The following is a 72089-nucleotide window of genomic DNA, read 5'->3' as shown; positions in this document are numbered from 1 at the left end:
ACAATTTGAAACAAATGTACTGGTGGCCGGGAATGAAGCGTGATATTTCTGAATTTGTATCTAGATGTTTGATATGTCAGCAAGTTAAAGCTGAACATCGGGTACCTTCGGGACTATGACAGCCAATTACGATACCGGAATGGAAATTGGACAGAGTTACCATGGATTTTGTGATGGGATTACCATTATCTCCAAAAAAGAAAGATTTCATTTGGGTAATCGTCAACCATTTGTCAAAGTCTACACACTTTATTCTGGTACATATAGATTAATCTCGGGACAGATTGACAGAATTATATATTTCTGAGATTGTCAGGTTACATGGTGTGCCAGTTTCTATTATTTCTGATAGAGATTCGCAGTTTACATCCTGATTTTGGGAAGAACTACAAGAATCTCTAGGTACGCAACTACATTTCAGTACTGCATTTCACCATCAGATTGATGGTCAATCCGAGTGTGTGATTCAGATTCTTGAAGATATGCTTCGATGCTGTATTTTGAAATTCGAAGGCAATTGGAAAAAATATTTGCCTTTAGTTGAATTCACATATAATAATAGCTATCAGTCTAGCATTAAAATGGTACCGTATGAAGCTTTGTATGGTTGTAAATGTATAACTCCATTGTATTAGACTAAGCTCAGTGAGAAAAAGATACATGGAGTTGATTTGATTCGAGAAATTGAAAAAAGGTGAAAGTGATCCGAGATAGCTTGAAAGCAGCTTCTGATCGTTAGAAATCCTATGCGGATCTTAAACGAAAAGAAATAGAATTCGAAGTAGGCGACAAAGTATTCCTAAAAGTTTCACCTTGGAAGAAAGTTATTCGGTTTAGCCGTAAAAGCAAATTGGGTTCGCGGTTTATTGGGCCGTATGAGGTTATTAAAAAACCGGACCTGTTGCGTACCGATTGGTATTACCACCAGAGCTTGACAGAATTCATAATGTTTTTCACGTGTCTATGTTACGGCGATATCGATTAGATCCTTCACATGTTATTTCTCCGATAGATGTTGAAATTCAGCCCGATATGACATACAATGAGGAACCGATCAGAATTCTAACTCAATAGGTAAAAGAATTGAGAAATAAAAATGTAGTTTTAGTGAGAGTCCTCTGGCAACGACATGGAATAGAAGTGGCTACTTGGAAACCGGAGGAAACTATGAGAAAGCAATATCCAAACCTCTTTATTGGTAAGATTTTGGAGGACGAAAATTCTTTAAGGATGGAAAGTTGTAACAGCCCGTTTTCAATGAAATCAGAATAATGGTTTTGGGATCACAAATCCGAGTCCATAAGAAAAAATTATTTTAAAATCATTTTATGGTCTATTGTATGATAGGAATATCATATAAAATTTTGTTAAGAAAATTTTACCAATTTCATGTTTAATTAGATGGAAATGACCAAATTGCATAAAATACGAAAGTTGAGTTCTAGTAGCTATAAGTATCAAATAACTATGGAATTCAAAATTGGAGGTCCTTATATGGCAAATAAATCATTAAGAGGAGTTAGTAGATAAGCTTGATGATTCATTCATGGAAAATTAAATAAAGAAAATGATGAAATTGGAAAGTGGAAAGTGGAAAGTGGAAATAATAAAATATGATAAATAATTAAATAACAAAATATCATATTTTTCATCATCTTTCCCAAATTATTTTACATGGAAACCCTAGCTAAGAGAAAAGAACTCAATCAAGCTTACTTGGCTTAATTGGGTAAGTAATCTTATCCTGTTTTAGTAATTTTATATTTTGATATCGTAATAGCTTAATCTAGCTATCTCTGGGATTAATTTGTAAATTTATCAAAGTATTAATTTTTTCATGGATGAATATGCATGAATTATGAAATTTATGGTAGAAAATAAAAGGTTGTTGATAGATAAACAACTTTTGTAAAGTGAATTTTGATGAAATTGTGATTTAGGGACTAAATTGTAAAGATGTAAAATTAATGAAAAAAATTCTAAATTTTATGAATTACATGGGATGCAAATGTTACATGTAAAAATCGCCTAGTCTTGGAATAAGGATCAAATTGCATGAATTCTATTTTCCGAGCCTAGGGATGAAATCGACATTAATTAAAAGTATAGGGGCAAAATGGTAATTTTTCCTAGGACATGATTTGAACTGAATTGAATATGAATTGTATTAAATTGAGCTAAATTTACTCGTATAGATCCAGAAAGACCAAATACGGAGCTAGATCGAGGTAAAGAAAAAGTAACGGATTAGTAGCATACAAGTTCACAAACATTGTCGAGGTAAGTTCGTGTAACTAAATTGAGAATTTATATGTGTTAATTGAATTGTATGTATGTGTTTGTATTATTGTCATGTACATGAAAGTATTCACATATCCGACAATGATCGATAAGCATAAAGTCCCGTTTGAATATATAAAATTCGATGGATATAGGATTTCTCGTATTGGTTGTGGTCCTGCATATGTGCGGGCACACCACAGCTCGAAAGAGCGTCCCGTTATTAACCCTCTCGAGCTTTCTATTAGATGGTTCTTGCAATCTTCTCGATAATAACTCTTCGGAGCATCTCAATCGGTTGTGATCCTGTATGTGTTGTGGGCACACCACAGCTCTTATGAGCGTTCCGTTATATGGCTCTTTGTGAGCTTCTCGATTAAAGGCTCTTTGTGAGCTTCCTGATTAATGGCTCTATGGAGCTTCCCGATATGGCTCGCTTGAACTTCCTAATATATGGCTATTCGAAGCTTCCCGTTAATAGCTCTTCGGAGTTACCCGTTATTGGCTCGCATAAACTTCTAAATTATGACTTTTATGAGCTTCTCGTTATATAGTCCGGATAAGCTTCTCGTTATATAGCTCATATGAGCTTCCTGTTATATGGCTCGAGAGAGGGTTTCCCGATTATGTGCTCTAATGAGCACTCTTGAATATGAATTGACGGATTACAATTTGTACACTTCGTGTGTACTACCCGTGTATCCATCGATATTTTAAATGATTCAACGGGTAAAGTTTTAACATGAGATAACATGAAATTGAAATGAATATACTAGTATATACCCAAATATGTGAAATTGATGTATAAATACAAGATGTGGAAAGTTTATGAACATAGAAATTTGATATTTAATGAACTCATATATGTTTCTTGAAATTCATGTAAAATACATGACTAACATATTTGATGATGATATGTGTATAGGCTATTGGCTAAATTGCTTTGGATGTATTTTATATGTTTACCTTAATTGTAAATGAATGGCAAGTTAACTTCCCATTATACGAACTTACTAAGCATAATATGCTTACCCTATATTATTTTTCCTATTTTATAGTAATTCAGAAGCTCGTTAGGTTGGAAGCTTGGCAGAAATCACTCATACTATCCATCGGCTTATTTTGGTATAAATAGTAAATTAATTTTTGTTATAATGGCATGTATAAGGTTAAATAGCCAATGTTGGCATATAAATGTTATGGTTGTAATTAGCCATTGGAATGGCTTGTGCTTAATGTGTTTTGATGTATATATATGAGATAATGTCATGTTTGATATGAGTGTTTAGTATGGTTAATTGATAGTAAACTCTATAAATATGTCTATAAGTATTTTTGGTCAAATAGGTAAGTTTGGATATATGGATTTATGAACTGATATATCATGCATAAGACTTGATTTTGGCTTGATTTAAATGTATTGGATTGGCTTTTTAATGTGTTAAAATGTTAGTGTAGGTGGAAGTTCAAATGGGTGAGAAATATGGCTTGGAAATGGCCTTATTTTGTCCATACGGGTAGAAACATGGGCGTGTGTCTCAGCTGTGTGTGACACACGGCCTAGCACATGGGCATGTGTCTTGGCCGTGTGTCCCCTACATCTTAAAAAATTTCAAAATAGAATGCTCAGAATTGATCACACGGCCTAGCACACAGGCGTGTGGCTTGGCCGTGTAACCCTTGCACCTACACACGGCCTAACACGCGAACGTGTGACTTGGCCCTGTGACCTAAGTCAGAAAGTTACACAGGTAAAGACACAGGTTGGGACACAACTGTGTGCCCTATTTTGAATGCCCACATGGCCTAAGACACAAGTGTGTGTCCCCTACACCTTGGAATTTTTTTTTGATATTTTTGCGAAAAATTCTCTGAATACCTAATTTAGTCCCGACTTGTTTCTAATGCATATTTTGGCCCTCGAGGGCTCATAAGAGGGACAATATGATTAGTTACATATAAATTTTGATATGATTGATAAATTATATAAAATGTCTGTTATACGTTCTGTAAATTTTGGTAATACTTCGTAATCCTATTTCGGTTCCGGATACGAGTTAGGAGTGTTACAGCGGGGGCCCCGTTACGACCCTAGCCCAGTATTTTTATTGAATAATAATTTGGGTCACATATCTTAAACACTTCTAATGGAGAAGAAAATGATCGACACCGCAAGTGGAGGGGCATTAGTCAATATGAACCCTCCACGTTGCATGAAATTTGATATCCACTATGGCGACCAGCTCCCAACATTTTAAAGCCATTACGAGGCCCATGAAAAGGGTTCACGAGATAAATACTCCTTCCTTAAAAGATAAGATTGATAAACTCACTAACATTGTTCAAATTTTGGTTCTAGGTAAGACACCCCCAGATCGAGTTTACGATATTCGTGTAGTCCTTGATCATACGACTAATGTGTGTCCAATCCTTCACAACAACTCTATTGCACAAATGAGTGTTGTTGGAAACTTTCCTGGTCCACCACAGAGATTACATGACCCATATTCCAACTCTTACAATGTTGGATGGAGGAACCACCCTAAATTCAGCCACAAAGCAAAACCCTCATATAATCAACCATACCAACTCAGGCCTCTTCATCCTCCTTGACAGCATCAACCCTCAGGTATATCTCTAGCAGACATCGTGAATACTCTTGCTGCTAGCTCCCTTAAGTTTCAACAGGACACGAAAGCGACGCTCCAAAATCTACAAAACCAAGTGACCAAGCTTGTTGTTTTGGTCGATAGGTTGGAGTTCCAAGGGAAATTGTCATTCCAAATAGAACCAAATCAGAGAAAAAAATGTAAGTGCAATGACTCTGAGAAGAGGAATGGTTCTAGAATTTTGTCCTGGTAAAAAATCGTGCCTAAAAATCAAGTTATCGATTGGAAAAGAAAACCTATTGTCTGGGATCAATTCGAAGCTAAAGTCAAAATCGTGAATGAAGCTAGAGCCTTTTTTTATATTGGTTTATTCAAATTTGAGTTTGTTTGTTTATTTTTATCGCATCTTTAGTTTTTATTTATTTATTGTTATTTATTTTATGTTTAAATTTAATTCCCCTCTCTTTAATTTTGCAAATTAGCATAATTCTTCTGTTGAAAAAATTGACTTAGAAAATAGTGTTTTTAGGCACAATAAAAGTTTAAAATTTTTCTTAAAATTGAGCCTTGTAATATTTATAGTAATAAATCCTCAGTTGAATTATTACCTATCCTTTCTATGATGCGGTGTAAGCTAGTTCCAAACTTTCTATCGAATGGCTTTTTCGTTATTCTCAAATCTCGAAATTGCTTGAGTGTAAACATAAATAAAACGAACCAAGTGCACACAATAAAAACCTTTATTAACTTTTAGTGGGAAAGTTAATTCTCTTTATTGTTTATTGGAACCAAAAACTTTGAATTTTTCCGAAACATAAAATTTATTCTAAAACTAAATTGACACTATTTTTCGACAGAATAACAACGCTTAAAAACTTATGTAATTAGGTTAGCTCAAAGTTCCTATTTAAAAGGAAACGGTACGAGAGTTTTGTTTTAATAATGGTTAATCAAATAATAATATTTTAATAGAAAATAAAGTAAGAAATACAGTAAGGAATACTTATAGTATAATACAAAGTGATGCGATCTAGCCTCGATTTAGTGAGTTGAGTCGCTTTCGTTGCCCGATTGTCTAACGATGAAGTTTCGTTCGTTTTGTGAAGGTAGGAGGATATTTGGCTATGAATGGGAATCGGTGTTCAATTAGGTTCAAAAGGGGTTAGGTTTAATGTTTTGGGTTCGACTATTAAGGAAGAATTAATATAGGTTAATAATAATTCGCCTACGATGAAAAATAGAATAAAAGAGGCTTAAGAAACAAGAATGAACCAACACTATACTTAAGTGCTGACCTAAAATTTATACGTTCTTAAGATGGCTTGGTGAAGGAAAGATAGAAACCTCGACCCACTATCTATAGAAGATAGGAACCTTGGTATAAAGGGTTCGAATGCCATACTACTAAAGTAATGAGTTCGGTTTAAAGAACTAGGTTGACGCCACTAGCTATGTAAATAAGTCAACAGAGTCTTTGGACGAAATTGAGAGAAGTTAATCTCACAAAATACTTAGTTTCACTCATAAAAGTGGCAAAAGTCCTTTACAAGTTGAAATGAGCCGAAATTTATAGACAATGCATGGGATAGCCGAATAGGCTCTTAAGGTAGCTAAATGGTTAGTTGAAAATTCCAGAATTATTTAGAAAGGTTCCTTGAAGTTTCTTGTGCATGGAGAACGGCAATGGCAGCTTCTAGATGCCTTAGTTCAGCTGGGAAATTAAATAGAATGATTAGGAGCTGAAATGAATTAAGTAGGTTCGGCCATATGCTTGAATGTTCTTTAATTATGCTGCTTGGTTCAGCCGAATGGTCTTGGGAGTAAATGAGCTGCTTAAGGCACTTCATTGGTCATGAGGTGTGAACAAGCTGAATTGAGTAGAAATGTGTGTGTGAACAAGCAAAACCAAATAGTCCTTGGTGTGAAAGGAATAATCGGCTGGTGTGAAAAGCCTTAAATTTTCCTTGGGCAGCCAATCAGCCATATTGGAGAGTTGAAGGGCTTGGTCGAATAGTCACTTGGGAGACACCATGGACCAGCACACCTTCATTAATCCATCCATGCACCTATGCCGTCCAAGGGGTAGTGTACCTACATCAAATAAATCATCAAATTAAGTTCCCTTTGGACACATTAATTCGGTAGCATAAAAACACATTAATTCTGCAGCATAAAAACACATTAATTCTGCACATTAAATTTGGCCAAACATATTTAAGCCTTGTAATAGATTAAGACATATTAAAAGCACACAATTAATTGAGTACTTAATTTAGAACATAATTAAAACACTTAATTAATTATATTGTCCAGATTATGACAAATTAATAACTTAAACTAAATAACTAATTTAACTAAAGACAAATTAAATATCTTAATCCAGCATAATAAACGCAAGTTAAAGTAAGTTAAAACGAGCTCATTGAGCTAAGGTTGAGCTTAAAGAAGATTGCATGGCTTGCTTGGCTTGCTAGTCCAAGAGCTTTCAAGAAGGCCAGCAATGGTTTTGCCCTAAACTTTATCAACTAAGGTTGTTGTTGCGTCTTTGAACCTCTTAGCTCGAGCTCGGGTTATCGGACCTAAATGTAGCTCGAGTGGATCCATGTCAGCCCTTGGTAACCCTTGAGACTTAGCCGTATCAACAAGGGGGTGGCAACTTAAGGAATACTAGGGTTTGTCACACCTCATCCTTCGGTATGGGCTTTCAGGGCCGTCTCACGTATTAGGTCCAATTATATGTATTGTCTGAACTTTTATCCTACATTTATAATTTATCCAACCCAATCGCTATCTATTTCCCAAAATATTAATTAATTAAATTAATTTTCCTAATTAAATTATTTTCTCAACACAATTTTAATTCTGTTAAAGTCATAGCAACTTTACCGTATTAAAATCTATGAGGAAATAAATTTAATTGCATCAATTAATAGATATATGATGACTAATTAATTTAATTCGAACTTCAAACTTTAATTATTTAATAATTTTAAGAAATTAAATTAATTTCTAGGTCATCTTTTTTACTTAGCGAGAAAATGTATTCACTATAGATAGTAATACATGTGATCCATTTCTCTTACTTATCATTTTCATTCATTCCACAATTATCAGTTCTACATGCAATTCGTTTAAAGTTATATCGAGCTAGCGGAGAGACTTGTTGGACATATCAAATTCGAGCTCAAATTATTTGTAATTAAGTTTTGGCTCTTCGTCTATTAATTACAACATTATTTAATCATGAATTCATTCCACTATAGTTTCATGATTGAGCTCTTCCATATTATATACCATTACGAAAGTTATTCAACAAGTGCTCGTCATTATTATAAGTGTGTTACCCTCATAGAATATCATTAATATTTTTGGGATAAAATTCGTTCTCCCAATGTGATTTTATTTTATCTCAAGATATCCAGTACATCTTTCGATATGAAAAAGTTAATTACTAATGCATAGTAATTATATCATTTATCTTATGACAAATGACCTGTGGCCACGTTCCTCTTCGAAATGTCAAAGAGAGGATATCATTTACACTTATAGGGCTATGATTCCACTATTGTAAAATGGTGATGCATTATGCAAAAGTCGTATACCCAACGTACTAGCTTTTAGTTCCTTATCTATTTGAACTTAGGCTTTTAATACATCAAAATATACGAGCCACACATACATAGCCTATCATCCTTAGGATTAAGATATACCACACTATGAATGTCAAAAGTGGATAAATCTATAAATGGATCTAAAATAAATTCAACTTGGGTATTATCAAATGTATTGTCAATCCAAACAATCATACCTATGTTTCTATCTTCTGGGAGCGATTAACTCAGATACTCAAGACAATATATCTTTTCAAGTGGACTTGATAGACGACATAATAGTCTTTTAATCAATTTACTCAATTTCAATTAGATTACGAACTATTTATATTATCTACTAATAAAAGTTATATTCTCGCATTATAATCGCCACATAATGCAACTTAATATTAGTTCAACATTATATAATCAATAAACCAATATTTGCTTACTTTTTACTTTGTGAGCAAAAATCATTGAGGACATATATAAATGATATTAATTAGTAATGAAATTTTATTTAAACCAATCTATTCAAAAATTATAAATACAAAATGATGAATACACTACACTTAGGGCATTAGATCCTAATATATTGGTCGAAAGAAATAATAAAATTAATCAATTCAGTCTCTATGTGATCGACCCTACTCTTTATACTACAAATTTAATTTTGGTCTTAGGCGTAAGAATTTATTTTTGGTGAATTCAACTCCTATCATCCATAGTTTGAAGAATCAAAATTAAGCAAATTGATTTTAAAAAAAACTATTATATTGTCTATCAAGTCTAATTAAGGAATATTGTCTTGGGTATCAGAGCGAATGACTCTAAAAAAGATAGTGACATAAGTGTGAATTGTCTAGACTGACAATACATTAGACAAGACCCAAGTTGAATTTATCTTAGATCTGTTATATATTTATTCACTTGTGATGTTCATGGTATGACTTACCTCAATCTTGAGTAAGTAACTAATTATGTGTATATAACTCATACACTTATATATATTAAAAACATGAATTCAATTGGCAATAGAGCCGAAAGTGGTATATTAGTTATATATCTTATGTATGACACAACTTTACTTACAACAAGAGAATTCATAGTCCAATAAAGCGTAAAAGGTATCATTTCATTGACATATCATGGTTGATGAAAAGAAATATGATTATGGGTCATTTGTTTAGGACAAATGATTTTATTACTATTTGTTTGTAATAAACTTTTTCATAAAGGAAGATACAATAGTTACCATGAGATAAGATATAATCATATTGGGTGAATGGATTTAACCCAAAGAGTTAACGAATATTCTATGAGGGTAACACATTAATGACAATGTCACTGGATAAGAAAAATTATAAGTTTTTTTTTTGTTATGGTATATAATAAGGGAGCGTTCAGTCATGGTACTTTTAGTGTATTAATTCCACGACTAAATAACGTTACAACTAATAGACGAGGCGTCGAAATTTAATTACAAATAATTTTATCCTTAATTGTATATCCCAGTCGATCCATTTACTAGCTCTGACGTTCAGAAGCGATATGTTAAATGAATGAAAACAATGAAAAGAGAAATAAATTGCATGTATTACTATTCGCAATAAATGCAAATTCTCATTAAGTAGTCATCACAATTTTATAGAATGAGACAATTAAGTTTATTTACTCATAGATTCTTGTATAGTAAAGTTGTCATTATTTTAATAGAATTAAAATTGGGTTGAGAAAATGATTTAATTGAGTTAATTAATTAAATTTATTTTAATTAATCAAATAAATAATATTTGGGGAATATTGTTAGAGTTGTGTGACCCAAATTCTAAGAGATTGCTTGCAAGTCAAGTTAAACGAAAATATATTTTCTTTCTAGAAGATTTAGTATTTATTAGTATAATATATTTAGCATTTATTAGTATAGTTTATTTGACTTACTAATTTAGCCTATAAATAGGCTCTTTCACAATCTTAGAAAAATATACCAATTAGATTAGAACTCATAACACATTCAGAGAATTTTGTGTTTACGTTTTGGGGGTTCTTTGTTTTTCGGGTTTTCGGGGTTTAGTTTTATCTCCATCGTTTGTACTCTTCATTCTTTTGCCATTATAGTAAAATTATCTTTGCCCGTGGTTTTTTATCCTCTTTGGAGGGGTTTTTCCACGTTAAATTTGTGTGTTCATCTTCTCAATTTCTTCTACTATTTTTACTTGGTCGTTGCTTAATAGAGACGATCCTAACAAGTGGTATCAGAGCTAGTTCAATTTTCATAGAGTAGCCCGTTCAGAGATGGCAGCAACAAGATTTGAAATTGAGAAGTTTGATGGTGAGACAAATTTCAATCTGTGGCAAGTTCGGATGATGGCAATTCTAGTTCAAAACGGCTTGAAAAAGGTTGTTACAGGGAAAAAGCCTGAAAATCTAAATCAAACAGAATGGGAAGAGCTTGATGAAAAGGCCTTGTCTGCAATCCAGTTGTGCCTCGCGAATATAGTATTGCAGGATGGAAAAGACCTCATTCGCCTTGTGGAAAAGGTTAGAAACTCTTTATGCGACTAAGTCTTTGGCTAACCGTTTAGTGTTGAAACAACGTCTATTTACGTTTCGCATGAACAAAGGTGAGCTTCTTAAAGATCACATCAGTCAATTCATTACTCTTTTAAATGATTTGAAGAATGTTGAGGTTCATATTGACGATGAAGATCAAGCTATGCTTATTGTGCTCTTTACCCTCTTCATACAAGTCTTTCAGGGAGACCCTGATTTATGGCAGAGACAAACTCTCATTCGAAGATGTGAAGGGTTATTTGTTGAGTAGAGACAAACTCGACAATGAGTTTGGTTTGAATAGCAAAGCAGGTAGGCAAGCTTCCGTTTTTGTAGCATCAAAGAAATGAGACAAAAGGTGTCGCTATTGTAAAAAGTTAGGTCACGTCAAAGCAGATTGTTTTAAACAGCGAAATAAAAGAGCTGTTGAGAGTAACGAGGAAGATGTAGTTGGTGCTAATTTGGTCGATGAAGGTGGTGATGATTTCTTGTTAGTGTCAACGAGAGATAACTCCAAGCTTAAGACTGAGTGGATCCTAGATTCAGGATGTTTTTTCCACATGTGTCCCAATAAAGAATGGTTCTCCACATACAGTTCAGTTGAAGGTGGAGTTGTGCACATGGGAAACGATTCATCTAGTCAGATAATCGGTATTGGTACTGTTAAAATTAGGATACACGATGGGACGATTATGACACTCTCAGATGTAAGGTATGTACCTGATTTACGAAAGAATCTCATCTCCTTGAGTATTTTAGACTTGAAAGGATACAGAATCAACATCGAGTCGAGCGACATTAAAGTATCTCGTGGAGCTCTTGTTTTGTTAAAAGGTAAAAGAACTGGCAGTCTTTATATTCTGGAAGGTTCTACAGTGACCAGTGAAATCGGACGTCCCTCGTTCGTTACAGAGTCAAAGTCAACTCGTTTGGAGCAGAGGCAACTTGGTCATAGGAGGGAAAAAGGTATGACCGTTTCGTTGAAGAGAGGTTCTCTTTTGGATACAGGTTTTAAAAAGTTAGGGCACTGTGTTCGTGAAAATCAGACCCGGGTTAGTTTTGATTTGGCAGTGCACAAGTCGAAGGCTAGAAGTCTTCCAGCTTCTAAGCATAGATTCGACTCAATTAATTCCCTGCATAGTTCAAGATAGGCCCGTGGCGGGTTTTGGCAAAGATGGCATTGAAAGAATTCGTGTCAAGGTGGAGATTGTTAGAGTTGTGTGACACAAATTCTAAGAGATTGCTTGCAAGTCAAGTTAAACAAAAATATATTTTCTTTCTAGAAGATTTAGTATTTATTAGTATAATATATTTAGCATTTATTAGTATAGTTTATTTGACTTACTAATTTAGCCTATAAATAGGCTCTTTTACAATCTTAGAAAAATATACCCATTAGATTAGAACTCATAACACATTCAGAGGGTTTTGAGGGTTCTTTGTTTTTCGGGTTTTCGGGGTTTAGTTTTATCTCCATCATTTGTACTCTTCATTCTTTTGCCATTATAGTAAAATTATATTTGCCCGTGGTTTTTTATCCTCTTTGGAGGGGTTTTTCCACGTTAAATTTGTGCGTTCATCTTCTCAATTTCTTCTACTATTTTTACTTGTTCGTTGCTTAATCGGGACGATCCTAACAAATATAAAACTTATGTAGATTAGTTTAAAGATTAGATAACATATATAATTGTACTCAGTATATGAATGTATTTGAATAAATTATGTGAGAGTATAAAACTTATTAATATATTTTATTATTTTTCAATAAATTTATTATTAATAAATATTTGAATTAAATATATAATAATAATGTTTATAATTAAATAATATTTGAATTAATCCATAAAGTATGATTTTCTCAAATTTTGATCTAATCCATTATCGAATACAGTAAAAAACAACAACTTGCATATTAACTCAAGATTGTGGAGATGTACAATTTGTAATTTTTTTCATTACATTGTAGGTATAAGTTCAAGTATATTCATATAACACTTATATGGCTTGAAATTATCATAATAGTAAATTTTAAATTAGTAGTTTGATTTAGATGGATGACATTTTTTTCTAGATACTAGATTTTTCATTTTTAACACGTAGGAATTTTCATGTAAGCTTAATTAAGGTGACATGTATCTTTCTTGATGAGAAAATTGCGCAATGAACTAGTTGAAAAATTGAATTAGAGAGTCGGTGATGTTGTTGGAGCAATAGGATATCATAGTGAATAAGCTTGTTTTCACACAATTACTTAATTCTACAAGTTCTCTTTTAAGTTTTCTACGTTAGAAAACATAATTTAGTTATAACAAAATAAAACATAGATATTTATCTAGTAATTTTTAATAAAAAACTTACTTTGGAATAATGAATCGAAGTTGTAGAGACCAAAAACCAACAAAACAAGCAATAATTGTGTTTTTCTTTGCTTATTTTGTTTTTGTTTTTACGTTAAATAAGTTAGTTAATACCCTAAACACATAAAATAATGCTTAATTTTGTCCTAACAATTTCTTTTTACTTTCTATCTACATGGAAATTAACTTTCCCACCAATTATTATGAGAATCACTTTTCATTGTTCATGGAAAAGTAACTCCCAAGGAAAATAAATTAAAAAGTTTCATATTCCAATCATTTGAAAAGTGATAACTTTCCATCATACCAAACACCTCTAAGCCAGAGAAAAATAAATAAATTGGACAAAGTAGATAAGCATAAAAGAGTGGAATGAACCATCCCTAAACAAAAAAGTTGCAAAGGCATAAATACTCTCTTGAACTTTCTCAAGTGTAAGGAGAGCCTTTCCGAGAAAAAGGAAAACATCCACCAAGAGTGTGGAGTATATTAAATTGCTACATATATCTTGGATAAATTTTTTTTACTGCTGTTTGATTTAACTGTAATTTAAACTCATGATATTTTTTAAAGAGGTAAACACATATGAATAAATCACATTTAAATCTAAAAGATACTTTCTTAACCCGTAAAGAAAATTGCGAGATCTCAACTTAAAAACTCCATAAAACAACGATAAAAGTAAAAAAATTGAGACATTCCTTAACATCACAAAACATCAGTTGCTATGAATCTTATTCACGAACTCCTATTATTTGATTAATATCCAAAATCCTTCAAGACATAAGCTTATAAAAGTAAGATTAATTTTGAAATTTCTCTTTGAGCAACTTCTCAAGTCACTATCAGCTCTCAAATATTATATTTATTATACTTATCCATAATCTTTTAGTTTTTTTCATTTAAAATTACATAAATTATTACATGTATTTCTTATAAAATATACTAACAACATTGTATTTATTATAAATTACTATTAATACAAGCCATTTGCTTCCCAATTTTGTAACAAAAATTGAAAGAAGGTTGATGTTGTGCCTTGGTGAATATAAGGCTATAAACTTAATAACCCACTTTTTAACTTCTACACGTATATGTGGCTCTTCTAAAAGTCTCCTTTATATGTTTCCTTAAAGATGGTTTTTTGATGTTATGCAGTAAAGGGGTTGGATCAGTAATGATTCTGGGTTTGTTTGATTGACGGAATTGATTTTCCGGAAAATCATTTCCAACTTTTTCAGCGTTTGATTGGCGAAAAACATTTTCCATTTGGAAAATGAACTCCAAAACAAGGGAAAATGGGTTACATTTTAGGGAAAATGTCTTACCGTTTCAATTTCCGTAAGACATTTTCCGTGCTCTCCTCTCTATCGCCTCCTTCATTCCTTCCTTCATTTCCGTAGAAAAGCTTACATTTATCAATTTTCCAAGAACTTGTTTTTTAATTATTCAATACTTGTTTTTTAACACAATTACAAATAATTTATTTGATATTAGTTTTTTCAATTTATAACGATTAATATTGTAGCTTAATAATTGAGTATTATTATAAATAAATCATTGCAATATAAAAACAACTTTTTCGAAAAATATTTTCAGAAAATATTTTACACAGATTCAATCAAACACCAGAAAATATTTTTCAGTAAATCATTTTACAGAAAAGTAAAACATTTTCCAGAAATCATTTTACGGAAAACATTTTACTGGCAATCAAACAAACCCTAATATTCAAATTTGAAGCCCTACAAAAATTAAATGAGACTTTCTTTTTCTAAACTTGTATGATCTGAAAACAAAGTGGATTCTTTTGAACTTAAAAATAAAATAAAATTCTCTTTTGAAATTGAATTGCATGAGTATAGATGTGTTTTAAGCTTCAAAACAATGAAAATCTTGATATTTTTCTCTATCTAGGTGCTTAACCAGTTATGCTACAATATATCTCTCTGTCAACATGGGAGAGAAGTTAAAGCTCTTCAAAACCCTTCAATGGATCCTTCTTTGCTAATTATCCGCTATATAATGACCAAAAAGTTAAGCAGTTCAAGGCTTGCTTTTTGAAAGCAGCTTTTTGCAAGTGCTATATACACATAATTGATGTAATATTGCATAATTCAGAATTGTTTCCCTTTCATCTTGTTCGTAAACAACGTTGGTTCAAGCAGCTTCTTTGTCTTGATCTTTCAATCTACATACAACTTCATTCAGCACGATCTAATTTTAAGTTCAGCATAGATCCAAGTTCTGAATTTGCAGATTTACTCAGTGATTCCTAGCCATTCAATACAGATACTATGTAAGAAAGCCAGCTTTCAAGAATAATATGTATTTTGTGCATCCATAGGGAGATTGTGTAGTAAGTAACTCTTACTGTTTCTTCCCATTATGTGGTTATAAGTAATTTTGCCCTTTATCTTAAACTTTTTTCTTTTTGCTATGCATGTAATTGACATCAATGATAGATAAGTCTCAAACCTGGCTTGATGATGATGAGACCCTCGACCTTGAAAATGGACTGCGCAAACCATCACTGCCGCTGTGTCCACGGCTACAACCACTAGTGTTGAATCCTTGGCTTTGATCACTACCACCGTGTCCTTGGCTATAACCACTACTGCTAGAACCATTATTGTTGTATCCAAGGTCTCTTAGTCGGTTAAGTTCTGGCAGTATAACCGTGGCAAGATCTGGTCTGTCCCTCTTCCTCAGCTCTGCACATTGTAGTGCCAATTGAGCAAATGATAAAGCCTCTTCCATTGGCCAATTCGGCACAGCTGGATCAAGTAAATCAGCTAAAGTTCCTTTCTCAATGGCCCTTCCGACATGGTGAGCAAGACCCATCGGAGGCTTTGCTGTGATAATCTGGAGCAACATTATCCCGAGGGAGTATATGTCTGATTTAGTTGTTAGCATGCCTGTTTGCTGATATTCAGGATCTATGTAACAGAATGTTCCTGCTGCTGAAGTCATGTGATATTGTGTTACACTGTCAGCTACAGAAGGTGGAACTAGCCGTGCTAGGCCCACATCACTAATTTTGCTCACATAATTGCGGTCAAGGAGAATGTTAGCCGGCTTAAGGTCTCGATGCACTAGTGGTTCTGGCTTTGCTTGGTGAAGGAATAGAAGCGCAGTTGCAATTTCAGCAGCTATTTTAAATCGTCTCCTCCATGAAAGTGGATGGGTATTGCCTTTTCGAAATAGCCTATCCTCTAAGCTGCCATTGTGCATGTATTCATATACCAAGCATCCATACTCAGGGCAAGCGCCGAGTAAGAGGACCATGTGTGGGTGTCTAATGCTGCAAAGAACCTCAACCTCTTGCTGGAATTGTTTCTTCCCTTGAGCAGCATCTGGTCTTAAAATTTTGATGGCAACTGGAGTGTGATCAAGTTTGCCTTTATAAACAGGCCCATAACCTCCTTCTCCAATCTTGTTTGATGCTGAGAAATTTTCAGTAGCTTCTTCAATTTCTACTATGGAATATTTTCTATATCGGACATCGTTAGTTGCCAAGGCATTCAAAGCTCGATTCTTCTCATCCGACTCTTTCTTAGCTTTAGACTCTGCTTGCCTTCTTCTATATGCTTCCATTTCCGCTAGCTTCTGTGCTGCCTCGGCTGCTTCAATGGCAGCTCGGCACTTAGCCTTCTCCATCTCTGCCATGGCAAGAGCTGCTTCTCCAGCTTGCCTGGCTTCCTCAAACCTGCGAGACTCTTCCATCTTCCACTGATGAAGCTCATTAGCCTGAACTCAGAAAAGTCAATTATGTTCTCAAATTGATGTTCTTGATACCTTTTAGACATTAATAAAAAAAAAAACTGGTATGATAACTTCCTGTGCAACTTTGATTTTAAAGGGTGTTTTGAATAATTTTACATGTAACACCAGGACAATCCGAAAATTGTACTTTAACTTCAAAAGACATCTTTCATCCCTTAGATATACAATAGCCATTTTGTACCTTTTATATGCAATAACTTTATTTTTGGTTAATTCTTTCTTTTCTTATCATTTATTCCTTGAACCATCTCATGTGGCCCAATATGTACAGATATTTTCAACTTTCAATCATGGTCATGAACAAAGTCAAAGATCTGTTATATTAAGACCTGTAATTTCAGAATTTTCTTGGAAGATATGGTTGATTTAACAGGCAAAAACTTAAAAAGGTTGAGAACATGATGGTAAGAGATTACCGTTTTCTTGGCTGTAAGAGCTTCTTTGCAAGCTGAGCTATACATATCCATGGTTTGTTTAAGTTCAAGCTTTAACCTTCTCATTTCATCTTCTATATCTCGCTATAATTCAAGGTCATACCATATAATGAATATTAGCAGTTCTGTCATTAAGCCAACAATGCTTTACAGTAAACACAACACAATGGCTGAAATACCAAAGGCCTTACCGCACTTTGTGAAGATGACTCAGAATTGCTACTTGAAAAATCTAAATTTTGGCCAGAAATATCAACAGAGCCAAGGGAAATTTTTGCTGGAAAATCTATGTCACTAGACAAAGAATCTTGTCTAGATGACGACGGTCCTCGACCTACATCAATGTCCAATGACATATTTCCTGGAGAGCTTCTATGTCTATCGCGTATAGGTGCTCTTGAGGAATTATCAAAGGACAATCTCTCTGATCCTGCATTTCCTGGTACACCTCTTGTATATTGTCCTCTGATACAAGTAAAACATACAATGTCAACATTATACTAGTACTAACAAGACACAACCATTTCTAACTTTACCAACCAAGTTGAAGGTTTTGATTGTTTGTCACATTTTTCCAGCACTATTTCAATCAAATTCCAACAATGTAACCGACTTTCCCACCTGTATCCATCATCTTCACTTTGATCCGACGGTATTTGCGGTGGCATTCCTACCGGTGCCTTTGGCGGGGCAGCGGTATTCGACACAGGTCGTTGCGCTGTTCGCACTGTCAATATCTTACCTTTGGAAATCACATACACAGAACAAAAATCTGGTGCAGTTTTGATCAAGGTGGTTGGAATGTCACTTTTGAACTTTCTATAAGACAAGTAACTGAACATTTATTATTAGAAACACAATATAGAGAAAACCCAGAAACTTCAAACAGGAAGTAAGATATATTAATGAACCTTGATATGGCACCCCTGGTTGCTGCGCCAAGGACTATGCTGTTAATCAAGTTTCTACTAACGTAGTCTATAAGTGCTTTAGAGATATCAACATCCTCGAGGACAACCTCTCTCGCTTGAATCTAAACTTGTCAATGAAAATTACATGATAAGTAGCTACAATTTTGTGAACAAATCATGATAGTTGGTAGTTGATACCGTACTACTTGATACATATCGTTACTATTCTAAAGTTTCAGCCTATTTCAACTACTATTAGCATGTACCAGCCTATACTTTTAAAATTTATATTTACATATGAACATAGTCATATATATATTTAAAATATATTTGCATCTATATAATAGATATAATTTTTTAATAACTACAAATTAGAATATAAATATATGTGGATTGAAAAAACAGAAATCGTACATCAAAACACATCAACAAAAATGGCAAGGTTATCGGTATGGATAACCTTATCATTGTTCTTGAGAAATGCTTACCCCTTTGCGTGCGCAGTAGCCACGAAATGGAACGAAAAGCTGGTTTATGTCGTGATCAGATTCGGGTTCACCTTCTGCATGAAAATGATAAAAAAAGAAAAAGAAAAAGTAATGCATGGGTCAAAAATCATTATTGGGGTATATTCGTGTTACTTCATTGTCGCTTTTCATCAAACAAAAAAGAGAGGCAACGAAGATGGATAATATAAGAAAAACGAGTGAAAGGGTACCTACGGTTTCTATGCCTAACATGGATCAATACGATGATAGGATTGGAGATGACGAGATGGTCGATAGCCCAACGAACAGCATGTGGGCTGTTCTTGTCTTTGTCGATGGCCACCGCAGTGGAGTTGGCAGGTAGATTGTCGTCCGGTGACAAGCGAGGAGCCATTGGAATGTGAAATGACTTTGTGTGGTTAGGTCTGACGGCAATGCTATATAAACTTTTTGATGGATGACGGAAATATAAGTTGCTGCCACCACCACCAGCACTGCCGTTGCGACCACCTAGCCAATGCCTCCTCGAAAGAGAAAAAACAAAAAATCCTACAATACCAAAAAACCAAAATGGGAAGGAATGTTAAAAGGAGAAACAAAAAACATAAGGCTAGATTTAGACTTTTTCTCCTGGTATTTAGGTGCAACTACAAATGTTCCTCTATTTCCCTCATGTCTTGTTTTAGGCAATTTAACCTCGTCCATTCCTTCAAAAACTGTAATTTGTAAGACACACAAATTTAAAGTTTGCTACATTTATAAACATTTTTTTGCTAGAACTAGCTTGAGGAACCATATCTACTTTAACCAAAGAATGGGTAAAATTTCATAGGAGAAACACCAAACTTCATCCTACACAAATTAACAATATTTCGAAATACCACAAAGCACACAATTAAGGCATGCCAAATTTCCTTCAAAAATCATAGTCAATACACCCTTTACCATTGACAAATCCAACAATTCACATCATCATCATCAAACAATACAAGTTGGGATCAAAATATAAACATCACTCCTGTAAAATAAGGATCTGAAATTTGAAACCACAAGCCACATCAAAAGAATTCCAAGGAAACAACTCATCAAACCCCACAACACATCCATCTCAAGTGAACCACAAAGCAAAATATAAAACCATCATCCATTAAAGCATTTTCCTCACATAACACCATAAAAATAAATTGAATCCAACGGTAAAAGAACAAAACTTGTTGTAACACCCTACACTCGATCTAAAAATCGATCGAATATAAAATGTCATATTTGTCATTGAAATGATTCAAATAAAACGAACATTTAACAACACATATTTTATTGAGTTCAAAACATGATATATGAATATTTGGATGTTTACAAGTCAACACATATGAAAATCGAGTATCAAACGGCCCTTGAAGTAACAATTAGGGCTCAAAACACAGAAGGAGTAAGTCAGGTGCCAATACATAGGTCCTATGTATCTAGAGGCGATTCAAGGGGGGCTGGCATGGCCCCAGCCCCCTAAAATGAAAAATTATCATTTAGGTCCTCTAAATTTTTTTTAAAATTTTAAATTAATAATGTTAAAATTGCACTTTAGCCCCCCTAAAATTATAAAAATTTGATTTAATTCTTTAAAAATTATAAAGATTTAGACTAAAAAATTAAAATTTCATTCGGCCCCCTTAAAAAATTATTTTGGCTTCGCCCCTGTATGTATCAGAACTTGGAACCAATTTTCAACAATTTAGCTTCACAATACAAAATAGGAATGTAATGACACATGCTAGTGTCATGAGCTTGGAGGTTAGCCTAGCAAACCACGTAGCTTTAAGCAGTGGATTTGCTTCAAATTTACCTAAGTCATCCTGAACCATCAAAAAAAAGAAGTCTCTAAGACACTAATGCTAAAAAGAAACTAAGAGAAACAAGCAGAAAAGACAAAAGGCTCGAGAAAGCTATGTGAGTAAATGTTCTCAATTTGATTAATGAATTATGAATTCAAGATTAAAAGATTAGAAATGTGGTGAGGAAGGGCTCTATATATAGTTGAGCACCCCTACTTCCAACAGTACAAATTAAATTACATCAACAACTTACATTGAAAGCTATTTACAAGATAGAGTCCTAAAGAATTTAAACTCTAAACGATCTTACAAGGCTACCCTAGTAAAATACAAGTTATTGGAGTGCTTACAATTTCATCAAGCTTCAAGTAGATGGGACTTGAATCTTCCAACTATAGAGCCAGTCCTGGTGGGTCAAAATGACCCCAAATCATCTATAAAAGCAGCTTGAGTCATTAGTGCGCACCTTGGTCACGGGCTTTTGTGTGTGGCCCATGTCAAATTATAAAAAAATATTTAAAAAAATTTGCACATGTTTTTATTTAATTTGAAAAATTATAACAAAGTGAAAAAAATTTATAAAAAGTATTAAAAAGTAATAGAAAATTATGAAAATATAACAAATTATATATTTTATAGATCCATCTTTGAGATTGATCAACTTGTAGATATCATCACTATAAGCATCAGTGTTGCGTGGGAACATGGTGCTGTCACTAGGGAACCTGAACCTCTCCCCTTCGACCTCAATTCTAGTTCTTTTTCTCACGGTCTACTCTTTATGTGGCATGTTAGCAAACCATTCAAACTCTTTTTCATAATTTTATATAATTTTTTGATAATTTATATTTTAAATATTTTTTAAATTTTAAATTTTTATACTTTTTTTCCAATTTTTAAATTTTTGTAATTTTATATTATCTTTAATATTTTTTATAAATTTTGAAATTTCTAAAATTTTATTTTTAAAATAATTTTCTATCATCTTTAAAGATTTTAATAATTTTTATATTTTTTCATTTTTAGTTAACTTTTGAAAATTCTAACTTTTTACAATTTTAGAAAATTTTAATTTTTTTAAGAATTCTTGGCATGCCACATAGTGAAGTTAGAGACGTTAGGAGTGTAAAAATACACAATTATGAAAGAATTTTATATATTTCAAAAATAGAAGAGTTATAGTATATATAACCTACAACACATGAAGTTTTTTAAGGAAATAGTTGAAGAATCCCTATAATCGAGGATTGACTCAATCCTAAAGAAAGAAAGAAAGAAAATCTCATCAAATTATAATCAAGGGCCAACTCCATCCTAAACAAAGAAATAAATAAAATCTCATCAAATTTGTCTCAATCAACTCATTGATTTTTATCATTCCCCCTCAAGTTGGGCATGGATATCACACATGCCTAACTTGCATAAAGCTTTATCATTGCTAGAAACAGCCTTGGTAAGTATGTCAGCGAGTTGATCTTCGTACTTAACAAAGGCAATGAAATGGTTTCAGCTTTAAGTTTTTCTTTTATAAAGTGTCTATCAACTTCTATATTCTTTGTACAACTATATTGAACTAGGTTGCAAGCAATCTCAATCGCCGAAGTATTATCACAATATAGGTTCATTGACCCTTGAAGATTAATGTCTAATTCTTCAAGCAATTTCTTCAACCACAACAATTCACATACTCCAAAAACCATGCCTCTGTATTTTTCCTCTACACTTAACCTTGCAACGATTGGTTCTTTCTTACTTCTCCAAGTTATAAGGTTTCCTCCAACGAAAGTGAAATAACCTGAAGTCGACCTTCTATCATCAGCTGATCGTGCCCAATCTGCATCACTATAACCCTCTATTATCAGATGATCATGTTTCTTAAAAATTAATCTTTTCTTTTAAATAATTCAATATGCGTTCAACAGCCTCCATATGTGACTTTCGAGGATCATGCATAAATTGACTCACCACATTTACTACATAAGCAATATCAGGTCTAGTGTGAGATAAATAAATAAATTTTCCCACAAGTTTTTGATATCTTACTTTGTCAGTTGGAGATTCACCTTAATAGTAATATAACTTAAGATTTTGTTCAATGGGAGTAGTCACAAGTTTACAACTAAGCATTCCTATCTCAGCTAACAAATCAAGAATATATTTTCGTTAAGATAGGAAAATACTATTCTTTGATCTAGCTACTTCAATACCAATGAAGTATTTCAGATTACCCAGCCTTTTCATTTCAAACTCGGAGGCTAAATATTTTTGGAGATTTTCTATCTTATCTAAATCATCACCAGTTAGCACCATATCATCCACGTAGATAATCAATGCAATCACCTTTCCTTGTCTATGTTTCAAAAACAATGTGTGATCAATATTACTTTGCTTGTACCTAAACAACTTCATTGATTTCATAAATCTACCAAACCATGCCCTTGGAGATTGCTTCAATCCATACAATGCCTTTTTTAGTTTGCACACCATTGTAGTCTCTAAGTACTTTTCAATTCCAGGAGGAGGATCTATGTAAACTTCTTCAACGAGATCTCCGTGAAGGAAGGTATTCTTGACATCAAACTGAATGAAAGGCCATTCTTGATTAGCAGTTAAGGATAACAATACTCTTATTGTATCAAGCTTGGCAACAGGCACAAAAGTTTCTTGATAATCGACTCCATAAGACTGTGTATATCCTTTTGCAACTAATCGTGCTTTAAACCTTTCAACCATTCCATCTACTTTATGTTTAATAGTAAATATCCATCCACACCCCACTGTTCTTTTTCCATCAAGAAGAGGCACTGAGTCCCAAGTAGCATTTTTTTCAAGTGTTCCCATTTCTTCTGCCATAGCTTGGGTCCACCTTGTGTCTCCTAAGGCTTCTTGTAACTTACTAGGAATAAAGATAGATGATAATTGCAATACATAAGATGCATATGACTTTGATAAACAATGATAAGACACATGATTAACAATGGGATATTTTGTTTTGGCTTTAATATCAGGTTCATATCTAGCAGGAGGTATACCACGGTTAGCACGAGCTGAAATATGGTATTCAGAAGTTACCTCAGGTGAATATTGACATTGTTGGTTTGGTAGTGTAGAAGGATCAGTATTATCTGTGAGAAGATCATCTTGTAATTCATCACATCTACCCAACTCAGTGTTTTCATTTTTATCACCTCTCTCTGCAATTTCTAGAATAGGTAGTTGTACTCTCAGTGCAGTATTTTTATCAATACTCTTTTCATGCAATGGGAGAAATTCTAGCACTACATCATCAAGATTAATCACTTCATTATGTTTCCCCCCTAAAGTGAAGAATCTGTAGAGTAGAAAAACTCATTTTCATTGAAGACAACATCCATAGTGACATGAAGCCTCTTAGAGGAAGGATCGTAGCATTTATACCCCTTTTGATAATTCTCATATCCCACAAAAATGTATTTTACAGCTTGAGATTCAAGCTTATTTCTCTGATGGGGATACAAATGAGTGTAAACAACACATCCAAAAATTTTGGGAGGTAGATGAACAACAGGTGGAAGACTACAATGGTCAGACAACACATCTAGTGGTTGTTGATAATTAAGAGTACTTGAAGGAGTACGATTAATTACGTAAATTGCAGAACTTAAAGCTTCACCCCATAAGTAAGATGGAACATGTCTTTCAATTAAAAAAGGATTGAGTGACCTCCAAGAGCTGTCTATTTTTCCGTTCTACAATGCCATTTTACTGTGATGGGTAAAGGCATGTCGTTTGATGAATCATGCTAAAAGAGACCCTGAACTCTTTTCGTTCTTGGTTAAGATATTCCCTTCCATTATCTGATCTAAATACCTTTATTGACATACCAAATTGAGTTAAAATCATCTGATGAAAAAGGTGAACAATAGAACTTACATAACTTTTCTTTTTCATTAGATAAATCCAAGTCATTTTAGTGCAGTCATCAGCAAAGAAAATATACCATTTCATTCCATTACGAGTTGAAATGGGTGCTGGCCCCCAAACATCGGAGTGAACCAAGGAAAATGGCATACTTTTTTTTTTATTTTCACTTAAAGGAAAGTGAGCACGATGACCTTTTGTAAGGGCACAAGTTTTACAAGCAAAATCTGAATCATTAAAACCAACAAATAATGAAGGAAATAATCTTTTCAAATAGAAGAAAGATGGATGTTCCAAACGTTTATGCCATAACCAAATCTGTTTTTTTTTCTTGTCAACTTTATTCTCTTGTACCACATAAGCCTGCCCTTTGCTAAAATATTAAAAACTATCTTCTAGATAGTATAATCCTCCTCTTTCTCTACTACTGCCAATCTTCACCTTGGTGTGAAGGTCTTAAAAATACAGTGGGTAGGAAAAATACAATAAAGATTATGAGATTTGGTTAATTTTTGTACTGAAAAAAGCTTACAATTTAATGATGGCACAAATGGGACAGTACCAATACCAACAATTGGAGAAGAAACTCTATTAGCATTAGTGACAGTATTCATAGAACAATTAGACAATTGACTGAATTTTTGTCTATCACAAGTCATATGATCTGTTGCACCTGAATCAACTATCCAATCACTATTACTAGTAAGGGATGTACCTGATTGAACAGCAAATCCAGAACTTGTGGCTAGATTAACCTTTTGATTGATATTCTGTGATAGCCCGAAATAGGGCCTAATCGGAATAGTGGTTTCGTAACCACAAATCCGAAGTGAAATAGTTTAATTTTATAAATTTTTATTAGTTACTGATTGATTGAAATATTGTGTGAAAATATGGATAGAAAATTTTAATGCTTTAATGCTTAATTGAATTTTTAGGACTAAATTGAGAAAAATGCAAAGTGTGTCTAATTAGTGATTAAATGACTTAATTGAATTATTGCATGAAATTGGAAGTGTTTATGTGGCAATTGACCATGAATTAGTGTTATGGACACAAAAGGGTATTTCTAGAAAAATATCTAAGTAATGGGTCAAGGGCATTTTGTCCAAATTGAATAAAGACAAAATAAAGATGAAAACAAGTGTTCATCTTCTTAAAATCAGACGTTTGCTGCCAAAAAATTCATGTCACCATAGCTAGGGTTCTTGAACTTCCTAAGCTCAATTGTAAGTGATTTCTTGCCCGCTTTTGATTATTTTCGTATTTTTATGCTTATTGAAGCTTGAATTTCATGTTTCTACCATTTAATTTAAATGAAATTAAAGTTTAAAATTGACCCATTCATGATATAATTGTAAATTTATTAGTGATGTTAGATAATGAATGTTTGAAGTGTTAATTACAAGTTTTACTAGATGAATTTTGATGAAAATGTTGAAAAGGGCTAAATTGTGAAAGATGGTAAAGTGTGCATAAAGTTGTGATTTTGTGAAATTGAGGGCTGTTATGAGCATGAAATATGATTTAGTGAAGTTTGAAATTTAAAATTTAGTGAATTTTATTTTACGAGCTTAGGGACAAAAGTGGAATTTTGAAAAGTTTTGGGGAAAATGTAAATTTGCCAAAATGTTGTGTATGAATTGTATTTGAATGAAATGTTGATAAAATGTATTAAATTGTGTTAATATAGATCAAGAAAGAAGAAATAGTGGAAGTGATCGGGAAAAGAGAAAGTTATCGACTAAATTACAAAAATAGTCGTTTTGCATCCGAGGTAAGTTATATGTAAATAATAGTTATATTTGTATAAATTGTGAATTATATTTGATATGTGAATTAATATTGAATGTGGAAGGAAAATTGTTCATGAATTATTCAAGTAATAAAGTGTTAAGTGTAAATTCCGTTGAACTTAGGAATAGAATTGGATACAAGTGACATGTCACTAGAGACCAGTGTTACAGTGTTACAAAGTGTTACAATGAGTCCCGGTGCTGGGTGATCTAGCATGTGTTGCGCATACACTGACGACTTGTGTGAGCAGCCCGTGGACATTTCCAGTGTTATTGATCGCTGGTAGCTTGGCTACATTTCAGTGGTAGCTTCGCTACATATCGCTGGTAGCTTCGCTACATATCGCTGTGGCACTTATGTGCTAAATCTCTACGTATCCGTGTATATTCCAACTGCTCAACGGGATTAATAATGAATTAAAGTGAATATGAAATGTTAAGTGTGAAAATGTATATGCAAGTGAATTGGTAAGATTGTGCATGTGTAAGTGATTGAAATTGCTAAGAAATGTTTTGATTAGTTATATGTTAAAAGTGTTAATTATTAAATGAGTAATTATTGTTTACATGTAACTTACTAAGCTATTTATAGCTTACACATCTCTTTCTTTCCTTTGTTTTATAGTGATTTGAACTTGATCGAATAGTGGACCGTCGGAGTCTCAGATCACACTATCATAGCCATCTCGGTATTATGTGCTTTTCAAAATGTTTGAACTATGGCATGTATAGAGTCTTAATCATTTTGAGCATGTTCAAATGATATGGCTAAGATTAGCTATTGAAATGGTTAGTAAAGATTATGTTTTGGTATTATGTATGTGTAAATGGTAACTAATTCAAAGAAGCAGTTTCTTTGACAGCAGCAGTGACGTGAATGTAAAATTCACCATAAATAGTAGAAATGGAATTAGAGAGTGAATTATATATGGAATTAAAGCTTATCAAGTCTATTTTTATATGAAAGAAACGATGTAGGAAAAGGAATTCTGTATTTTGAGATATTTGAATTTTAGTGAGACAGGGTCAGAATGGTTTTTGAAGTCCCCTGTTCTAACTTTAGAAAATCATTATAAATTGTACAGAAAGAATTATGGGTCATAATTTATATGTGTAGATTTCTTAGTGAGTCTATTTTCAAAACAAAAAAACGATAACCTTATATGTATTCTGTACAAAGAGATAATTGATTTTTAGTGCCGAGAGGTCAGATCTGTCGAGCTGTGAAACAGGGGATACTTTAATGAATAAACTGTACTAATTGGCCAAGTCAAAAATTCTGAAAATTTTATGGTAAGTAGTAATATGAGTCTAGTTTCAGGGAAAATTTACGGATTTAAATTTTGAGTTCTGTAACTCGAGTTATAATTAAATTAGTGAAAGTCACGCAGATAGACAGTTTTGTTGTGAACAGTGAATTTAATTTTAAAGGCAAATTTTTATGCTCCGAATCGGTAAGTTAAATTGGATAACATCTCGTACTCGATTCCGGCGACGGTCTCGGGTAAGGGGTGTTACATTTAGTGGTATCAGAGCTACGGTTTAGTCGATTCTCGGACTAACGTAGCGAGTGTAATAGACTATCTATACATGCCATAATTGAATAATGATAGTGTGACGACTCCTGACATCTTAAAATGTTTTTTTTTAGTAATGGATTCTAACCGAGATACAGCTGATGATGCTCAAAGTAATGTGCCTGTTGAAAGTCGATTTGAGACTCGTGGTCAAGGAGATGAGGCTCGAAAGCTTTTCTCCAAATGATGAACAATTGGTACACCGAGTTTGTTAGAGCTAATCCTAATGCTCAACCTCCTCCGCCTCCTATTCCTCAAGTCGCTCCCATAGCTCCTCAACAAACCAAGTGTTAAGATTGTCAAAGCCTCCAATGGACAAAATTCGAAAGTATGGAGCCGAAGAGTTCCGAGCTAATGTAAATGATGATCCTGAAAGAGCAGAGTTCTGGCTTGATAATACCATCAGAGTGTTGGATGAATTATCTTGTACTCCAGAAGAAAGTCTCAAATGTGCTATCTCATTGTTGAGGATTCAGCTTATAATTGGTGGAAAACTTTAGTGTCAGTGGTGCCTAAAGAGAAAGTTACATGGGATTTCTTTCAAGAAGAATTCCGAAAGAAGTATGTGAGTCAGCGTTTCATTGATCAAAAGAGAAAAGAGTTTCTTGAATTGAAACAAGGGCGCATGACGGTAGCCGAATATGAACGAGAATTTGTCAAATTAAGCAAGTATGCCCAAGAGTGTGTATCTAATGAAGCTACATTGTGCAAAAGGTTTGAAGATGGATTAAACGAGGATATCCGATTGCTAGTGGGAATTCTTGAAATTAAAGAGTTAGTGGTACTAGTTGAAAGAGCTATCAAGGCTGAAGAATTGAGCAAAGAGAAAAGAAAGGTGGAAAGTGAAGCAAGAGATGCAAGAAAAGATCAATGGGCAAGTCATTTCAATTTCAAACGAAGAAGTCTAGAGAAATGAATACTCGATCGAATGTTTCTAGTGTGAATTTTCAAAGAGATCGAGGAAGACAATATTCGGGTTCCAAAGCTCAAAGCGACTTCTATGGCAAGTGTAGGTAGTGTTAAACCTACTAGACTGGAATGTCAACATTGTGGAAAACGACATTTAGGGAATGTTATTTAATCACCGAGCATGTTTTAAATGTGGATCTCAAGATCATTTTGTGAAAGATTGTCCGAAAGAGAAGAGATAGAAAAGTTTCAAAATGTGAGATCGAGCAAGGTGACTACTAGAGGAAGACCATCGAGAAATGTGGGACTGGAACTAGTGGTAAAGGTGTAACAAAAGACACGATCAGAAGATCTCAAGTGGGAGCTCCAAAGAAGAGCTTATGCCATCCGAGCTAGAGAGGAAACATCTTCCCCGATGTGATCATCGGTATATTTTCTCTTTACGACACTAATGTTCTTGCATTGATTGATCCCGGTTCTACTCACTCGTATGTATGTATGAATTTAGTGTCCGATAAGAATTTGTGTGTTGAATTGACCGAGTATGTGATTAAAGTGTCGAATCCTTTAGGCAAGCATGTGATAGTTGATAAAATATGCAAAATTGTCCTTTGATGATACAAGGTCGGTGTTTCCGCCAACTTGATGTTGTTGCCATTTGATGAATTTGATGTTATTTTGGGGATGGATTGGTTGACATTGCATAAGGCCAAGATAGATTGTAGTCAGAAAATTCTTGAGTTGAAGTGTAGTAGTGGTACAGTTCTTCTGGGTTGAAACAGATAAGTCAAATGTGATGCCAATTGTGATTTCGCCATGTCCGCCGTAAATGTTTGAAAATGGTTGTGAAGCATATCTTGCTTATGTGTTGAATACAAAAGTGTCTGAAACAAAGATCGAATCAGTGCCAGTGGTATGTGAATATTTAGATGTGTTCCCAGAAGAGTTGCCAGTAGTTTGCCTCCGATTAGAGAAGTAGAGTTTGGTATTGAAGTAATGCCGTCTTCGCTCCAATATCGATTGCTCCTCATGAATGGCACCAACCAATTAAAAGAATTAAAAGTGCAATTGCAAGAGTTGACGGATAAAGGATTCGCTGGACCAAGTTATTCTCCGTGGGGTGCTCCCGTGCTATTTGTGAAGAAAAATGATGGGACATTGAGATTGTGTATTGATTATCGTCAACTTAATAAAGTGACAGTAAAGAATAAATATCCATTGCCCCGAATAGATGACTTGTTTGATCAGTTAAAGGATGCCACAGTGTTTTCCAAAATTGATTTGAGATCCGGATATTACCAATTGAGGGTTAAAGAGTCAGATGTGCCAAAGACGCTTTAAACCGGTATGGTCACTATGAGTTTCTTGTAATGCCTTTTGGTCCGACTAATGCTCCACTATTTTATGGATTTGATGAATCGGATTTTCCGGCCCTATTTGGATAAATTTGTGGTGGTGTTTATAGATGATATTCTTATTTATTCTCGAAGTGAAGCTGAGCACGCCGAACATTTAAGAATTGTGCTACAGATTCTGCGAGAAAAGAAATTATTTGCTAAATTTAGTAAAAGTGAATTTTGGCTCAGTGAAGTTGGATTTTTGGGACATGTTGTCTCGGGAGATGGCATTCGAGTGGATCCGAATAAGATATCGGAAATAGTTGAATGGAAGCCTCCAAGAAATGTATCTGGAGTTAGGAGTTTTCTGGGCTTAGCCGGATATTACCGTCGATTCGTAGAAGGTTTTTCGATGATAGCTTCACCGATGACAAAATTGTTGCAAAAAGATGTTAAGTTCGAATGGACTGAGGAGTGTCAACAAAGTTTTGAGAAATTAAAGAAGTGTTTAACTGAGGCACCAGTGTTAGTGCAACCCGAGTCAGGAAAGGAATTTGTTGTTTATAGTGACGCGTCGTTAAATGGGCTTGGATGTGTATTGATGCAAGAAGGAAAAGTGATAGCGTATGCTTCTCGACAATTGAAACCGCATGAACGAAATTATCCTACCCATGATTTAGAGTTGGCTGCTATTGTCTTTGCTTTGAAGATTTGGCGTCATTATTTATATGGTGAGAAATGTCATGTTTTTACAGATCATAAAAGTTTGAAATATGTTATGACACAAAAAGATCTGAATTTATGCAGCGAAGATGGTTGGAATTGATGAAAGATTATGAACTTGTAATAGATTATCATCCGGAAAAGCCAATATAGTTGCTGATGCTTTGAGCGAAAAGTCTCTTTGCTTTGAGAGCTTTGAATACAAGATTAACATTGATCAAGATGGATCATTGCTTGCGAGTTAAAAGCTAGTCCATTGTTTCTTCAAGAAATTTATGAGGCTCGAAAGTGGATAATGAATTACAAAGAAAAAGACTCAGCAGTGCGATGGGCGATAATTCGATTTTCGGATTGATTCAGATGGATGTTTAATGTTTCATGACGTAATATGTGTTCAAAAATATTGATTTAATTCGAAAATTTTGCAGAAGCACATGATAGTCGCTAAGGCGATTCACCCCTTAGTGTAAAATGTACAATGATTTAAAGAAATTATATTGGTGGCGGGTATGAAACGGGATATCTCTCGAGTATGTGACAAAGTGTTTTGTGTGCCAACAAGTAAAAGTGAACACCAAGTACCTTCGTGGTTACTTCAACCTATTATGGTGCCCGAGTGGAAGTGGGATAGAATTACTATGGATTTTGTTTCCGGATTGCCATTGTCACCAAAAAGAAAGACTCAATTTGGGTAATAGTTGATCGATTGACTAAGTCACTCATTTCATTCTCGTATGAATGAGTTTTCACTTGACAAGTTAGTGAATTGTATATTCTTTGAGATAGTTCGATTACATGGTGTGCTGCGTCTATTATATCGATAGAGATCCACGGTTTACTTCAAGGTTTTGGAAGAAATTACAAGAGGCATTGGGTACTAAATTGAATTTTAGTACAAGATTTCACCCCAAACCGATGGACGATCCGAAAGAGTAATTCAAGTGCTCAAGATATGTTGAGATGTTGTGTATTGGAATTTGAAGGTAATTGGGAAAGATATCTACCTTTGGTGGAGTTTGCATATAATAATAGTTATCAATCTAGCATAAAATGGCACCTTATGAAGCGTTGTATGGATTTGAAAGTGTCGGACTCCATTATATTGGACCTGAACTTAATGAAAATCGCCACATGGAGTCGATTTGGTAAAAGAAATCAAGAAAAGTGAAGATAATCCGTGATTGTTTGAAAGTCGATCGGATCGATGTAAGTCGTATGCGGATTTGAAAAGAAAAGAGATTAAGTTTCAAGTGGGTGATAAAGTATTTCGAAAGTGTCTCCATGGAAGAAAATTCGAGATTTGGCCGTAAGGTAAATTAAGTCCAAGATTTATTGGTCCGTATGAAGTGATAGAAAGAATTGGTCCAATGGCTTATCGATTGTCTTTACCCCCGGAATTGGAAAGAATTCATAATGTGTTTCATGTTTCTATGTTGAGGCGATATCGATCGGACCCATCACATGTGATTTCACCGACTGAAGTGGAAATTCGATCGGATATGACATACGAAGAAGAACCGATTCGAATCTTGGCACGAGAAGTGAAACAGTTGAGAAACAAAGAAATTGCTTTAGTGAAAGTGTTATGGCAACGACATGGAGTGGAAGAGGCAACATGGGAAACAGAGGAGACTATGAGGAAACAGTATCCCAACTTATTCACTGGTAAGATTTTCGGGGACGAAAATCCCTAAGGGGGGAGAATTGTGATAGCCCGAAATAGGGCCTAATCGGAATAGTGGTTTCGTAACCACAAATCCGAAGTGAAATAGTTTAATTTTATAAATTTTTATTAGTTACTGATTGATTGAAATATTGTGTGAAAATATGGATAGAAAATTTTAATGCTTTAATGCTTAATTGAATTTTTAGGACTAAATTGAGAAAAATGCAAAGTGTGTCTAATTAGTGATTAAATGACTTAATTGAATTATTGCATGAAATTGGAAGTGTTTATGTGGCAATTGACCATGAATTAGTGTTATGGACACAAAAGGGTATTTCTAGAAAAATATCTAAGTAATGGGTCAAGGGCATTTTTGTCCAAATTGAATAAAAGACAAAATAAAGATGAAAACAAGTGTTCATCTTCTTAAAATCAGACGTTTGCTGCCAAAAAATTCATGTCACCATAGCTAGGGTTCTTGAACTTCCTAAGCTCAATTGTAAGTGATTTCTTGCCCGCTTTTGATTATTTTCGTATTTTTATGCTTATTGAAGCTTGAATTTCATGTTTCTACCATTTAATTTAAATGAAATTAAAGTTTAAAAATTGACCCATTCATGATATAATTGTAAATTTATTAGTGATGTTAGATAATGAATGTTTGAAGTGTTAATTACAAGTTTTACTAGATGAATTTTGATGAAAATGTTGAAAAGGGCTAAATTGTGAAAGATGGTAAAGTGTGCATAAAGTTGTGATTTTGTGAAATTGAGGGCTGTTATGAGCATGAAATATGATTTAGTGAAGTTTGAAATTTAAAAATTTAGTGAATTTTATTTTTACGAGCTTAGGGACAAAAGTGGAATTTTGAAAAGTTTCGGGAAAAATGTAAATTTGCCAAAATGTTGTGTATGAATTGTATTTGAATGAAATGTTGATAAAATGTATTAAATTGTGTTAATATAGATCAAGAAAGAAGAAATAGTGGAAGTGATCGGGAAAAGAGAAAGTTATCGACTAAATTACAAAAATAGTCGTTTTGCATCCGAGGTAAGTTATATGTAAATAATAGTTATATTTGTATAAATTGTGAATTATATTTGATATGTGAATTAATATTGAATGTGGAAGGAAAATTGTTCATGAATTATTCAAGTAATAAAGTGTTAAGTGTAAATTCCGGTTGAACTTAGGAATAGAATTGGATACAAGTGACATGTCACTAGAGACCGGTCAAAGTGTTACAGTTGTTACAATGAGTCCCGGTGTTGGGTGATCTAGCATGTGTTGCGACACTGACACCTTGTGTGAGCAGCCCGTGGACATTTCCAGTGTTATTGATCGCTGGTAGCTTCGCTACATTTCAGTGGTAGCTTCGCTACATATCGCTGGTAGCTTCGCTACATATCGCTGTGGCACTTATGTGCTAAATCTCTACGTATCCGTGTATATTCCAACTGCTCAACGGGATTAATAATGAATTAAAGTGAATATGAAATGTTAAGTGTGAAAATGTATATGCAAGTGAATTGGTAAGATTGTGCATGTGTAAGTGATTGAAATTGCTAAGAAATGTTTTGATTAGTTATATGTTAAAAGTGTTAATTATTAAATGAGTAATTATTGTTTACATGTAACTTACTAAGCTATTTATAGCTTACACATCTCTTTCTTTCCTTTGTTTTATAGTGATTTGAACTTGATCGAATAGTGGACCGTCGGAGTCAGATCACACTATCATAGCCATCTCGGTATTATGTGCTTTTCAAAATGTTTGAACTATGGCATGTATAGAGTCTTAATCATTTTGAGCATGTTCAAATGATATGGCTAAGATTAGCTATTGAAATGGTTAGTAAAGATTATGTTTTGGTATTATGTATGTGTAAATGGTAACTAATTCAAAGAAGCAGTTTCTTTGACAGCAGCAGTGACGTGAATGTAAAATTCACCATAAATAGTAGAAATGGAATTAGAGAGTGAATTATATATGGAATTAAAGCTTATCAAGTCTATTTTTATATGAAAGAAACGATGTAGGAAAAGGAATTCTGTATTTTGAGATATTTGAATTTTAGTGAGACAGGGTCAGAATGGTTTTTGAAGTCCCCTGTTCTAACTTTAGAAAATCATTATAAATTGTACAGAAAGAATTATGGGTCATAATTTATATGTGTAGATTTCTTAGTGAGTCTATTTTCAAAACAAAAAAACGATAACCTTATATGTATTCTGTACAAAGAGATAATTGATTTTTAGTGCCGAGAGGTCAGATCTGTCGAGCTGTGAAACAGGGGATACTTTAATGAATAAACTGTACTAATTGGCCAAGTCAAAAATTCTGAAAATTTTATGGTAAGTAGTAATATGAGTCTAGTTTCAGGGAAAATTTACGGATTTAAATTTTGAGTTCTGTAACTCGAGTTATAATTAAATTAGTGAAAGTCACGCAGATAGACAGTTTTGTTGTGAACAGTGAATTTAATTTTAAAGGCAAATTTTTATGCTCCGAATCGGTAAGTTAAATTGGATAACATCTCGTACTCGATTCCGGCGACGGTCTCGGGTAAGGGGTGTTACATATTCTCCTCTTGGTTATTAGAGGATGCTTAAGATGCCTTCTTGCTTTTTGGGTGCCAATCCGAATATCCATGTAACCAAAAACATGTATCCACTATGTGACATGTTCCATTACAATGGGTACATTTACGATCCTTTTTTGAAGAGGTCTTTTTTGTGATCATTGCAGCTCCTTCTCCAATTGTCCCTCCAAGCATGGCTCATTGTCGGTTAGCTTCTGCACTGACTATAGCATACACACTTCGGATATTTGGGAGTGGTTTAGTAGCAAGTACTCGACCACTTACCCTATCCAATTGAGAATCCAATCTAGCCAAAAAAATATACACACGCGGTGAATTAACCTTTGCAGTATATTTTGTAATGTCAGTTGCACACTCCATAGTATAATCATCAATATCATCAAGTTGTTGCCAAATCTTTTGTAGTTTTCCAAAATAAGAAATAATGGACTCACCATTTTGCTTAATAGACATCACCTCACAATGAAGTTGATATGCTTTTGAAGCATCTTGTTTAACAGAATACGTTTGTTTTACAGCATCCCATATTTCTTTTGTCGTGCTCAAGCGAAGGAATAATGATCTGATGTCCTTTGTCTTTGTATCAAGAAGTCATGATTTGACCAAACAATTTTCTTCTTGCCAAGTTTCGTACTCATCTAAAAGTTCATCTTTTGGTGGCACTTTCGTACCTGAAATAAAACCCCAACGCTTTCTTTCATGAATCTTATTCTGGGCATTTAGGGACCATTCAATATAATTGGTTCCATCAAGGCGTTCTAGGTGATTAGAGAATTTTTTTGTATTGGGAAAACAGTTGTAAGGTTGTTGTTTTTCTCATGAGAACCATTGCCACCCTTTTTAGAATCAGACATAGTGATCGTGGTACAAGGAAGAAGCTTACAACAGAAGTGTTAAATAGAAATAATAATTGTGTCTACTTCAATTCCAAAAGGAATTGAAAGAGGCTCTGGTACCATGTAAAAGAACACAATTATGAAAGAATTTTTGTATATTTCAACAATACAAGAGTTACAATATATATAACCTACAACACATAAAGTTTTTCAAGGAAATAGTTGAATAATCCTTATAATCAATGATTGACTCAATCCTAAAGAAAGAAAGAAAGAAAATCTTAGAGACTACAATGGCATGCAAACTAAAAAAGGCATTGTATGGATTGAAGCAATCTCCAAGGGCATGGTTTGGTAGGTTTACGAAATCAATGAAGTTGTTTGGGTACAAGTAAAGTAATGTTGATCACACATTGTTTTTGAAACATAGACAAGGAAAGATGACTGCATTGATTATCTACGTAGATGATATGATGCTCACACAAAAATTGATTTTTTAAGAACTTAATTAATTACTTATATTCTATTAAGGCTTAATTGGGAATTAACGGTTAAATTGATTATTGAATTATTTTATAAGCATTTTTTTGATATATTAAGCCTAAAATTTATTTTTCCGATATTTCCTCTGAAAAATATGGGCTTTTTTTTATATAAAACTAACCCAAAAATTTAATTAATTACGTAAATGACCCATTTTTTGATAAAATATGTAAATGACCTAAAATTTACAATGCAAGTTGATGGAGCCAAAGTGTTTGATGCCACCAACATGCCACGTTAGCAACCAGAATAAAAAAATAATTTTTTTGTGGAGCCATGTAGAATGGAGCCACCTGTATAAATGCTAGGGAAATACTGTAATTTTTGAAAACATGGGAGGCTTTAAACAAATTTTCCTTTTTCTAGTGGAGCCAAATAATTTGACACCACCAGTTTCCAACGTCTCCTTTTTGTCCTTTTTTTTGTTTTATTATTTATTGTTTGTTTGTTTATAATATTTTGAATTTATATTTTTTGGTGGAGTCATTCTAAATGGCGCCACCAGTTCATTTAATTTTTTTTAAAAATTTGTTTATTATTTGTTTTTTATATAATTTTTTGGTGGAGCCATAGTTCATTTAAACACCTTTTTTTATTTTTTATTACTTGTTTTATAATATTTGTATTTTTATACTTAATTTTTATCATTTCAAGGCTTTTATTTTTATAAAATAAATCTAATTTTTTAAAATTTTAAAATAATTTTTAAAATGTGTTTTTAATCTAAAATTAATATTTTATTTTGGTGGAGTCATTCTTTATGGCTCCACCACTTGGTTCTCCAACATATATAGAGATATTGAGGCATTTTTGTAAGAGTTGAACTAGAAGAAAAGAAAAGAGAGAAACTGTGTTTAGTAGTAAAATTCAAAAATTCTGTTAAAGATGAATAACACAGTATTTTTGGTGTACATTCTTTTTTATGGTGAATTTGTAGAAAGTGCTATTGATTGTATATTTCAAGATCCGTGTTTACTCGAGAAGATATTCTGATATCTACATCATTTTAAAAAAATACATAAATTAAATATAATTAATTATTATATTAAAATAACTACTTTTAATATAATACATTTCACATAAAAATAAATTATACATACCTTCTTTTCTTCCTCTTATTCTCTACAAAAAATTGAAGGAGAGGGAGGACCAAAGCCCCACATTCCTTCCTTTTTAAAGAGACGTTGGTCTCATCTCTGCCCTTTTATTTATTTTTCTTCTTTAAACTAATATTAATTAACCTGTTGACCAGTTACATTGTTGATATCGTTGATGCGATTGGTGCAATGTGACCAGTGATTATATTTACTTTTAATCTTTTTATTATTATTATTTTTAAAAAGTCATAATTATTTTTTATAAATAAATTCTTTCTTTTTTTTCAATCAATTCAACCCTCACATTTTTTTTCTTTTTTTTCAAACTTTCTTTATATTTTAGTCATCCGTTTTTTATTTCTATTAAAAATGTCCGTTATAATTCTTTCTTTAAAATGTCCTTTAATTTTTTTTATTTCACATTACATAAATTATTTACATGAAGATTATATTTCACAAAATAACTATCAATTTACATTATTCAAATAATATATTTGTTACAAAATATAATTTTACATTTCAAACATTCTAAATAGTTTCACCTAACTTACAATATATCATTTTATAACACGAACAATTTTCTCAATACTAAAAAAAAAAGTAAATGAATTTTTTCAAGACTGACAAAATTGCGCCTTACAAACAAAACATAATTAAACAATTTTGTTCAAAACCGACATCATTCTATCTTACAAATTGAAAAATAATTTGCTTACCACAACAAAATGACTTTCTTGATGCTATTAAATTGTAGCTTGAATGCTACTGATATTGATGATTTCACCCTTGAGGTTCGACTTGGAATTCCTTATAACCTTCAAGCATCCCATTGACCTAGAGAATCCCAAATAATCCACCCGTTGGTTGCATAACCAATTTGAACCAAATTGGTTGCATAACCTTCAAACATACTCGTTGGTCAGAAAATAACTATTAAATTTACCTATGTCAAAGCTCTACCGAATTATCGTTAAATAAAACATACCTTCAAATTAAAAAAAAAACACAAATAAATAAAAAAAATGCTTCTCATATCTCTTACATTCATCCTCTAACAAAGTATAAGTAATTTTTTTTCCTTCAACTCAGATTGATGTGTTATTAAGGCTTATTTATACCAATTTGGTCACACCAAAGAGAATGCTCCACCAAATAAAATATTATTTTTTAAATTTTAAATATAAAAATAATTTAAAAAAGTTTAAATGAACTGGTGGATCATTTAGAATGACTCCACAAAAAATATAAATTTAAAATATTATAAATAAATAATAAAAAGCAAATAAAAAATAGAACAAGGGCAAAAAGGTGACGGCAAATTATTTGGCTCTACTAGAAAATAGAAAATTTATTTAAAGCCCCTCATATTTTTAGAAATTGCAATATTTCTCTAATATTTGTATAGGTGGTGTCATTTTACATGACTCCACCAAAAAATTAAAATTTTCTATTCTGTTGCTAATGTGGTATGTTAGTGGCGATAAACATTTTAACTCCACCAACTTGCACTCTAGATTTTAGGTTATTTACATATTTTATTAAAAATAGGTCATTTACATAATTAATTAAATTTTTTGGGCTAGTTTTATTAAAAAAAGCCGAAAAATATGCGTAAGGACCAAACCGACGTCGCTTAACCAGTTCCCTGTCTCCACTCAAATTCCAAAACTGAACCCAGAACCCGCATCCAGAAAAAACCCAATTTCCACATAGAAAATTCGACGCCGAATTGAGAACCCTGTTAAGAGAAGATGTCGACGGTGTACGTTTTAGAACCACCGACGAAGGGAAAGCTGATAATCAACACGACGTATGGCCCGCTCGACATCGAGCTTTGGCCTAAAGAAGCACCGAAAGCCGTTCGGAACTTCGTGCAGCTTTGCTTGGAAGGTTATTTTGACAGCACAACCTTCCACCGCATTATCAAGGGATTCCTCGTCCAAGGCGGTGATCCCACCGGTTCCGGCACCGGTAACCCGTTTCTCTTCTTTTATTTTTGTTTATTCTAGCCGTTTTCTAATTAGTTTGGGCTAGGGTTAGGGTTAGTCAAAACGTTAGTAATGAATTTGGTTCTTTTTTTTAGGTGGAGAAAGTATTTACGGGAGTGTGTTTCCGGACGAGTTCCATTCGCGTTTAAGGTTTAACCATAGAGGTATCGTTGCTTGTGCCAATGCTGGTACCCCGCATTCCAATGGGAGTCAGTTCTTTATATCTTTGGATAAATGTGAATGGCTTGATCGAAAAAACACTATTTTTGGAAAGGTAACAAGTGATTGGATTCTAGATAATTTATTTTATATTGTAATCCATACTTGAATGCTTACTAGAACTGATTATTGGTTTGGTAGGTTACTGGAGACTCTATTTTCAATCTTCTGAGGATAGGTGAGGTCGACACTGATCAGGATGACCGACCTTTGGATCCTCCTCCGAGAATCAAATCTGTCGAGGTTGGTTTTCCTTTTTATATTTTTATTTAAGTAAATAATTGATTAGATTGCTATGGCCTGTTGTAAGAAGTTTATTGTTCATAGCTTTTATTATATTTTAAGAGAATTATATCAGCCTATCAACCAGTTTTTTTTATGCTTTGCGATGCTGTTTTAGGTATTGTGGAACCCTTTTGAAGATATAGTTCCAAGAGTAACTTCGAGGCCTTCAATCCAGCCAGCAGCTGAGGCTGAAAACAAAGACTCAAAGAAGAAAGCTGTTAAGTAAGCCTTCTTCCATAATCGAACACTTTTTTGAGCACGATTAAGGCATTCTTATTGCTTAACTTGTATGTTCTGCTTGGAGAATGCAGAAAGCTGAACTTGCTGTCATTTGGGGAAGAAGCTGAAGAAGAAGAGAAAGAATTAGCAGCAGTAAAGCTAAAGATTAAGAGTAGTCATGACGTATTGGATGATCCCCGTCTCCTAAAGCAAGATGTTCCAGATAAAGAACAAGTAAGATCCCAATCTATCTTTATTTGTTTTTGCCTCTCCTTTTTCAATTACTTGGATAGATATTGAAACCATGCTTAGGCCAAGTTAATTGATGCATAGTTTTCCTATTCACAGAAATTCTTCTTCCAATCATTTCCTGACCAACAATTTGACTTAGTGCAATGTTACTATGGTTGTCTGGGGAAGAACTTCAAAATTGGTTTCCTAACCACATAGGGCTAGTTTCTCATTGCTTTTGAAAAGGGCTGTGAGAAAATGCTTAAGAAAAATGCTTTTGAAAAGTTTAGTTTAAGATTTAAGCGTTTAATATTACTGTCAAAAAGTGCTTTTGAGTAATAAAATGTTCATTTTAGACATGATGTTGTGAAGTAAAATATGCATTTAAATAATATTCAAATTTGTTAATATTATAATGTTTTAATAAGAATATTTATTGTAATTCATTATTAATATTTTGATATATGAAATATAAAATTTAAATATTTGTAAGCAATTAATAGTAATTATTTGTAAAATTTAATTTGAATTTGTAATCTATATTTTAAATATTATTAACATATAATCATTATAAATATAAATATAAATATATGATGTTATATATTTGAATAAACTTCAATAGGAAAATAATTGTATACCCAATATAAATATTACATAAAATACATTGGACTATAAATAAGGGCTACAAATGTCATTTGGCTCCGAAAGTGCCTTTCCCAAAAGCAAAAGCTAAAAAAAGTGCTTTTTCTTTTGGATTCAAGAGCACTTTTGACTTCAAAAGTTATTTGTTTAGCATTGCTTATAACTCCAAAAGCACTTTTGATAAGCAATGAGAACAAAGCCTTAATGATGAGCATAGCAAGTCATATAATTATGCTGACTTGCAGAGTATGATGAGCATTTAATTTATATTGCGACCGTATTCTTAATGCAGCTACATGATACAGGATCCATCTGATGCCAAAGCTACTAAGGATTTGCAATTGTCTGTGAGGGGAGCACTAAGATCAAGAAGAGAAGGAGATAAAAAAGATGCAGAAGCCGAGTTGTCTGATTCTGTTGATCATAGTGATGATGATGATGAGGCTAGTTTTGATGCTCGAATGCGTCGTCAAATACTAAACAGACATAAGGAGCTTGTAAATCTCCCATCTAAGCAAAAGATGCAAAACGGTAATCATTCACTATGGAACTCTTTCATCTTTTGGATTTAGACAGAAGCTTGAAGTCTCGGGAACTACTAATTACAGTGCTTTTTCTCATAAAACTAGGCTTTTTCAGCTCAATCTTAAAAATCTCTCCTAAAGAGGAACAAAGTTATGGGAAACTAAGGCCATTCCTTGCACTACATTTCAAGGTCCTGTAATGATCATTGGAAATCTTCACAATAAGATAGACTGTTATATAGTAGTTTATTTCACACATTTTTGTGTCATTAGTGCGTGAGCACATGAAATTAGGCAATGTACCTTATGATGTAAAATGAAATTTCGAAACAATTTTAGATATCTTGAAGAGACAATTGGAGAAGTGTTTAAAGCCATCACCATCATGGAAAATGTAAAAGAAAACTGGTTTCGCTCATGGTTAATTTAGTATTGCTATTGTTATAACATGTTGGAGAAGTAATGTTGGGCAAAAGGATATTCCTGCAACCATAAGAGCTTTAGACGTTATTAGATTTATTCCTTGCTTAGGTCATGGAAATGATTTGGTTATTCACTTCAGTTGCTTGGGCAATTAGAATTATCTGTAACATCGTAAGGAAAGAGCATTATTAATCTAAACCTTGAAATTCCAATTGTTTGTTTAGCGATATGATGCGCTTGGTTTAGGGTTTAGAAGTTAGAATTTGCCCAAGGTTTTTATCAATTTGTCAATATTAAATAGATGGAAATTGCTCTATTATCAGAGAAACTATTCTTTCTAGTCCACAACCTTCATTCTATCTGGTTTATTTGTTAGTTAGTGCTTGCCCTACAGTTGATCTTGACTTCTGGAACCTATGTGCAGGGAGCTCTAAACCAAATGACAATAAAATTTCTGTGCGAAGGTAAACATCTGAAGGTTTTTTTTCCCACTTTCTATTGAAAGAAAAGCCAAATAGAACCTTAATTAATCTCTCAAAGCGTTTCTTGTAGAGTACACATGTTTACTAACTATCACACTTATATTCAACATGTATGACCTGTCTAAAGTTTCTAGTACACTAAAGTTACTGAAGTCTGTCAGGTGTCAACTGAATGGCTATGCTTCCATTAATCTTCCTTTGTTGTTTAAGTGGTTTTTTTATTTTTCTATGTTGTGTTGGTTTTATTATGACCCTGACTTAAACTGTATTCCATCTTATTCATGTTATTTTTTCCTGACATTATCACCTTCTCTTTCTGCTGCTTCCCCTGCTTATTCAATATACAGAGTCTATTGTTACTCTTTCTTTTTTGCTTATATGAACTTCTTGGCACTATGAATCTACACCAGATTCAATGATGAGAGTACTGATGATGACCAACCAAGGGTAGAAAAGCTGTCTCTGAAGAAAAAGGGTATGGGATCAGAAGCCAAAGCTGAGCGCATGGCTAAAGCTGATGCAGATTTACAGTTGTTCAGTGAGGCTGAACGAGGAAGATTATTGCAAAAACAAAAGAAGCGTAGACTTCGAGGACGTGAAGATGATGTATGTTACAAAATTTTTGGTTCAATGTTGTTATTTGCAACTCTGACACGTTTGAGTCTCCCTTTTAACTTGATCTTTAGCATAGAGCAAGTCATTATGCAATCTTCTCTTTGCTTATGATGAATCCTTTTATTGATATTAGAGGCAAACACAAATGGTGATAGGACTAGGTTTAAATTTGTTTCTTTTAAATTTTAAAATCTCATTCTCCACACTGTTGGAACTAACTCCAGCTTCTTATTTTATTTTTTCTGTGAACCCTAGGTTTTAGCAAAACTTGAGAAGTTCAAACAATCTATTTCCACAAAACCAGCAGCTTCAAGCAGTAAGCCTGAAGGTGGTGATAAAGAGGATTTGTCTGACTGGAAAGCAGTTCGGTTGGAGTTTGCTCCTGATACCAAGGTTGGCTTTCTGTCATTTGCATATAAACCATTTGATTTCTTGCAAGCATTTAAGAAAAAAAGCCTACTGCATGTGATATTTGTACTTAATACTCTGAGCAGCACCAAAACCTTCATCCAAAACTAAAAGGAAAGCGTAATTGAAAAAGCTCTAGACAGTTGAAACTTCACGAAATCCCCTTTTATCTGTCATAGGTTTTATGGAGGTAATTAATAGTTCTGTTGAACCGTGATGCAGGATGGTATGTCTCGCAAGGATGATCCAAATGACTATGTGGTGGTTGACCCTCTTTTGGAGAAGGGGAAAGAAAAGTTCAACCGGATGCAAGCCAAGCAAAAGCAAAGGGAACGCGAATGGGCTGGAAAATCTCTTACTTGATCTTCATGTGCTCTGATAAAATGATAAGTTGGTTCACATGACTGCCCTGTTGATTGCATTGACAGTTAGGCTGCTGTGGGAATATGAATTATACTGTTACGCGGCCAAAGTCCCGAAAATCGAAACACAGCTTGGGACTTATTTTCTTCTAAGGAATTAGGTATCGTTCTAGACCCTAAATTGCTAATATGTTATTACATTTTTGCACATTTTGGTGTATCATAGTATAAGAGCTGTAAAAAACAATTAAAATGTTGAAGTGTTGAGTTCGATTTTGCAGTTATCACACTAGAATGGACGGTGTCATAAGGCAAGATTTAGTAGCAGTGTTGAGATTATTAAAAGAGAGAGAGAGAGATGTGTAATTAAAGTTAGATATATGAAATTGATGGAATTAAACTAATGATACATTGTTTCTTAGATTTGCGAGGTAAAAAGCTGTAGGGTGAATCATGGGGTCTCAAAATTTCGTAATCATTTTCATACCTTCTTTTCAATAATTTGTATAACAAGTTGAATCGTGGGAAGAATTTGAGTCATATTCACTGTATTTATTTCATCATATTTGTTACTTTTATATATATCTATTACATTACTATGAGTTATTATGTCAAAATCTTCATTAAACATCCTTAGCTTAGTGAATTTATTTAACAGTCGTATGATAAAATAATTACCAATGGCTGCGTTCACGCTGGCTCGCCCTTTTTCTTTTTTGTTTTCCCCTTTTGGCTTATGTTAAAAAACTCCTTTTAAAAAATAAATAATAAATCAATTAAACCTCTCAATTAAATTCACCCTTTATTAAGTCTTTGTAAATTAAAATAATCAATTAAGCCGTTAAAATAAATTGATGGATTAATCATATGGTGAAATGTAGCAATTTTAGTTCAATTATAAAAATCATAAAAGATATCAAAAAATTATAATAAGGTATCAGAAAATTATCAAAAATATATAAATTATTTAATATTAAAAATAAAATTCATAAAAACTATAAAAATTATCAAAATATAAAAATCTAATAAATTATAAAAGTTATAAAATTAATAAAATATTTAAAATAAAAAACGTATTAGAACTTTAAAAATTGTAAAAAATATTAAAAAAATTAAAATTGATATAAATTTATAAAAATTATAAATAAACATAAAAACTTGAAGTGGACCGGTTAGCCCGAAATTGGTAAGGGTACTAGCTTGATGAAAGACATTAAATCAGTTGACTTGGGAATCGAGCGATTGAACCACTTCTTATATTTTAACTTTTCTTTTTATCAAACTAATATGTTAGAATGAAATATTTTGACCAAGGTTTTTAGAATCGAAGCGGTGGTCGAACTAGTAAGGCCACCATTTGTTAGTTCGATTAATCCGTTCAATTCAATTAAATAAAAAAAATCGTTTCAACTGTCTGATTCCCAAGTCAATAGGTCTAATGGTTTTATTTGAACTGATACCTTGTCGATTTCGGTTTAATTAGTCGAACAGACTGATCAGGTCCAGTTGAAGTTTTTATAAATATATATATATAAGTTTATATCAATTTTAATAATTTTTATAAAAGTTTAAAAATGCTTTGTTACTTTGGTAATTTTTATAATTTGTTAAAATTTATTATATTTTATAATTTTTATGAATTTAAATCATTTTAATAATTTTATTTTTATAAATATTTGTAATTTTTAATATTAAATTAAACCATCACATGTTTTCATATCTATTTCTTTTAATGTTTTCATAGGTTTTCTAGCTTCTCACTATCTTTGACATTATTAGTCCTATTCGCAAAGCTCTAAGCCATGTTTGGCGCCTCATCTTACCAAGTTAGTTTTTTTAATTTTATGAATGAAGGTATTTGTCTCTTTTAATTTTATCAATAATATTTTTTAAGAAAAAAGCTTGACTAACAGTTTTGTTTGTGGTGTACGTTATTATTATTAATTTTTAGGTAGGTGATGATTGGCATTAACATTATTACACAAATATAAGAACATAAATTTGAAATATATAAAAAAGTTTGAAAGATATATTCTTTTGTTTCGCTCAGACTTGGTCTAATATTCTGGATAACCCATTTTGTGAAAAGAACAAGTTGGTCACTACTCACCAGTCACCACACACCATCTTCATCCACATGGGGTTTATAATTTAAAAATGGAAATAGGTTTCATTTGATTCTACGTAGAGCCCATTGTCTCTGTCTCCCTCTTTTAGTATGCGTATGAGACAAAATCACGTCTTTTCAACATCTCTGCGTTCACACTCACTTCTCATCCGCCTTTTCACACTCTTTAACCCCCAGCTAAGCATCTCACTTCCAATATTATTTCTACATTTCCAATGTTACTTATATATAAATCTTGTCTAATCATTTCTAATTTCTTTTTTCCATTTTACAATATCTAAGAACCAATCATTTGATGCTATTTAACAAGTCCTTCCTAATTTAAACAGTTACAGCTCTGCTACTCAAACACCCTTTTTTTTTCCTTGGAAAATGAACGACGGCAACGGTAACTGTAAGCGGCGACGAAAAGAGAGGTTCGCCGGCGAAGATCTCAGTGACATGAATGAATCCTCCAACGACGAAAATTCTGTTCTGATGTCCACCCACAAGAGAAAAACTCGAACCATGCTGGGATTTTACGACTCCGTCGCCAGCGCTTCCGTGAACCAGACGGAAACCCAATCACCCAACCACGATAAGCAATCTGGGTTGGGTCCATCATGGTGGGATGAGTGTAACAGACCCGGTTACCCAGAAGATGAGTTCAAGAAGGTGTTTAGGATGAGCAAGTCAACGTTCGAGCTCATTTGCTTCGAGCTCAGCTCCGAAGGAGACGCCTCCACGTTACGGAACGCGATCAGCGTTAAACAAAGGGTGGCGGTCTGCGTTTGGCAGTTAGCCACGGGCGAACCGTTACGGCTCGTCTCGAAACGGTTCGGTTTAGGCATCTCGGCGTGCCGTGAATCGGTCCTGGAAGTGTGTTCCGCGATATGCAGCGTTTTGATGCCCAAGTATTTACGATGGCCGGACGTGAAATCGTTGCGGAAAATAAAAGAAGAGTTCGAAGTCATTTCGTGGATACCAAACGTGGTCGGATCAATGTACACGACGCATGTACCGATCACACCGCCGAAAACATGCGTGGCAGCCTATTTGAATGAAAGACAAACGGAAGGGAACCGGAAAACGTCGTATTCGGTAACGTTAAGAGTTATTATCATCCACATGAATAATTAAAATACCTCTGCTTTAATGTTGAAGGCATTATTAATTTTTCATTTTTTAATACATTAAAATTGAAAAGCTGGACTCTGGTGTGAAAGTTGAAAAGTTAAATAAAGTTTTGAATTATAAAATATAAATTGATCATACTTAATACAAAAACATACTACAAACCAAATCAGTAAAAGGCCTAAATTAAATCTTAATTTTTAAGAAAGACCAACAGTGAAATTTTACCATTTTATTTCGCAATTGTTGAATTGCTTCACTTTCAGGTAACGGTACAAGGTGTGGTGGATCCCAGGGGAGTCTTCACCGACGTTTGCATCGGATGGCCGGGATCTATGAACGACGATCAAGTGCTGGAAAAATCAGCTTTGTATCAAAGGGCAAACTGTGGGTTATTGAACGGAGTTTGGGTGGTGGGGAGCTGGGGGTATCCATTAATGGACTGGGTATTAGTCCCTTACAGGCAACATCGTTTGACATGGACACAACATGGGTTCAACGAAAAGATTGGGGAGATTCAAAGGGTTGCTAAGGAAGCTTTTGGGAGATTGAAAGGGCGGTGGCGTTGTTTGCTGACTAGGACCGACGTCAAGTTGCCTGATTTGGCTGTCGTCGTCGGAGCATGTTGTGTTCTGCATAACATTTGTGAAATGAAGGGTGAAGGGTTCGACCCGGATTTGAGATCCGAGTTCTTTGATGATGATGATGAGATGGTCCCTGATGTTGATTTGAGATCGGTGAGTTCCATGGAAGCTAGAGATGCTATAGCTCATAATCTTTTACACCATGCAATTTAGGATTGGATTGATTTCATCTCATGTCCCCAAATTCTAAATTGATTCTTCATTTTAAAACCTTTTAAAGTATCATTTTGATTAGACTCCGAACTAGAAATAACTTAAACCTCAATCCTCGAATATTTAAAGCAACCGGATTTTTTAGTCCAATCCAGAACCCATTGATTTCATCCCCCAATGTAAAAGACTAAAGCAATGATAAATGGCAAATCTGTCTTCTTTCTGAAATTACTTCTAAAAGAAAAACCCTTAACTTGAATGAATACGAGAAAGCTTTAGCTGTCACAGTCAATCGTCAAACAAAAAGTATGGCCATGCAAACAAACAAACAAACTTACACATGAGAAAACAAGGGCTGATACGGTTGCATATCGTTTACATGGTTGAAAGGGTATAAATCCATTGTGCAAATTATGAGATGCCTTGAATTTCCTCACCTCGTTTCTCAGCATTCTTGTTTCCTTCCGTTGCACCGTTGTGAAGTCTTTTCTCTGAAACTTTGCACAAACTAGGAATCTCAGGGATGAATTCAGTTCACCAAGTTGTCTTGGGTTGGCCAACAAGGTTGCAAATTGTTGTTGCAGCTGCACAAGGGCTATGCTACATGCAGGATGAGTGTCTTACACCAATCATCCATCATGATGTGAAGTCTAGCAATATCTTGTTGTACTCTGAATTCAATGCAAAAAGTTCAAATTTTGGACTTGCTATGATGCTAACTAGGCATGCAAGTTCTCGCACAATGTCAGCAGTCGTAAGGTCCTTCGGTTACCTCGCCTGGTTAGTATCTTAGCAAGCTCAAGATATACAATTTTTGCATTGAATTCAGATTTCGACCAAATATTGCTAGACTTCACGTCACAACTAATGATTGGTAAGGCACTCATGATATATGTAGCATAGCACTTAAGCAGCTCTAACAACAATTTGCAACCTTCTTGGCCAATCTAAGACAGCATGATGAACTGAAATCGTCCCTGAGATTGAGTTTCTCTTTTTCCCATGAAATGGTCTGATTCTCTATGTGCTGGCATACCAAAAGCTTCGAAACTTCGCCGGAAATGCAACATAGCAACTTCACTATGTTGGAATAACAAATGTTGCTCAGTATCTCAACTTTCGCCAACAACTTTTTCTCAAGCTTGTGAACGTGATCCACTTACTATTCCAAATTTTGTTCACGGCAACAGATTTGCCTAAATGGTTTATGATGATTCAATAAGCCTCCTCAGAGCCACCACTTCTGATGAGATTGATCAGTCAAATTGTCAATATGTTCGCTTTGTGCAACCCAATCTCAGGAACAAGGCCAACTTCCATACACTCCACGTGTTTTTCCTCCTAGTCTCGAGTAAGGAAGAAGCTAAATAGAAGGATAACTAGAGAAACAAGGATGACTAGTGCTACAATCATGGCAAGATATTTCAGATGACAATTTCTTGGGCTGATGGAGTTTCCAGTAGCTGTCTGGAATGTATAGAATTGGATGATTTGCACATAAATTAGCATTTTCCATTTAAAAAAAACTTTTCATATGCAAGGTTTACTTAACTGCTTGGGAAACTTTCTGACAAGTTAAGTCAACCTCATGTTGCCAATTTTAGGAGGAATTTCACCAGAGAATTGGTTTGCAGGTTAGTAAAGACCAAATTGCAGCAGGGATTTCAGTAGCAAGCTTGTTATTGGAGGCATCTAATGTATTTAAGGATCTCCATGAGATTATTTCAGATTGTAGTTCACTGGAAAATTCATTACCGTCAAGAAGCGGAGTAGTGAGGCGAGAAAGATATGTTATCTACTTTTGAATTTTGCCTGTGAAGAGATAGTTGTTCGCCTGAAAGACGACCAAGATTCAATTCCGGTTGCGGTTGGGATTTCACTAGAGAACTTGTTGTCATTAATTTCCACCCTTGACATATTCCATGCAAGTTTACTTGGTACTTGCCTGAAAAGGAATTGTTTGTTAACATCAATGCCGGCAAATTGAAACTCATCCATAAATCTAGAGGAATCTCACCAGAGAACTAACTTGTATTGTGAAGTCGAAAAGTGTGCAAAGTAGGACAATTTCCAAGCGACACTGCTATATTCCCACTGATTGTTTGTAGATGCAACGACTCCTTGTAGGACACCTCCACCACATAAATCTTTAGACGTTACTTTGTTAAGATCAATATGAAGACATGACACGGGAAGCTGGAAACATTCAAGATTATGAGATTCTGAACCATGAAAGTGTATTTTTCATCATTAAGGTATGCCATGATGAATATCTATCTCATAGCAGGGCACCAAACAATCAAGCAAAACAAACTTCAACTGTTGAAAGTTCATGATAAGCAGCAAAAACAGGGAAATTCTATCAATGAGAACATTGACAGAAATTCAAAGCATATACAGTTATAACCTTTATGATTTAACGCAAGACAACCTATTATGTCAGAAATCAAGGAAACATTATATATATTAAGAGAGCCCTCCTTAATACATCCAACTATGCTTTTAATTGCTTTATGTTAATCAACCCCAACATAGTCCAGTTCAGAGGCGAAGCCGAAGGGCTAATTTAGTATACTTTTAAAAAGTGCTTTTGAAAAGTGTTGTAGAAAAGTACTTTTAAAAAATACTTTTGATAAGTTTGGTTTAAGATTTGAGTCTTTAGCATTGCTATCAAAAAGTACTTTTGAGAAATAAAATATTCATTTTAGACATGTTATTATCAAGTAACAAATATGTATTTAAATAATGTTCAAATTAGTTAATATTATTATATTTTAGTAAGAATATAAAAAAATTATAACTTGTTAATATTTTAATATATGAAATATAAATTTTAAATATTTTTAAGCAATAAATATTATTTTTATAAAATTTAATTAGAATATATAAACTATATTTTAAATATTTAAATATAACCATTAAATATTTGTAATTAGATATTAACACATTTTATTATTTTAAAAATATTTTATTTTTAATTAATGATTTTAACACATTTGTAATTAAGCACCAACAAAGAAAAGAAGGGAAAGTACTATGTTATTAAAGGGGTGAAAAAATAATTAAGCACTAAAAGTGCTTTTGGAAGAGAAAAAACTAAAAATTTTAACTTCTCCTTTTCAGAACAAAAATTCCGTCAAAAATAGCTTATTTAGCATAACTTTTTTTTCCAAAAGTGCTTTTTTTAAGCACTACTAAACAGACCCGAAATTAAATTGTAATTTTTACAATAGTAAAAATACAATTTCAACAATTTAATAATTTATATTTTTATAATTTTTAAATGATTAAATTAAATTTTTATTATTTTTAGGGAGTGAAAGTGCAATTCTAATTTAAAATTTTAAAAATTTTAAAGGTGACAGGCCTGCCATCCCCTAGCTAGCCACTAGTCAGTTCAAATGAAATCCATATAATCACATTGAACGCCTTAGTTTGCAAATTATGCAGTATAGGGAGTAGGGTCGATCCCTCAGAGACTGGTTTACTGTAAATTGTTGCTCGCTTGACCAGATTTATGTCGGGGCAGCTGTCGTGCCCAAGACGTTCGGGGGGATAGAAATTTGAAAACCTGAAATTAACAAAAAAATAACGTCAAAAGTAAAAGTTGAAAACGGAATAATAAAAACTGTGAAATAAATATTAAGAAAAATTAATTAGAATGAGCTCAGCTTTAGGCACGAATTTTCCTCGTCTTTGAACCGATCCTCGAAATTGGATGAACTCCTCTTTTCCAATAAGCTAGTTATAGCTACCAAGGACGCCTCAGACACCAACTCTTCCTTGTGTAAATTAGTTATGGAACGTCCAATAACTAATTCTTACCGATCGAACAACCACGAAACGTTCGTGATTTAGAACTCCGGCAGCTTTGTGTTCTAGAAGAGCCTAGCTCGAACCAATGCCCTCAACCGCGTGGGACATTTAAATCCGGTTACTATTTCCCTTGACGGAACCAAACAACGATCTCCACTTGGCACGCCAATGTGTTCACAGAAAACCGATTAGAAACGTTCCTTTCGGAATTCCAACTGTACGTCTAACCACACTAAATCAAACGACGTCTTTTTTTGACTTAGTGTTGATCTGACTTTATGAGTTGACAAAATCATACTCTTAATCCGGAGAAGTAATAAGTACTGGAATTTTAGGAGTTAAATGGCTCGGGTTCGTAACTCATGGGTTTTGACAAGGCTAATTTCGGCCTAAAGCTGAAAATGGGTTTAGTTAGCTAAGGTTTGGGGCATGTTAGTATTTGATAAATTAAATAAGGTAGAAAGGGTGAAAAGATGGGTGATGTGATTGAGTATGGGGGGTGGAAAAAAATATATATTAAAGTGGGGTGGTTGCAAAAATGAATTTGAAAAAGGAGTTGTAAATGGTAAGAAGTAACAAGCTGGAAATTTTAGGAATTGAAAATTAAAGAAACTAAAGACAATAAATAAATTTGTGAAAAGTTGAAAATAAAGGTGAAATGGAAGGTAGGCTACTGGAACTAATAAATTGAAGGAAAACTAACTAAAGAAACAACAAAGGCTACGTGAGAAAGGAGAGAATTGACAGATAAAAGCTTAATATTTTTGATTGATGATCAAATGAACAATACAAGCTTTATTTATACTAGTGGATTTACTAAATGAGGAGCCAACTAGTCATAGGAAATAAAGGAAAAATATCCCATAATAAAATAAATCCCAAAATAATCTCCCACTAAGTCAAAAATTTCAGCTAATTAATCTTGGAAAAATTCTGCTTTGGCCCTCCTTTTTCGCTTCTTTCTTCAATCTAGCCCAATTGTTTCCTTTTTCTTCTATTTAGCTCCAAATTACATTCCTGCACAAAATTCAATAAATATGGCAAAATTAGTGGTGCATTCTCATAAATTAACAAATTTAGTTACATAAAATATGTAACTTTAGCATTTAATCAAATCCCCCCTACTTAGCTTATGCTAGTCCTCGAGCATTTTGTATGTATCTGCAAAAGGGAAAATTTTCTCCGAAATAAGACTTGACCCCCATGGTTTGCACAATTCAACAATTTAATCCTACCACATTAATATCTCAAATAGCCTAGCCTAAGAAGTAATTAAATATATTTTGGAATTTATTAGAGCTTGATAGGCCTACCCCTAATTTATTTTATTTATTTATTTATTTTTGTACTTAGGACATTATCGAATTTTTTGACGCGAGACATGATGACAACCCAAGCACCATGTTCCGGTTACTCAACTCGGACGTCTCTAAGTGGGTTATTTCGCCCTACTCATGATAACTTGTTAGCGGGGTGAGTGCAAAGAAATTGGGCAGCCACACGAACCTTTTTACGCGAGATGTGATGACAACCCAAGCACTACGTTCCGGTTACTCAGCCCGATGCACAACCCAAATTTTTCACTCTTAACATTCGTATCAGAGGAGTATTTATTTATTTATTTATTTATTTATTATTTATTTTTTTATTTTTTTGACAGATAAAACATATGATAAAAGGTAGGCAATCAAGCAAACTCATAATTCCAAAAAATTTCTTACCCACTAAGTCTAGGTTATTGAAAAGTTTCATGTGTAAAGAATTAAATAGCTAAATCGGTCAAACCATAAGTGTACCATCCCAATTAAAAGAAAAAAAATTACCTTTTACCAAAAACATGCAAAAATAGCGATGACAGATAAGCAAATTAGAACCAATTTATGTTTCCCTCCCCCTACTTATTTTACATTGTCCCAATGTAATATTAAAGGATATAAGGTAAAAGTAAGTAGACAAAAGAAGAAAAATAAACTTCTCATATATTTCAACGTCATGGAGGATGGTCTCGTAGATGTGTGAGAACGTCTGTCACTAAGGTACGTAAAGAGTCGAGTCCTTCTTCGATTCGGGTTAACCGAGATTCGACAGAATTTGGAGGCTCTGGTCCGTGCTGGTGTCTTCGTCTGAACACTCTATGCGACCGATCTGTTCTTATACCTGGAGGAACAAAATAAAAAGAAGAAGGGGTACCGTCAAGTAACCCCATAGAATCCAAACAGTATGTATCTAAAGAGTCTGTTTTGTATGCCAAATTCAAAGAACTAAAATTGACAACTGATTGATTCAAATTAGAGGCTAAACGTGTGATGTAAGTACCCAAAATAAATGGTCGATTCGATCGCAAAACATGTTGAAACTGTATAGCAAACCAATATCCTAAATTTACCTTTTTTCCCGAATGCATGCACCATAGAAAAAATAATTCAGTCCTAGTTAAAGAAGCAGACGCATCATTACGTCCCGAAAAATTGAAAGTAAAGAATCGGTGTATATATCGAAGTGCAGGACTATGAATTCCTATGTCTTTGCAACGTTTCGGATCGTACGAAATCTGTCTCATTTCAGTTAACAATGCCAAAGCTTCATTAGCATCAAAGTTAGGTGGTATGTCGAGAAAAGAGTTATAATAGTCATCAGTTGCTAAATAGTCCTCATTAACAAATCCCAAAGCAACATTAAACTCAGAAATAGACAGATTATAATGTACACCTAGCAAGCGAAAATTGACAGCATGAGGCGTATCTATGGTGTTGGCAGAACGGTTGAAGTAAAATGTAGAATAAAATTCAAAAACTAACTCATAATATGCAGGTTCATTAATAACAGCAAAATCAGTCCACCCAATAGCATCAAAATATTGATTAACAGATTCTTCAATATCTAAAGAATATAATAAGAATGAGTCGACGTACTTACATATTGGAAGAGGGCGATGTTGAATTTGTTCGAATTGCGCTTGATGTGCTGGATTCGTAAATGTTAGATTCCCGTGAAATCTATTCTCTGGGGGCATGAATCCTCTTCCTTGTCGAAATTGACCTCGCTCACGTAGATGATACTCAGTGTCCTGATTTTCTGTTTCATTTTCGTAATTTTCGGCATCGTCTGCCGTTGGAGTTGATGAACCGGCAAAAGGTGGCTGTTGGTGGCCTTGGGTTTGTCTTTGCGTTGAATGTGGTTCAGCACCATCGTTTGGGGATCGCGGCGTTCTTCTCGATGGTCCCCGTTGTGATGATTGATGTGCATGGATGTTTGGTCGGAGAGATGAGCGGTCTTGGCTGTCGGATGAGTGGGGTGGTTTGACAGGGCTGTTCGAAGGGTGATCGGTCGAAACGGGCGGCTCATGGGGCGGGTAGACTACGGCGATCGGAGTTGGGCTACGGTTTCTTCTAGGGCGGCGCGATTACGACGGTGAAGATGGAGGAGACTCGTCGGAGTCAATAGTGACAAAGGTTGGAGCAAAAAACGGTGTTGACGTCAGTTTACCATTGAGGGTGGTTCTTGAGCTGCGCGGTCGCGGGTACGTACCATGGTGGGGTGGTGCAATGGCTTACTTGGAGGTCTGTTTTGAAGATGGTAAAGGAAAGAAAAAGAAGTGACAGTGTTGAAGGTGAAGAAGAAAGAAATGGGGAATAAAAGAAAGAAGGTAGAGTTTGAAAAAGATTTTATTTTTTCCTTTCTTTGGCCAGTCTAATGCGGGGTAAATGGGATTGTGTGTTGTTTTATTATTTTTTAGTGTAAAGAGAAGGCTAGGATGTGATGGGTGAAAGGTGTAGGATTTGATTGGTGGTGAAGTTTTTATTTATTTGAGAGGAGTAGACGGTTAGGTAGGGTAAAAGTGGAGAGTTAATGGGGAAGTGGGTTTTTTCTAGGTGAAAAAGTTTGATTTGATGGGTGTAAGGTTTTTTTTTTCTTTTTGATTTTGGGTAGGTATGATGTGTTGGGTTTGGGTTAATGGGCTAGCTTAGGGTAAAAGGATTTAAAAATGGTGGATATGTAGAGTGTGCATTGGCTGAAAAATAAAAAAAATTTGTGGGTGGACATGTGGAATTTAAATTTTGTCTTGGAATATTTCCCTGTAAAAATAGAAAAAACAAAAATTAGATAAAATAATAATTAATAATAATAGGAAAATTAAAATTAAAATGTTTTTTTTCTTTTTTTTTCAAATTTATTAGCTAAGCTTTAAACTTAAGAAATAAATTATTAAAAACCAAGATTACGAGATTTGGTAAAATAGTCGTGATAAATGCACCACGTAAGTTCCCAGGAAAGAGAGGTGAGTCACAATGGACATACTTAAGTACCAAGTCTTTCCTTAGACAGAATTAATCCTTGACATGCATTCTCATTTTCCATTTTACCAAAAATTTTATTTGCATAAAGGAAAAGAAAATTTGGGTTGTCTCCAAACAGCGCTTTGTTTAACGTCGTTAGCTCGACGACCTATTATTTAAATTTTGGGCTTCTCGAGAACAATCTCCTCAATCGTGTGCGTTTGAAAATTCTCGTAAAAGGGTTTCAATCGTTGACCATTCACCTTAAAACACTTCCGGGTTTCTTCGCTTTGAATTTCCAACGCACCATTTGAGAATAAATTAGTGATAGTAAATGGACCTATCCATTTGGATCAAGCTTACCAAGAAAATTTTTAAGGTGGAGTCGTATAGGAGAACTTTTTGTCCTATTGAAAACTGCTTCCTAGTGATCATCTTATCGTGGAACGCCTTCGTCTTTTCTTTATAAACTCCAGCATTTTCATACGCATCATTTCTAATTTCCTCGAGTTCCTGAATGTCCAACTTTCGAGCTCTTCCTGCGGTCTCTATCTCCACATTACACTGCTTAACTGCCCAAAATACTTTGTGTTCTAATTCGACCGGGAGATGGCACGGTTTACCAAAAACAAGTCGATAAGGTGACATGCCTATTGGTCCCTTGTAAGCTGTCCTATAAGCCCAAAGTGCGTCATTTAGTCTCAAGCTCCAATCCTTTCTGTTAGGTTTAACAGTCTTCTCCAATATGGACTTGATTTCTCGATTTGACACTTCAGCTTGTCCGTTTGTTTGTGGATGGTAGGCAGTGCAATTCGTTGAGTCACTCCATATTTTTCCATAAGTGCACTTACGAGTTTATTGTAGAAATGAGTTCCTCTGTCGCTGATTAATGCTCGTGGGGTGCCATACCTGGAAAAGATAGAACTTTTAAGAAAGTCAATCACAGTCTTAGCATTATCGTTGCGAATAACCTTTGCTTCTATCTACTTAGAAACGTAATCAACAGCTAAGAGTATATAGAAATTACCGAAAGAAGAAATAAAAGGACCCATAAAATCGATGCCCTACACATCAAAAATTTCACAAATATGGATGGGAGTAAGGGGCATCTCATTTCGACGGCTAAGATTACCGACTTTTTGGTATCTTTCACAGGTTTTACAGAATAAGAATGTGTCACGAAATATACTTGGCCAAAATAGTCCACACTCGAGAATTTTATGTGCGGTGCATTTAGGTCCAAAGTGTCCCCCAAATGCATAAGAATTACAAAAAGTTAAAATAGACTGTACCTCTGTTTCTGCTACACACCGTCGAATTACCTGGTCGGAGCAATGCTTCCAAAGGTAAGGGTCGTCCCAAATGAAGTACCGTGCATCCTTTTTGATCTTATCTTTTTTAGACCTTGGTAATTCCGAAGGAACAGTACCTGTAACGAGATAATTTACTATGTCTGCGTACCAAGGATGAACCGTATTTGCTAAAAATAGGTTTTCATCTAGGAAGTTGTCTTTCAATGGTGTGTCGTCTACTGGAATCGGTAATCGACTCAGATGGTCAGCTACTAAGTTTTCGCATCCCTTTTTATCTCGAATTTCAAAATCAAATTCTTGCAGAAGTAGAATCCACCTGACCAGTCGAGGTTTTGCCTCCTTCTTCCCTATCAAATATTTCAAAGCTGCATGATCAGAAAAGATAATTACTTTAGTTCCCAATAGGTAAGATCTAAATTTATCTAAAGCAAACACAACAACTAATAATTCTTTCACTGTGGTTGTGTAATTGCTTTGGGCAGCATCCAAGGTTTTCGAAGCGTAGTAAATCACATGAGGCTCTTTCCCTATTCATTGGCCAAGAACAGCTCCCACACTTCGATCACTTGCATCACACATGATTTCGAACGGGAAGTTCCAATTTGGTGGTTGCACTATAGGGGCAGTGACCAATTTCTGCTTCAGCACGTCAAATGCGTCTTTACAAGTCTGGTCAAATTTAAATTCTTTATCCTTCTGTAACAGACTGCAAAGCAGTTGCGTGATCTTTGAGAAGTCTTTTATGAATCGTCTGTAGAATCCTGCATGCCCAAGAAACGAACGAATTTCCCTCACAGATGTGGGGTAAGGTAATAAGTTAATAATATCCATTTTTGCTTTATCGACCTCAATACCTTCTGAGGAAACTATATGACCTAAAATTAATCCTTTGTCGACCATGAAGTGGCATTTTTCATAATTTAAAACAAGATTAAATTCTAGGCATCTTTGTAATATCTTAGCAAGATTATCGAGACATTCGTTAAAAGAGTCACCGTACACCGCGAAATCATCCATGAAGACTTCAGTGATTTTCTCGACATAGTTGGAGAATATGCTCACCATACATCTCTAAAAAGTGGCTGGAGCATTACAGAGTCCAAACGGCATTCGTCTATACGCAAACGTTCTGAAGGGGCACGTGAAAGTTGTTTTGTCTTGATCTTCAGGTGCCACCGGAATTTGGAAAAATCCTGAATATCCATCGAGACAACAATAATGAGTCTTACCAGCTAATCGCTCGAGCATTTGATCGATGAAGGGAAGTGGAAAATGGTCTTTTCGGGTAGCTACGTTCAACTTCCTGTAATCGATGCAAACCCTCTATCCATTCTGGACTCGGGTAGGAACTAGCTCTCCTGATGATTTTTGCACCACTGTCACGCCAGTTTTCTTGGGCACGACATGAATCGGGCTAACCCAATCACTGTCAGAGATCGGGTATATCATTTCAGCATTCAACATTTTCTGGATCTCCTTCTTTACTACCTCCGTCATGGGTGGATTAAGGCGCCTCTGAGCATCTCTCTTTGGTTTCGTGTTATCTTCGATGGAAATTCTGTGCATACAAGTGGATGGACTTAGCCCTTTTATGTCGGCTATTGTCCAACCAATAGCTTCCTTATAATCCTTCAGAACTCGAACTAGACTTTCCTCCTCGTCTTTGGTTAGTCTGTTTGACACTATTACCGGTAAGGTGTCTTTCTCTCCCAAAAAGACATACTTGAGGTGGTCCGGTAACGCTTTAAGCTCCAAGGTTAGTGGCTGCAAAATCGAAGGCAACATTTTAATTTGGGAACCTCGATTCATCAATGATGGTTGCGTCTCCAAGTGTTTGACAATTTCTCGCAACGGATCTTCTATAACCGCTAACTCCTCGAGACGACTCAATACATCCATGTCAATGCTTCTGTAAAGGAAAGTTTCCAACGCATCAAAGTCATGATATTCTGAATAATTTTGAGTTAAACAATCTATACTATCGATGCTGGAAATATTTGACAATGAGTTAGGATGACTCATGGCTTCGTAGACATTGAATTTCATGATTTCGCCATCAAACTCCATTGTCAATGTTCCACTCTGAACATCAATTTTTGCGCTCGCGGTACTTAAGAACGGTCTTCCAAGCAAAATGTCAGACGAATTAGTGGAGTTATCGTCCTCCATATTAATAGTGTAGAAATTTGCAAGGAAAACTAATTCGTTAACTTTAACAATGACGTCTTCAAGCAACCCTTCGGGATAGATGACTGACCTATCTGCCAACTGGATTATTACTCCTGTCTTTTTCAAAGGACCCGTATTAATCAACTTATATATAGGATAAGGCATAACATTAATGGAAGCCCCTAAATCACACATGGCTTTCTTAATGCCTACATTACCTATCTCACAGAAAATGGAGAACATACATTGGTCCTTGTATTTGGGTGGAACTTTCTTTTGCAGTACTGCGGAGACATTTTCTCCTACATTTACTCTTTCGTTACCTATTAACCTTCTCTTGCTAGTGCACAATTCCTTGAGAAATTTCGCATAACGAGGGATTTGTTTGATAGCGTCGAGCAAAGGGATATTCACCTCCATTTTCCTGAACGTTTCGAGGATTTCTTTTTCCTCATTTTCTTTCTTATCCTTCGCAAGTCTCCCTGGAAAAGGAGGTGGCACCACAACTGGTTCCTGAATTTCTGATTCCGGTCTGGCTTTTGGATCAGAGATCTGTTTTTCCCGTTCGTTGTCTTGCCCATGACTTTTTTCTGGAACTGTTTCGAGAACTTTTCCGCTATGAAGAGTTATTGCACTTGCATTCTACCAAGGATTCGGCTCTGTCTGGGAAGGTAATTTACCTTAAGATTCCAAACGATTAACCGCCATCGAGAGTTTACTAACTTGATTAGTTATCTCTTGTATTGATGCGTCCGTCCTCTGTTGGTACTTCGCAACATCGACGGTAAGTCTTTCCATAACAGCTTCTAGAGATGTGCTCGACTTGGGTGACGGTTGCGGTGGTTGCAAAGGTCTCGGTTGGTATGATGGATTATATCAGGGATTAGCTCCGTAATTCAAATTGGGATGATCATTCCACCCAGGATTGTAGGTGTTAGAAAAAGGATCATATCGTCTTTGTGGAGGTCCCGAAAAACCTCCGACAGCGTCGATATGTGCCGTTGAATTTTTGTTAAGGATTGGGCACAAATCCGTCGGATGTTCAGATGTAGTACAAACTCCACACAGTTAGGTCCGATTCTTCTTTTCTGTAAGCATAGATTGAACAATATTAGTGAGCTTATCCAATTTATCTTCTAAGGATGAAACGTTTACCCCATTAACCCATCTTGTGGGTTCTAAATTCAGCCGATACTGTTGAGAATTTGCCGCCATGGTGGATATCAGTTTTCTTGCCCTTTGAGGAGTCATATTGACAAGCGCCCCCACTAGCCGCGTCAATCATTTTCATTTCCACAGGGAGCAAACCCTCGTAGAAATACTGAAGAAGTGATTGCTCGGTCAAACCGTGTTGAGGATAACTTGCACACAGTTTTTTGTACCGCTCCCAATAGTCATAAAGCGATTCGCTTTCCATTTGGCGAATTCCCACTATGTCTCTCCTAAGTTCAGCTGCTCACGATACTGGGAAAAATCTGTCAAGAAAAACACGAGATAAGTCATCCCACGTTGTAATAGAACCAGGGGGTAAGTAAAATAACCATTCTCTTGCTGTATCAACTAAAGAGAAAGGAAAGGCCCGAAGTTTAATTTCATCTTCGGTTACTCCCTGTGGTTTCATGCTTGAGCAGACCATGTGGAATTCTCTCAAGTGGGTATGTGGATTCTCATTATTCAAGCCTCGAAAAGTGGGCAAAAGATGAATTAGGCCTGACTTCAACTTGAACGGGGTTTCTCCGACTAGATAGTTGATGCATAACGATGTTTGCTCGTTGGGAGCAGCGGCTAGTTGACGAATGGTTCGGTTGGCCATTCTTTCTGGTTCGCCGAGGTTGTCTTCTACTTCTTTTGTTTCAAAAAGTGGTTCGGTCTCTGGATCAACTACTTCGACTTGTTTCCTACGTCGAATTGCTTCTGCACGAATTACTTGTCTCAATTTTTCAAGGTTGGTTTCTAAGAGCCCTTGTCCTAGCTCAACTTCTGCTTTACCTGCACGTTTAAGAGCTTCTGTCTCTTTCCGTCGTGCTCGTGCTAATTTTTTGATCTCTGGGTCGTATTTGAGATCTCTGGATGAAGATCTGGTCATGAAGATGATTTAAACAATTATAAGTGCTGCCAGTCTCCGGCAACGGCGCCAAAACTGATGGGTGTCGAATCCATCAATATAAACCTACGCCTTAGTTTACAAATTATACAGTATAGGGAGTAGGGTCGATCCCTCAGATACTGGTTTACTGTAAATTGTTGCTCGCTTGACCAGATTTATGTCGGGGCAGCTGTCGTGCCCAAGACGTTCGGGGGGATAGAAATTTGAAAACCTGAAATTAACAAAAAAATAACGTCAAAAGTAAAAGTTGAAAACGGAATAATAAAAACCGTGAAATAAATATTAAGAAAAATTAATTAGAATGAGCTCAGCTTTAGGCACGAATTTTCCTCGTCTTTGAACCGATCCTCGAAATTGGATGAACTCCTCTTTTCCAATAAGCTAGTTATAGCTACCAAGGACGCCTCAGACACCAACTCTTTCTTGTGTAAATTAGTTATGGAACGTCCAATAACTAATTCTTACCGATCGAACAACCACGAAACGTTCGTGATTTAGAACTCCGGCGACTTTATGTTCTAGAAGAGTTTAGCTCGAACCAACGCCTTAACCGCGTGGGACATTTAAATCCGGTTACTACTTCCTTGACGGAACCAAACAGCAATCTCCACTTAGCACGCCAATGTGTTCACAGAAACCGATTAGAAACGTTCCTTTGAATTCCAATCAGACGTCTAACCACACTAAATCAAACGACGCTTTTTTAACTTAGTGTTGATCGACTTTATGAGTTGACAAAATCATACTCTTAATCCGAGAAGTAATAAGTACTGGAATTTTAGGAGTTAAATGGCTCGGGTTCGTAACTCACGGGTTTTGACAAGGCTAATTTCGGCCTAAAGCTGGAAATGGGTTTAGTTGGCTAAGGTTTGGGGCATGTTGGTATTTGATAAATTAAATAAGGTAGAAAGGGTGAAAAGATGGGTGATGTGATTGAGTATGGGGGGTGGAAAAAATATATATATTAAAGTGGGGTGGTTGAAAAAGGGAATTTGAAAAAGGAGCTGTAAATGGTAAGAAGTAACAAGCTGGAAGTTTTAGGAATTGAAAGTTAAAGAAACTAAAAACAATAAATAAATTTGTGAAAAGTTGAAAATAAAGGTGAAATGGAAGGTAGGCTACTGGAACTAATAAATTGAAGGAAAACTAACTAAAGAAACAATAAAGGCTACGTGAGAAAGGAGAGAATTGACAGATAAAAGCTTAATATTTTTGATTGATGATCAAATGAACAATACAAGCTCTATTTATACTAGTGGATTTACTAAATTAGGAGCCAACTAGTCATAGGAAATAAAGGAAAAATATCCCATAATAAAATAAATCCCAAAATAATCTCCCACTAAGTCGAAAATTTCAGGTAATTAATCTTGGAAAAATTCTGCTTTGGCCCTCTTTTTTCGCTTCTTTCTTCAATCCAGCCCAATTGTTTCATTTTTCTTCTATTTAGCCCCAAATTATATTCTTGCACAAAATTCAATAAATATGGCAAAACTAGTGGTGCATTCTCATAAATTAACCAATTTAGTTACATAAAATATGTAACTTTAGCATTTAATCACACATCCATTATAGGGGGAAAAGAAGCTGAGTTGAAAGCAAAATGAAAAGTGAAAACAACATTGGGTTCCTAACTACGCCCCTACTTTCTCATTTATTGACTTATTATTGCCTGCCATTGCCCATTTTTTGTTGTAGGAATTGAGGGGAAGGGACGGAAGAAATAAAATTAACTTTGGGTCTTTACTCAATTTAGGCCTAAAGGTTTCTAAGTTCTGTTTAGTTTGGCTAAATATTGTCTGCTGATTGTGGTGATATGCGTCAACCTTTAATCACCACATTCCCTCCACACAACTTAAAACAATGTCTGCTGATTTCAGCGATATGCGTCAGGTTGCAGTTCCAGGAACTATGGTGTCCCACCCGCCTCCTAAGCTAATAAAGCCACTTCCATGCCCTAGGTGCAACTCAACCAACACCATAACTACAACCTCTCTCAACCTCGCTACTTCTGCAAGTCATATCGCCGTTACTAGACTCAAGGTGAAACTCTTTGTAATGTGTCAGTTGATGGCAAGACCCGCAAGGTTTCCAAGCGCTCACGATGTTCTTTTGGGTCTTCTCCTTCCATTGTAGTTTCTTCTTCCATTTTAGTTTTTTTTTATTTTAAAAAAATTGATATTAATTATGATATGTAAATGTTTTTTACCAACTATTTTTTTCAGTGTTGAATTTTATGACCGGGCAACATAATGTTGCAGAGGTGACGGAATATGGTTATGACGATTGTAGCATTACAAATGCCATATCTGCTTTGACCACCGGACGGGCAAAGATTACCTTTAATAAGATTGCGACCGCTACTTCATTTGCGGTTTCCCCAATCATTGTTTTGTTAGCCAAAAGCTCAAGTTCGAAGTCTGAAATGGTAATCGCACCAGTACTTCTCCTACACTTAGAGATCCAAGCCCCACCACCACACTAGGGACCCGAGCACCACCGCTCCTAGAACTCCGAGCATCACAACATATAACATCTTGTTTTTCAGTGGTGTCAAAAATATTGGTTTCAAAACCATAATTTTAACGTGTGAATCCATAAATATTATTTATTTAATATTTAAAAGGTCATTATAGTGTCATATTGAAATTTGGTCCGATAATTTTGACGTTTAGTTAGTTAATTAAAGAAAAAAGACTAAATCGTAAAAACTGCAAAAGCCAATTACTATTAGTTTAAAGTGTAACAGCCCGTTTCTGAGTCTGATCAGAATAGTAGTTTCGGGACCACTTAACCGAGTCAAAATATTTATTTTACTATTTTAATAAGTCTTATAGTATGATAGAATGATAGTATAAAATTTCGTTAAGAAATTTTACCGTTTAAATGCTTAATTTAATAAAAAGGACTTAATCACGTAAAATGCAAAAGTTGCATACTATTTGTTAAAGTTCATTAATTGCTAGGAATTTAAATGTGTAAGTCCTTATGTGGTTATTTGACATTGGTTAATGGGATGGACAAAAATAGTCATCCATTAAGTGAATTTTTGTGTTATAATATAAGGTTAAAATAGTAATTAGGGAAATTAGGAAATTATATTAAAACAAAACAAAATGATGGTCATTTTTATCATCTTTTATGGCCAAATGAAACAAGGAAGAAAGCTAAAAATAGGGTTTTGATATTCGGCAACTTGGTAGCTTGATTAGGTAAGCAATTTTGCTTGGTTTTTGATGATTTCTATATTTTTGTGATCGTTGCTTTGAGTCCTAGCTAGCCCTGCCTTAATTTTTGAGTTTGCTAGTGATTTTGAAAAATTCCGTTGATGAATCCATGAGTTTTATGATGTTTGATGATGAATTATGCAAGCTAGGTGTTTGATATATATGTTTTGTAAAGAGATTTTTGACAAAAATGTCAATTAGGGATTTTAATTGAGGAATTTGTAAAATGTTGAAATATTTTGGTTGAAAGTGTGAAATAAATAGAAATATGGACTACTAGTGTTGTCATAAAGATTCGGCTATGCATGGGTTATGGCCTAAATGCATAAATTTGCCATTTTGTGTAATAAAGACTAATTTGCAAAGTAGTCAAAAGTATAGAGGAGAATGTGTAAATTGCCAAATATATGAATTGTGGATTAAATTGTATTGAATAGTTACTGAAAGTACCGAATTTGATAATATTTAGATCAAGATAAACAATTACCGAAACTAGATCGGGGGAAACGAAAAGTAGACGAGTAGACGACGGTTTATCCGAGCAATACGAGGTAAGTTCGTATAGCTAGAATCAAATTATTAAATATTTGTAAATGTCCAAAAATGAATGTATATAAGTTGAACGAATAATCCATTTGAAATTTAAATTATCGATATACAATTATATTTCTGTTTACAGGAATAAAAATAAAATGTTACAAATGCTATATATGTTACATGGATTTGGTATAATAATATGCAATGAATATGCAATTTGAGTATTTAATTGTATGTATGTAATTAAATTGAATATATATATATATGATTTGAGAAATTTAGTTATTGATTATTGAATGCTTAAATGATGAAATTGGATAATACCGAGCCCCGTTCAAACTTTAGAAAATCATCGGATACGAGTGACCTGTCACTAGGGTTACTATTTGGTCCAGCTCCTGCATTTGTTGTGGACTCACCACAGCTCGTATGAGCTTACCGTTTCAGCTCTTACGAGCTTACTGTTTCAGCTCTACAGAGCTTACTGTTCAGCTTGATAGAGCTTACCGTTTACCTGCTCAAGAGGAGCAAACCGACCATGGCTCGAAAGAGCGTAAATGATGAGGAATTGACTGATTTGTATCCCTCGATGTTCTAATAGGTTCAACGGGAATAATTACTATTACTGATCATATAAGCTATATAATTATATGGATGAAATACTGTTGATATGTATAAGTTAATGTTGATATGGATAAATTTCTGTTATTACTGATGAATTACAGGTTATACGAATAGGAATGAATTGATATATATTATATGATTTTCATGGTTTATAAGTTACATGGATTATTTGTTTTATAAATATATGAATTATAGAGATGACATGATATATTTAGCTATATGACTTGGATTGATTTTATGATATATGATTATAAGACTTGAGGAATGAATTTGGATGTTAAAAGAATGTTATATGTTTGGTTTCATCTTTATGAATGGATGAATATATGGAGGTGAAATGACTAACTTGTGAATGATGATATGAATAGGCTTTGTGGACAAATGAGTTGATTTTAATTACTTTAATGCTTAATGTTAAATTGGTAAGTTTAATTCTATATTATACGGCTTACTAAGCTTAATGCTTACTTCGTTCATTTTCTTATGTCCTATAGATTTCGAAAGTTAGCTCGATTTCGAACTAGGTCAGAGATTTGCTATCACACTATCTAGACGATATTCGATACTTTTGGATCTTATGTAAATATTGTAAATATGACATGTATAAGCTAGTTTATGGGTTGAATTATTTGGTCACTTATGTTGGTGAATGTGGTATGAATTATGGGGTTTGATCAAGCTATATGATATGGCTTGAGATGGAAATGTTAGGTTTGGTATGGAAGCATTATGTATTATGCTCATTTTGTGGTGAATTTGATAAATGGTATTTTGGCATAAATGAGGTATGATTATGGATATGTTAGTATGAATGGTGATAAGTGTTTACTTGTGAGTTCGGTAAGATTTTGATATGGTATAACAAGGTTTTGGTATGTTTTATAATGTATTGAAATGAGATATGTACACATGTTTAGATATGAAATTGATATATGAAATTGACATTGAATTTGGTATGTTTGAAATGGTATTTAGTAAATGTTCAATGTTTTACTGTTCCAAATTGAATTAAAAGTCTTGTAATGCCCTTTACCTATTCCGGTGACGGTTACGGGATAGGGGTGTTACATAAAGAGACTAGTTGAGTGTGAAAGTATATTTAAATGGTCTAATATGGTAATTTAGTCATAATTATTAATAGTGGACGGTTTGCCTATGCATGATTATATTATTTAGTTATTAATTTGATAATTGGTTTAAGAAAACCAAATGTAAAAATGCTATCATCTTTCTCCCTTGACCGAAATGGAAAGATTGTCACAAAAAAGTTATGTCGAATCGTGACTTCTTCTAACTTGGGTGGCAATGATGCATTGCTAGATGCCACTCATCACCTGTAATGTTAGAAACGTTCTAGTATTACTACAACGTTACAAGAGTTTATAGCGTCACACCCTATAGTTGAAACGAATAGAATCCAAATACATTTAGTATTGTATTTAGTTGTCTCATGTAGTTAAATATTAAACACATTTTATGTACAAACTTGTTGTACACAAATAAAAAACATAGATATAATTACTATATGAATTTGATTCATACAAAATATTAATTGTATATATTTTATTGAATTTATTAATATAAATATTTATATTAATTAATTCGATCAAAATATAAAAGACATAGAAGTTAATATTATTTTGGAAATAATATAATTCATTTTTCTAACTTTCCATTTGCCTTCTTTATTAATAAGAGAATAATCTTGATTTTTCTTTTTAATATGTGATATCAAGGAAGATAAAAGAATGATAATCTATTTGCCTGTTAAGGTTACTAACTTAATGATTTAAAAGGTCTGGCAACCGTTTTTAATTATATCTAAAAAGTTCAAGAGAAAGTGATTGTTCGTTTTTGATGAGGTGGACTACATAGAGGCCGAGACGTTTTCATTGTAGCTTGGAATCAACATTGAATTAGTAGCATCCTTTCAATGTTTTCATTAAAGAAGGTATATTTTCAACCCTACTTCAACCCAATTCGTTCCTCATACATGGATCCTTGGCTGTGGATCACCAAAATATTTTTCTGCTGAGCCACGGGGCATACCAGCGGTCCCAATAGTGGTATTAGAGCCACTTGTACTATACAGATTCGGGATTAAATTTATTGGTTGATGTGATTATATGAGATACATGTTGTATACTATGTTTGATATGCACGGTGTTTGGAAATGCATGGTTATAACCCGATAACCCATTTAATTTATTATTTGCAAATGTTGTAATTTTATAAATATGGTCGGCCTGTCGTACCTTTCTATATTTCTCTTGTACTTATCTTCTCATCTTACTCCCTCGTATGTAAAACGAGTTTCTATAATTGTAAATTGTACGAGTTGATACGGGCTAGAGGAAAAGAAGCTTGAGAAGCGGCATAAACCCTTAGGATTCCCTACGATTTTGCCGTTGGCTTGGAGGAACCACCTTAGTTTTATGGGATATAACCATTGCATTTATTTAAAGGTGATGTAAGTTGCCCACCATACCTAGGAAATTTCATGTTCTGTATGGAAGTCATTTGAGATTCTATTGTGTGAATTAAAATACTATATTCTTTTAAGTAAGTCTGTTGTTTGGGCTGATTCGAAGTTATAGAGTAACTGGTGTTCTGATAATCGCTAGAGTCTGTAAGAGAATCCGCCAAGAGTAGAATCGGATGAATATTGTTTTGAAGTGGTGTGTATCCAACTACTACTTTCAAAGGGATTATGAAGAAGGATTTAAAATATGGTGTGAAGTCTAAAATTCCTCCATTCGGGTGAAATGTCTATAAGGTGGTTAAGGGTAGGATTGGCGTATGGTTATCCACCAACCAGGAACCAGAAAAATATTCACCAAAGTCAGAAATGAAGTTTAAAATCTTAAAATCAAGGATTTCAACAATGACGTTAATGTTGGGACTGCTGGTACGCCCCATGGCGTAGCGAAAAAAATATTTTGGTGATCCACAACCAATGGTTCATGTACGAGGAACGAATCGGGTTGAAAATATATCTTCTTTACAGAAAACGTTGAAAGGATACTGTTAATTTGATGCCAATTCCAGATGACATGGAGGTTTAATTTATTAACGGATGATATGTTTGTTGTATTGAAACATGGCAATTATGTTATTTATCTATATTTTGTTTGTTATTTTTAAAATAGAATAAAAATTTAAAATTTTAATACATTGTTCCAATAATATCAATAATTTGTAAATTTAAATATTTAAAATACTTAAATTACACATTCTACTATGCACGTATTTTATAAAATTGATAAAATGTTAACAATTAAAAACATCATATTAATGGACCAAAATTAATTTTAAAAAGTATTAAATATTTAAAATTTTTAATAAATATTATTTCAAAGATATACATTATTTATAAATTTAAAATAGTTAATTTCATTATTAATTAGTATTATGTAGGTGAAGATATCAATAACAAATTTTTGTTATTTAAGCATAAAATTAAAACCAAATTTTAAATAAAAATAATTAAAATCAAATCTTAGTTAACTATATTGTCATCATTATTTTCTTAAATTAATGGTTATATATAAATTGTTTATTTTAATCACAAGAATTATATTCACTTATTTAAATGACTAATCTTGCTTTTAATTTTTATCAAATTAAAATAATAATTTTTAAAATAAATAGACAATAAAAATATTGATTCATTCAATTAGAATAATCAATGGTTGTAAAAACCCTCAAACTTAAAAAAAAAAAAACAATTAAGCTCATGTGTTTTTTTTGTTTTTTGTTTTTGCACTCAATTGAGTACTTGAACTTTCAAAATTTATCAAAAATGCCCTCAAACTTTTTCAAAAAAAGTCATTAAACCCTTACTTTTTTTTCCACTCAATTGTGTACTTAAAATTTCAAAATGCATAAAAAAAGCCCTCAAACTTAAAAAAAAAGCCATTAATCCCCCTTTTTTTTTACACTCAATTGTGTACTTGAACTTTCAAAATACATAAAAAAATGCCCTCAAACTTTTTCAAGAAAAGAAATTAAGCCCCTACTTTTTTTACACTCAATTGGATACTTAAACTGCCAAAATGCATTAAAAAAACCCCTTTGACCTACCTCTAATTTTTTTCAGTTAAGGCCACTCCATGTCACAATCACCGCGTGACATGTGGCAAAAAATTATAAAAAAATAAAATCAATAAAATTTATAAAAAATTATTAAATTTTAATAAAAATATTAAAATATTAAAATTAAAAAATTAAAAATCATAAAAAATATAAAAATTATAAACTTTTATAAAAATTATTAAAATTATAAATTGCATAAAAATATCATTTAACTATTAACTTTAACTGTTGATTGTTAAAGTTAACGACACTAAATTTTTAGTTAAAGTTATCATGTGTGGCAACACAGTGTGACATGTGGTGAAAATGATAAAAATAAAAATCGATAAAAGTTTTAGAAAAATTATAAAATGCTTCTTTTGGTAGATAATTTTCATAATTTTTACTTAATTTTATATTTCTTTATATTTTTATAATTTTCTTACGACTTTATAAAATTTTATATTTTTCTATATTTCTATATATTTTACAATTTTTACGATTTTTAATTTTTAATAAATATTTAATATTTTTATTAAAATTTAATAATTTTATAATTTTTATTTTTATAAATTTTTTGTCATATGTCACGTTGTAGTTGTGGCACGTGGTGGCTTTAATTAAAAAAATATGGCTAGTTAACTTTAACAATCAACTGTTAAAATTAATGGTCAAAGGGCCTTTTTGATTCATTTTGGTAAGTACCTAATTGAGTGAAAAAAATCAGGGGTTTAATTGCTTTTTTTGAAAAAGTTTGAGGACCTTTTCATGTATTTTAAAAGTTCAAGTGTCTAATTGAATGTAAAAAAGAAGTAAAAGCTTAATTACTTTTTTTGAAAAAAATTGATAACTTTTTATGCTCTCAAACCAATAATCAATAGTATGTAAAATGAACTTAGAGGAAATAAAATAGAGAGATTTATAGCTTTTGTGAATGGTAAATGCCTTTTTAACCCATCCATGTTAGGGCTGTGCATAATTCGGTTAACCCGATTTTTTTTCGGTTAACCAACCGAGTTCGGTTAATCGGTCGATTAACCGAAAAAATTCGGTCAGGGGTCGGTTAATTTTTTTTGATTTTTTCGGTTAACGGTTAAATCGGTTCGAAACCGGTCGGTTAACCGAAAAAATCGGGTAAACCGAGTTTTGCAGGGTAGGGCCTAAAATAGGTCAAATTAAACCCGACCCAATTTTTTCTCAAGCTCAACACCGAACTTTTTGGGTAATTTTCGAGTAATTCGGTTAATTCGGTTAATCAGGTAATTCGGGTAATTTTTAACCAAAAATAAAAAACACATAATTTTCGATTAATTCGGTTAACCGACCTTATTAACAGAAAAAAATTTGGTTCGGTTAAATTTTTTTAAAAAAAATTCGGTTCGGTTAACGGTTAAAAATTTTGGAAAGTCGGTTAATTCGGTTATAGCAATTTCGGGTCGGTTAACCGGTCGGTTAACCGAATGAACACCCCTAATCCATGTTCTCTAAAATTATTTAAATGTGCTTAACATTTCTAAATCATAATTTAAGTCTTTATTGTTTCCAACCTTTAAAAATCAAGAAATTCCTTTATTAAAATTACAAAATTAGACTATCATTTTCTATTTGTTCTAAAAATATCACCTTTCAGTCAAAAATTAAATAAATTATTTAAGTAATTATAAATTTTATTTTGTTAAAATAAT

The 72089-nt window shown here is 33.8% G+C and overlaps 3 protein-coding genes across 5 annotated transcripts; 2 read left to right on the top strand and 1 right to left on the bottom strand.

Annotated features, from left to right (window-relative positions):
* Positions 1–15230: 15230 nt before the first annotated feature.
* On the bottom strand, positions 15231–19555 carry LOC105773113 (U-box domain-containing protein 52). Of its 2 annotated transcripts, none has more exons than XM_012594784.2 (8): positions 19243–19555; positions 19009–19082; positions 18521–18642; positions 18231–18443; positions 17801–18074; positions 17592–17693; positions 15868–17139; positions 15231–15664 (listed from the first exon to the last, which is right to left on the bottom strand). In XM_012594784.2, the coding sequence occupies exons 1-8, from the start codon at positions 19400–19402 to the stop codon at positions 15593–15595; spliced, it is 2289 nt and encodes a 762-aa protein (XP_012450238.1). In that variant the 5' UTR covers positions 19403–19555; the 3' UTR covers positions 15231–15592. The 2 variants fall into 2 exon arrangements, with proteins under 2 accessions (XP_012450238.1, XP_012450240.1); XM_012594786.2 differs by having other exon boundaries at positions 19239–19390.
* Positions 19556–39470: 19915 nt separating this feature from the next.
* LOC105773111 (peptidyl-prolyl cis-trans isomerase CYP57) lies at positions 39471–44824 on the top strand. 2 transcript variants are annotated; one of them, XR_001126978.2, is made up of 11 exons: positions 39471–39795; positions 39908–40086; positions 40173–40274; positions 40432–40538; positions 40628–40769; positions 41714–41939; positions 42780–42819; positions 43248–43443; positions 43708–43845; positions 44083–44383; positions 44504–44824. XR_001126978.2 is itself a non-coding variant. In XM_012594782.2 (10 exons), the coding sequence occupies exons 1-10, from the start codon at positions 39576–39578 to the stop codon at positions 44221–44223; spliced, it is 1491 nt and encodes a 496-aa protein (XP_012450236.1). In that variant the 5' UTR covers positions 39471–39575; the 3' UTR covers positions 44224–44626. The 2 variants fall into 2 exon arrangements, 1 of the variants encoding a protein (XP_012450236.1); XM_012594782.2 differs by having other exon boundaries at positions 44083–44626.
* Positions 44825–46679: 1855 nt separating this feature from the next.
* On the top strand, positions 46680–48329 carry LOC105773112 (protein ALP1-like). Its single transcript, XM_012594783.2, has 2 exons — positions 46680–47430; positions 47730–48329. The coding sequence occupies exons 1-2, from the start codon at positions 46723–46725 to the stop codon at positions 48258–48260; spliced, it is 1239 nt and encodes a 412-aa protein (XP_012450237.1). The 5' UTR covers positions 46680–46722; the 3' UTR covers positions 48261–48329.
* Positions 48330–72089: the final 23760 nt, after the last annotated feature.

This window comes from Gossypium raimondii, chromosome 6 (genome assembly GCF_025698545.1).
Source record: "Gossypium raimondii isolate GPD5lz chromosome 6, ASM2569854v1, whole genome shotgun sequence".
Lineage (NCBI taxonomy): Eukaryota > Viridiplantae > Streptophyta > Magnoliopsida > Malvales > Malvaceae > Gossypium > Gossypium raimondii.
This window is presented reverse-complemented; position numbering and strand designations above follow the sequence as displayed.

Bases quoted from the DNA above. Each gene is read 5' to 3' on its own strand.
- LOC105773113 (XM_012594784.2), bottom strand. From the start codon at position 19,402: ATGGCTCCTCGCTTGTCACCGGACGACAATCTACCTGCCAACTCCACT. The intron at 18,643-19,008 runs GTAAGCATTTCT...TGACAAGTTTAG, and splicing joins GCTACTGCGCACGCAAAGGG to ATTCAAGCGAGAGAGGTTGT. The intron at 18,444-18,520 runs GTTCATTAATAT...ATAAATGTTCAG, and splicing joins ACCAGGGGTGCCATATCAAG to TTACTTGTCTTATAGAAAGT.
- LOC105773111 (XM_012594782.2), top strand. From the start codon at position 39,576: ATGTCGACGGTGTACGTTTTAGAACCACCGACGAAGGGAAAGCTGATA. The intron at 40,087-40,172 runs GTAACAAGTGAT...TTGGTTTGGTAG, and splicing joins AAAACACTATTTTTGGAAAG to GTTACTGGAGACTCTATTTT. The intron at 41,940-42,779 runs GTAATCATTCAC...ACCTATGTGCAG, and splicing joins TAAGCAAAAGATGCAAAACG to GGAGCTCTAAACCAAATGAC.
- LOC105773112 (XM_012594783.2), top strand. From the start codon at position 46,723: ATGAACGACGGCAACGGTAACTGTAAGCGGCGACGAAAAGAGAGGTTC. The intron at 47,431-47,729 runs GTAACGTTAAGA...CTTCACTTTCAG, and splicing joins ACCGGAAAACGTCGTATTCG to GTAACGGTACAAGGTGTGGT.